The following is a 72,089-nucleotide window of genomic DNA, read 5'->3' as shown; positions in this document are numbered from 1 at the left end:
TCACTTTATAATGTTGTGTCAAATTCTAGTGTACAGCACAAATTTTCAGTTGTGCATGAACATATATATATTAATTGTCACATTTTTTTCTCTGTGAGCGAACATGAGATCCTCTATATATTTCCCTGTGTATGGAGTACAATCTTGTTTATCTATTCTACAATTTTGAAATCCCAGTCTATCCCTTCCCACCCCCTGCTCCCTTGGGAACCACAAGTTTGTATTCTATGTCTATGAGTCTATTTCTGTTTTGTATGTATGCTTTGTTATTTTTTTTTTCAGATTCCACACATGAGCGATCTCATATGGTATTTTCTTTCTCTTTCTGGCTTACTTCACTTAGAATGACATTCTCCAGGAACATCCATGTTGCTGCAAATGGCATTATGTTGGTTTTTATGGTTGAGTAGTATTCCATTGTATAAATATACCATTTCTTCTTTATCCAGTCATCTGTTGATGGACATTTAGGCTGTTTGCATGTCTTGGGTATTGTAAATAGTGCAGCTATGAGCATTGGGGTGCATGTGTCATCCTGAAGTAGGGTTCCTTCTGGATATATGCACAGGAGTGGGATTCCTGGGCCATAAGTTAAGTCTATTCCTAGTATTTTGAGGAATCTCCAGACTGTTTTCCACAGTGGCTGCAACAAACTGCATTACCACCAGCAGTGTAGGAGGGTTCCCCTTACTCCACACCCTCTCCAGCATTTGTCATTTGTGGATTTTTAAATGATGGCCATTCTGACTGGTGTGAGGTGATATCTCATTGGAGTTTTGAATTGCCTTTCTCTGATAATTAGTGATATTGAACATTTTTTCAAATGCCTATTGGTCATTTGTATGTCTTCCTTGGAGAATTGCTTGAAAGCTCTTCTGCCAATTTTTGGATTGGGTTTGCTTTTTTCTTATTAAGTCATATGAGCTGCTTATATTTTCTGGAGATCAAGCCTTTGTTGGTTTCATGTGCAAAAATGTTCTCTCATTCCATAGGTTGTCTTTTTGTTTTACTTATGGTTTCCTCTGCTGTGCAGAAGCTTGTAAGTTTCATTAGGGCCCATTTGTTTATTCTTGCTTTTATTTTTATTGCTTGAGTAAACTATTCTAGGAAAACATTCTTGAGGTGTATGTCAGAAAATATTTTGCCTATATTTTCTTCCAGGAGGTTTATTGTATCTTGTCTTATGTTTACGTCTTTGATCCATTTTCAGTTTATTTTTTTGTATGGTGTAAGGGAGTGTTCTAGCTTCATTGCTTAACATTTTCTGTCCAGTTTCCACCATACCATTTGCTGAAGAGACTATCTTTATTCCATTGTATATTCTTGCAACATTTGTCGAAGTTTAGTTGATCAAAAGTTTGTGGGTTCACTCATACCAGTCTTTCTCAAGTTCTCCCAGAAGATTGAAAAGGAGGGAATACTCCCAAACTCATTCTATGAATCCACCATCATCCTGATACCAAAACCAGGCAAAGACACTACCAAAAAAGAGTATTATAGAGAGAGACAGAGAAGATGGCGGAGTAGAAAGACACTCGCAGGTCACCCTCTCCCACAAATACACCAAGACCCACATCTACAGACCCACTCAGCAAACCAGAGAACCTGTGGAACTCCAACAGAACATCGCACTCTTCAAAAGATAAAGACGCCGAAAATCTGGTAGGACAAAAGAAAAAAAAGAAAGAACAAAAGGCAAAGCAGCGCGGGACGGGTCCCGCGGGGAGGGAGCAGCAAAGGAGGACAGGCTCTCGCTCCCTGGGTCTCCTCTCTCCAACTGAGAGGCCAGCGGGACGGAGGGGGGGGCCCTGAGGCTCGGATCTGTACAGAGCAGCCTAGAATGACAGAAGTAAGTTAAACGGGCACAGAGCGTCCCCCCGAAACCCAGCCTGAGACGTGGGCCGGCAGCAGCGGGCAGGGCCAGGCTGCACAAGCCAGGCGGAGGACGGTGGCGGGTGCACGGAGGCAGCCCCGGGGGAACAAAAGGGGCTGCGAGCCGTGGCTGTGGGTGCACAGGGCAGAACAACCTGGGCCCTCCATAAAACAGCAATTTTGATGTGTTCTCGGGGGAAGGGTGCACACCCCCATCTCTGAAAACCACGGAAAGTTTTTGGGGGAAGAGAGGCGGGGCTCAGGCACTGCCGCCATATCCTCCGGCACTTAGCACCCAGGTGGGGGTGGGGGCGAAACCTGCATCCACACCGAAGGGCCCAGCAGCCTCAAAGGCCAGACTGAGACTGGCCTGCAGCCCGGGGCAGAAAGGATCTTTCCATCCTGGTCCCTCAGAAAACTTGCTCCACAAAGACAAACAAGGAGCTGGGTTTTGGCTCGGAGCAGGGACAAGGCTGTCCCTCGGTCTTCTCCGAGACCACCTGCGGAACGCCGACCAGGGTGGAGTGCCGACCAGGGGTGGAGCGCCCAGCCGCACAGAGCAGCGGAGCTACTGGCAGCGCAGGTAGAGTGACAGCGGCCCCCCGCCTTTCAGGCAGGAACACAGCCCCTGACTGAGGAGCTGGGAGGGGGCATGACCCGACCTCCTACCCGGCCGGTCGGCAACATCTGACTGCGGCATCCAGAGGGGCAGTGACCCACCCGCCCACAGCAGAGGAGAGCTGCACCTGACCCCGTGTTAGGAGGAGGCACGATCTGCATGCCGACAGGTGCTGGGAGCAGCACAGAAGAGGGCGCCAACGGAGGGCCTCTGAAAACAGCAAGCTGAGCTTCCAAAACAGGATGAAGACAGAAAGATTTCACATTAAAAGCACACAGACTCCAGGAGAACACCGACAAACCCCACCCATTTTTTTTTTTAAACCTGTTTTTACTTGTTCTATTTCCTATTACTTTCTTAATCTTTACTTCTTAATTCATTTCTATTTCTCTTGGGTTTTGATGTCCTGCTATTGATTAGACACAGGTTTCAAATACATCTATTCATCTCCCACCCCCTTTTTTTGTAAAGGTTTCAAAAGGACGTCTCAACCCAATTAATACGCTGCTTCAACTCACTCTTCTATTATTCATTATACACTGTTTTCAAACCCTCTTTCTCTCTCCTATTAAAATTCTTTCTCTCTGTCTCTTATTTTTTTTTCCTAAGTTCTATTCCTAAATAGGAATTAGATAGATAAAAGCCTTAAGGACCAAAATAAACAACTGATACTCCATAAATCACAGTGCCAGAGAGGTATTAGCAAGATGAAGAAGCAGAAAAACCTTTCCCAATTAAAAGAACAATAGAAATCCCTTGGAAGGAAGATCAACAAAATAGACATCGATAGCCTACTAGATCAAGATTTCAAAAAAGGAGTGATCGAATAGCTGAAGGAATTAAAAGAGATAGTGTTTAGAGATATAAAATATGTCAAAAATGAAATTGAAGCTATAAAGAAGAGCCAAGTACAATGGGTAAACACATTGACAGAGATGAGGAATGATCTAATAGCTGTGCAAAGCCGACTAAATAATGCAGAGGAACGAATTAGTGATCTAGAAGACAGGGTAATAGAAAGCACCCATTCAGAAGAACTAGAAGATAAGCAAATAAAAAATAATGAAAATAGCATAAGGGACTTATGGGATAATATAAAGCGTCCAAATCTTCGCATAATAGGGGTCCCAGAAGGAGAAGAAAGATCAAAAGCGATTGAAAAGGTTTTTGAAGAGATCATGACTGAAAACTTCCCAAACTTAAAGAAGGAATCAGATATCCAAGTACAGGAAGCTCAGAGGGTCCAAAACAGGAAGAACCCAAATAGACCCACATCAAGATATATCACAATAAAGATGGCCAGGGTGAAGGATAAAGAAATGATTCTAAAGGCAGCAAGAGAAAAGCAAAGAGTAAGTTACAAGGGAACCCCATAAGGCTTTCAGCTCATTTCTCTACACAAACACTACAGGCCAGAAGGGAGTGGCAAGATATATTCAAAGCCCTGAATGAAAAAAAGATGCAGCCTAGGATCCTTTATCCAGGAAGGCTATCCTTGAAGATAGAAGGAGAAATAAAGAGTTTCACAGACAAAAATAAAGCTGCAGGAGTTTAGCAACACTAAACCCATGCTAAAAGAAATATTGAAAGGGCTATTCTAAATAGAAAAGCAGCAGTATGCTACAGAAATGAGAAACACACAACTGGAAAGTTGATAAGTCATGAATTACAAATAAAGTAAACAAGAAATTATAAAAGAAGACATACAAATCACTGAGAGTGGGAGAGGGAGGCTGGGAAATATAGAATATTTTCTTCTTTCTTTTTTAAAGTTTTTTAACAGTAGGATGGGTTTGAGATCATGTTACTATCAGTTTAATAAAAACAGTTATAGTAATGGGTTGATAGATTTACAAAAAAGGGGAACCACAAGCCAAAAATTTACAAAGGAGTCACAAAAATTAAATAAAATCCATGATAATACAAAGGAAAATTACCAAACCACAAAAGGAAAAAGAAAGGAACAAAGAGGATATACCAATTCAACTGCAAAGATAAGTTCAAAATGGCAATAAACACATATCTATCATTAATTACTATAAATGTTAATGGACTAAATGCTCCAGTCAAAAGACACAGAGTGGCCAACTGGATAATAAAGAAAGAACCTTCAATATGCTGCATACAAGAGACCCACTTTAGGTAGAAGGAAACATAGAGATTGAGAGTGAAAGGATGGAAAAAGATATTACATGAAAATGGAAAAGCCAAAAAAGCAGGTTTTGCTGTACTGATTTCAGACAAAATAGACTTTAAAACAAAGGCCATAAAGAAAGATAAAGAAGGACATTTTATAATGATTAAAGGAGTGATACAAGTTTAGGATATTACACTCATTAATATATATGCGCCCAATATAGGAGCATATAAATACATACAAGTATTATTAACAGAGATAAAGGGGGATGTTGATGGATATACAAACATAGTTGGAGATTTTAACACTGCATTAACATCACAAGAAAGATCTTCCAGACAGAAAATAAACAAGGCAACAGAGAAATTAAATACTACAATAGAAAAACAAGATTTGGTGGATATTTTCAGAGCATTACACTCCCAAAAATAGGATATATATTCTTTACAAGTGCACATGGAACATTTTCCAGGATCGGACATGTGCTTGGGCACAAAAGAACCCTCAACAATTTTAAGAAGATAGAAATTATCTCAAGCATCTTTACTGACCACAATACCATGAAACTGGAAATTAACAACAGGGAAACAAAGAGAAAAAAAGGAAAGCATGGAGATTAAACAATATGTTATTGAAAAAGCAATGGATCAATGAGGAAATCAAAGCTGAAATTAAAAAATACCTTGAGACAAATGATAATGAAAGCACAATCACTCAAAACCTATGGGACACAGCACAGGCAGTGCTAAGAGGGAAGTTTATAGCGATACAGGCCTTCCTCAAAAAGAAGAACAATCTCAAATAAACAATTAAACCCACCACCTGAATGAATTAGAAAAAGAAGAACAAAAAGCCCCAAAAAGCAGCAGAAGGAAGGAAATAATAAAGATCAGAGAGGAATTAAATACAATAGAAATTAACAAGACCATAGAAAAAAATCAACCAAACCAAAAGCTGGTTTTTTGAAATAGTACATAAAATCGACAAACATCTGGCCAAACTCACAAAGAAGAAAAAAGAGAGAGCACAAATTAACAAAATAAGAAAGGAAAATGGAGAAACTACAACAAACAAAATAGAAATACAGAATATCATATGAGAATATTATGAAAAATTATATGGAACCAAACTGGATAACCTAGAGGAGATGGACAAGTTTCTGGAAACATACTGTCCACCAAAACTGTTTCAAGAAGAATCAGAACACTTGAACAATCCGATCACTAGAAAGGAAATAGAAATAGCAATTAAAAACCTCCCTACAAATAAAAGTCCAGGACCTGACGGATTCACAGGGGAATTCTACCTAACATACAAAGAAGAAATCATACCAGTGCCTCTCAAACTCTTCCAGACAATTGAAAAAGAGGGAATACTCCTAAACTCATTCTATGAAACCACCATCACCCTGATACCAAAACCAGGCAAAGACACTACAAAAAAAGAGAATTATAGGCCAACAGCACTGATGAACATAGACGCCAAAATCCTCACCAAAAATTTTAGCAAATAGAAACCAACAATATATATAAAAGATTATACATCATGACCAAGTGGGGTTCATCCCAGGGACACAAGGCTGGTTCAACATACGCAAATCAATCAGTGTAATACATCACATCAATAAGAGTAAGGATAAAAACCACATGATAATCTCAATCGATGCAGAAAAAGCATTTGATAAAATTCAACACCCATTTACGATAAAAAACCTCACCAAAGTGGGTATAGAGGGAACATATCTCAACATAATAAAAGCTATATATGACAAACCTACGGACAGCGTAGTACTCATTGGTGAAAAACTCAAAGCTTCCCACTAAAATCTGGGACAAGACAAGGATGCCCACTATCACCACTCCTATTCAACATAGTCCTGGAAGTCCTAGCCACAGCAGTCAGGCAAGAGAAAAAATAAAATGGATCCAAATTGGAAAAGAAGAGGTAAAAGTGTCATTATATGCTGATGTCATGTTACTATATATAGAAAACCCTAAAAGGTCCACACAAAAGCTACTAGACCTGATTGAAGAATTCAGCAAGGGAGCAGGTTACAAAAATAACGTTCAAAAATCAGTTGCATTTCTTTACACTAACGATAAATCAACAGAAGAAGAAAGTAAAGAAACAATCCCCTTTAAAATAGCACCCAACGTAATAAAATATCTGGGAATAAATCTAACCAAGTAGGTGAAAGAATTATACACAGAAAAGTATACACCATTGATGAAGGAAATTAAAGAAGACTTTAAAAAATGGAAAGATATTCCATGCTCTTGGATTAATGAATCAATATGGTTAAAATGTTCACACTGCCCAATGCAATCTACAGGTTTAATGCAATCCCTATCCAATTACCCAGGACATATTTCACAGAACTAGAAAAAATCATAATAAAATTCATATGGAACCATCAAAGACCTAGAATTGCAAAGCATTACTTAAGAGAAAGAAAGAGGCTGGAAGAATAACTCTCCCAGACTTCAGACAACACTATAGAGCTACAGTCAACAAGACAGCATGGTATTGGTACCAGAACAGAAATATAGACCAATGGAACAGAATAGAGAGCCCAGAAATGAACCGACAAACTTTTGGTCAACTAATCTTTGACAAAGGAGGCAAGATTATACAATGGAATAAAGACAGTCTCTTCAGCAAATGGTGTTGGGTAAACTGGACAGCAGCATGTAAAGCAATGAAGCTAGAACACTCCCTTAAACCACATACAAAAATCAACTCAAAATGGATTAAAGACTTAAACATAAGACAAGATACAATAAACCTCCTAGAGGAAAACATAGGCAAAACATTATCTGACATACATCTCAAAAATTTTCTCCTAGAAGAAATAAAAGCAAGAATAAACAAATGGGACCTAATGAAACTTACAAGCTTCTGCACAGCAAAGGAAACCAGAAGTAAAACAAGAAGATAACCGACGGAATGGGAGAAAAATTTTGCAAGTGAAACCGACAAAGGCTTGATCTCCAGAATATATAAGCAGCTCATATGACTCAATAAAAAAAAATAAACAACCGAATCCAAAAATTGGCAGAAGACCTAAACAAGCAATTCTCCAAGGAAGACATACAAATGATCAAAAAGCACATGAAAAAATGCTCAATATCACTAATTATCAGAGAAATGCAAATCAAAACTACAATGAGGTATCACCTCACACCAGTCATAATGGCCGTCATTCTAAAATCCACAAATGACAAATGCTGGAGAGGCTGTGGATAAAGGGGAATTCTCCTACACTGCTGGTGGGAATGCAGTTTGGTGCAGCCACTATGGAAAACCGTCTGGAGATTCCTCAAAAGACTAGGAATTTACTTACCATATGACCCAGGAATCCCACTCCTGGGCTTGTATCCAGAAGGAAATCTACTTCAGGATGACACCTGCACCCCAATGTTCATAGCAGCACTATTTACAATAGCCAAAACATGGAAACAGCCTAAATGTCCATGAACAGGTGACTGGATAAAGAAGAGGTGGTATATTTATACAATGGAATACTACTCAGCCATAAAAACCGACAACAGAATGCCATTTGCAGCAACATGGATGCTCCTGGAGAATGTCATTCTAAGTGAAGTAAGCCAGAAAGAGAAAGAAAAATACCATATGAGATCGCTCATATGTGGAATGTAAAAAACAAAAACAAAAACAAACAACAAACAAAAACAAAGCATAAATACAGGACAGAAATAGACTCACAGACAGAGAATACAGACTTGTGTTTGCCAGGGGGGTGGAGGGTGGGAAGGGATAGACTGGAATTTCAAAATTGTAGAATAGACTACACTGTATAGCACAGGGAAATATACACAAAATATTATGATAACTCACAGAGAAATGTATGTGACAATGAGTGTGTATATGTCCATGAATGCCTAAAAATTGTGCTGAACACTGGAATTTGACATTTTAAATTGAGTATAAATCAATAAATAATGTTAAAAATAGATTATTATAGGCCAGTATCACTGATGAACATAGATGCCCAAATCCTCTCCAAAATATTAGCAAATAGATTCCAACAACTCATAAAAAAGATTATACATCATGACCAAGTGGCGTTCAACCCAAGGACACAAGGGTGGTGCAGCATACACAAATCAATCAATGTAACACACCACATCACCTAGAGAAAGGATAAAAACCACATGATCATCTCAATAGATGCAGAAAAAGCATTTGATAAAATTCAACACCCATTTATTATAAAAATTCTCACCATAGTAGGTATAGATGGAACATATCTCAACATAATAAAAGCTATATATGACAAACCTACAGCCAGCATAGTACTCAACAGTGAAAAACTCAGAAGCTTCCCACTAAAATGTGGGACAAGGCAAGGATTCCCACTATCACCACTCCTATTCAACATCGTCTTGAAAGTCCTAGGCACAGCAATCAGATAAGAGAGAGAAAAGGGTTCCAAATTGGAAGAGAAGAGGTAAAAATGTCAATATATGCTGATGACATGTTACTATATATATAAGACCCTAAAAGGTCTATACAAATCTACTAGATCTGTTTGAAGAATTCAGCAAGGTAGCAGGTGACAAGATTAATGTTCAATAATCAGTTGCATTTTTTACACTAATGATGAATAAACAGAAATAGAAGGTAAAGAAACAATCCCCTTTAAAATAGTACCCAAAATAATAAAATACTTACGAATATATCTAACCAAGGAGGTGAAATAATTATACAGAAAACTATAAACCATTGATGAAGGAAATTAAAGAATACTTTAAGAAATGGAAAGATATCCCATGCTCTTGGACTGGAAGAGTCAATATTGTTAAAATGGTCACAGTACCCAAGGCAGTCTACAGATTTAATGCAATCCCTATCCAATTACCCAGGACATATTTCACAGAACTAGAAAAAATCATAATAAAATTTATATGGAACCATCAAAGACCTAGAATTGCCAAAGCATTACTTAAGAGAAAGAAAGAGGCTGGAGGAATAATTCTCCCAGACTTCAGACAATACTACAGAGCTACAGTCATCAAGACAGCGTTTTATTGGTACAGAAACAGACATATGGACCAATGGAACAGAATAGCGAGCCCAGAAATGAGAGAATATCTCAGCATAAGTCTCATAGGCTAGAAAGGATTAGAATGATATACTCAAAATACTGATAGAAGAGAAATTGTAAAATAAGAGTTCTATATCCCACAAAATTGGTCTTCAAAAGTGAAGGAGAGAGAAAGACATTTTCAGACAAACAAAAGCTGAAAGAGTTCATCATCACCAAGAAATATTAAAGGGAGTTATTCAAGTTCAAAAGAAAAGACACTAAACAGCAACAGGAAAGTATACCAAAGTATAATACTCACTGATAAATATAAATATATAAACAAATATGGTATATTGTACACTGTGATAGTGGTGTGTAAATCACAGCTTATTTTGGTATAAGAGTTAAAAGAGAAAAGTCTTAAAAATAAACATAACTATAAAAAGTTATTAATGGATGCACAATATAAAAATATATAAAGTGTGACAACAAATATAAAGTTGGAGGATGAAATAAAAGAGTAGAATTTGTATATGTGATTGAAGTGAAGTTATTGTCAGCTTAAAAAGAGGCATAACTCTTAAGATCTTTTATGCAAGCCTCATGGTAACCTCATGACATGAAAATACCAACAGAGAAGACAAAAGAAAAAGAGAAAGCAATTAAAGAGTAACAAAAATCAACAAAACATAAAGGAAGACAGCAAGAAAGGAAAAGATGAACAAATAACTATAAACCAGACAAAGCTGTCAACAGTTAATGTGCAGCAACAAATCAGTAGATTAAGAAAATGTGGTCTAATCATACAATGGAATATTACTCGTCTTTAAAAAGGTAAGGAATTCCCGCCATTTAACACAACATGAATGAAACTGGAAGATGTTACATAAGCGAATTAAGTTGGTCACAGAGGACAAATACTGCATGATTCTACTTACATGAGGTGCCTAAAAATTGTCAAAGTCATAGATGTAGTGAATAAATTGCTGGTTGCCAGGAGCTATGAAGAGGATGGAAGGAGATTGGTTGTTCAATAGGATGTCAGTTGCACAAGATGTGTTTATTCTAGAGAGCTGCAGTATGGTATTGTGCCTACAGTTAACAATACTGCACTACACACTTAAAAACTTGTTAAGTTATATAAAATATATAAACAAGTTTATACTGTATAACACAGGAAACTATATTCAGTATCTTGTAACATAAAGAAAAAGATATGGAAATGAATATATTTATGTATATGTATGACTGAAACATTATTCTGTGTATCAGAAATGGATGCAACATTGTAAACTGACTAAACTTTAATAAAAATTAAATTAAATTTAATTTAAGTGTGTGTGTATGTGCATATATATTATATATATTATTACATACTATATATATATATAATATATAACAGTTTGGCACACTAAAATGTTTTTGAAGCAACAACACTGCAGAAATAATGAACAAATGCAATACCCAGATTTTTGTTTTCAAATTTTTGTCCACTTAAAAAAATGTAGCAAACAATGTTCCTTGGAGAAATCACAGATTGATTGCAGGTGTAGGGGAAAAACACAACATGTGGCTATGATATAATTTGGTGCCAGAAACCAAATGTACACTCAAAGATTAATGAGGTCATATCAAATATGCCAAATGGACATCTCATGGGCAAGTTTGGGGTAATTTTAATATCAAAAAGACTCATGAGTATAAGTGATTATAATCACTTAACCTAAGCAAGTATCCAGATATAACTTCAGCAATAGGAAATATAGGGAAAGAAAAACAAGATAAAAGACAACTTGAGAAAATAAACAGGTGGGATATTCTATAAGAAAACTAGTATCTTTAAAAATTCAATGCTGTTTTTTAAAATTAATAACACATTAAAAACACAAAATGATACTTCTAGGTTTATATAAAAAGATATAACAAATAAACATAGGGCATGATACTTGGTTTGACCCTGATTCAAAGATATAAATAAATGATACAGCTATAAAAGTATGTTAGATGCAATTGGGGAAATTCATATATTGGCTATCAGGTTATATTAGAGAATTATTAATTACCATTCTTTCCCAGGTAAACTAATAACACATGTTTATTTAGGAAAAGATACTTATTCTTGGGAGATGCATGCTGAAATACTTAGAGGTATTGTGAAGTGTCATAAAACAAGTTTTAAATGTTCATCAAAAATGTATGTAGAGAGAGAAAGTAAACGTGGCAAAATATTAACAAATTTTAAATCTTAATGGAAGGTATATGGGTGCTCATTGCACTATCCTTTCCACTTTTCTGTATGTTTAAAATGTCTCAATTTAATGTTTAGAGAGAGAAAATAACTGTCCTAGTGTACAAAGGCATTCTTGCAGTGCAGTTAAAAATATTATAACTCAGGGTACAACCTAAATGCACTGCAAAAATAAATCACTTAAACACATTTAGTACTGTTGGTCCCACCACAGAATGAATTCAGCCAATCAGCGAACAGTTATCACCCAAGCAAATTCTTGGCATCAATATTACCCTAAACCCTGAGGACAGGGTGATAAAGAAAATAGAGGAGGCCTCGGCTCTCAGGGGAGAGCCAAAAACAAGCCAACAAATAAATGAACAAATTCATTACCAGTAGGACTGATGCATGGCATGAAGGAAATAACAAATAACAGAGGAGTTTCCCTAGATTGAGGGAGAGGGAAGGTGACATTGGGGTGGCAGTATTTGAGATGAGACTTGAGTGACAACAAGGGGCTGCCATGGGGGACACCTCTTAAATCTTCCCATCCTCACAATGGATAGCAGAGAGCAAAGGAACTGATGTGAGCATGAGGACGGCTACACAGGTGAAAAAGATGAGCACGGCTGAGGAACATGTTTGCAGTTATGGTGCTGTGTGAGAAGAGGGGTCTAGAACATATTCTCTAATAGGATACAACTCTTCAAAGATACATATACACACAGGATGATGCAATGCAAACCACCAACAGCTTGTCACTCTGTTGACATCACAGGTGACCTTTCTCTTTCTCTCACTATCTGTTTTTCCCAGTGTACAAATGAACATATGACTTTTACATATATATTTATTTTAAAGGCTTATGCCCCCTCCTGGAGGAAAAAAAAAAAAACAGCAGAAACAGCTCAGTAACTCACTGGCACCCAGAATGAAGGTCAGTCTGCACACCTGAGAAGGGCCATTCTGATCCCGCCTAGTCACAATCCAGGAGCTGCACATTGCCTGTCCAAATGTGTCCACTCTTCACAGGGAACAGCTTCATATATTTATGAAATGCTTTGCTTTCTTCCTTGACTCTAAACCTTGGGGCTAGGACAGAAAATAGGGGAAACTTCTCATAAGCTACCAGCAACAGAAGACTAGCTGACCCTAAACAAACAAACAAACAAATCAATTAATTAATTATTTTGAAGTGTGGCTATGTCTGATTCAGCATCCTGGTTACTGCCACAGAGGAAAGCAATCTACCAGTTGCTAGTTAGTGGGAGCCTGATGATCGGCTGCTCAGCCACAGATATCCACAAGAGGGTAGCAGAGGAGTTTGCTTGCTCAAACACAATCCCTTATGCCCTATCCTCCAGGGCCTCCATTCTTCCCTCTTCACTCTCTCTTTTACTTCCCCTCTCAAAATGCTCTCCTGCTTTTCAGTTTACTGTGGAGAATAAATCTATTGGATCTCCACCTTCTGTAGACAATGCTCAAATCACTCCTGTCACCTACTCCCAACCATAAACAAACTGAGTAGGTAGCATTTAAACCTCTGTCTTCAATTAACTTGCATGGCTAATTATTTCCCCAAAAGTCCCAAAAGGAAAGAGGGAAATTACACAAAAATTCAAGAAGCCTTGGATGCTTATTCTCTGAGATTCCCCCAACTTATATCAACTTATCCACTTATTTTTGGAGATGTTTTTCTTTGGTTTCAGAAAGCTAAAGGGACCAGTATCTTGGAAGAACTTAAGGGTTCTCAAACTGCTGCTCAGTTCAGTCAGAAAGTGAAAGCGTTAGAGGAAAAGGGTTAGAAGCCATTCTAATTTTTATCTTGTTAAAATTGTTTGGTCATGTGTTCAGAATTGTAAACAACTGAAGGATGAAATGTGGTAAATAAACACCAGCAATTAGAAACTATTTGGAAAGATAAGCAAGACTTGAACTTAATTACTAAAGTAGCCTTTGCTCTAGCCACAGCTTTCTGAATGGTATAAGACTTGAGCTTCATGACAGGAAAAAAAGTCTAGTGTTAGAATGCTGAGATGTCTAATCTTCAGACATTAGCTCAGCACTGTGAGGATAACGTTTCTAAAAAATAGAAAACTCACTATCGAATCACATGGCTTTACAATTAAAACAATTACAAAAACCTGAACAAAGTCAGGACCCCAAAATATGGGCTCCTGTTGAACAAGATACTTGCTGGCATTACAAAGAAAAAGTCCATTGGATTTTGGACTGTCTAGACTCCAAATAGAAAGAAAAGCCCCCAAAACTCTCTACACAGGAGGAATACTAACTTAGCTCTGAGGAAGCAAGCATTCTTTGACCACAATTCCCACTAAATTCACAGGGTGAGGTTAACCTTTTGAGTTGAAGGGCACCCTACCACATTTCTCTTTGATATTGGAGTGGCATATTTCACTTTTAACACTGCTTCCTTTTCTGGCACCTTCTTCAAAGTCACCAAAATGCCAGTGGTGGGTTTTGATAATTTGCCTCAGTTTGCCTCCCAGTCCTTCAGTATATTTATAAGATCCCTTATGTCTCAACACAATTTTCCTCTTAGATAAACTACCACAATAGCTTCATGGATTGGGGTATTATACTTCATTGTGATACTGCAGGACTTCTTTCACAGGTCTCCTATTCATTTCTTTCACTTTTGTTTCCTCTAATGGCTTTACCTGACTTCCTTAAGCTTCTCTGTCCTCTTCAACCTAGTACCAATCTTACTGTGGACTTAAGCCAATTAGTGGACAGGACTTCTCTTCTTTTTAGACAAGGAATTTAACTGAAATTGATCATGTATGGGGTGGAGAACCCCATAATACAATGCTATGGTAAGTGGAAGTATTTCTGTCCATGCCCCTCCCTAAGATCCCCCAATATAGCATAACACAAGGGAAACTTGATGGATGCTGTCCAATAGTTCAAGAATTATTAGATAAGGTACTCATGGTTCTTACTTCTATCCCATGCAACAATTACATTCTGGCTTCTTAAAAGCCAAATGGAAAGGATACTGGCTATTCCAAGACAGGAGATGCTAATATGTTCCCCTTCAAATCTAATAGATCTCTATCCTGAGATCTATTAATATGTTCCCCTAGCTACATACTTCAACTCTTAATCCACCCTTATCAGACTTTCCCCTTCCCACTCTAGCCCTTAAACTCTCTATAATCACTCAGCTTTAGGCTTCTTTTCCCCTTCTGGGGGTCTTGAGAAATGTAGGGACCCTAAAAGCAACTACCATAGGTGGAAAAGACTAATTGGAAACAGAGCGGATATTTTATCTACTCAGATGAATTAAAAAAATACCCACATAGCTGCTTGATGTCTTCCTATTCCTCATTCCAAAATTGAGTTTATGGTCACCTTGACATGTACCCAGATGTCAGGATTCTTCGCTCACTCACAGAGGCTTGCAGACCTGGGCAGATGTCACACACCAAACCAGGCTCTACCTCACTGCCACTGACTGTATTCCATCACTTTTTGTTTCTCTTTGGTCAATCTAGGAGCTACTGGAAGTGCTATGATGTTGGGAGTGAGACAGTTACTGGCATAGATGTGTGGATTCATGGCTTGGAGATCAGGCAGGAACTCATGTGGATGATGCGTAGACACATGGACAGTACACACATTCCTTTTCTGTATCTCTGCTCCAAGACAATGAGGATATTTAGATGCTGTTTAACCCAAATGGCACTAGAAGCAGACACTCAGCCTGAGATTCTGTACTTGGACCATTTTACTCGGCTTGTAAGACAATGATACATTCATGAGCTGATGACAACCACTGGCATATCGTAGCATCACATTTACCTAAACCAGGATGGCTTCCCATTGTCCACTTTTGTAAACAAAGTCTTACTGGAATATAGCTATGCCCATTTGTTTACCTATTGTATGAATGCTTTCACTGAATAGTTGCGACAGTGACCCTATGTCTCAAAAAGTCTAAAATATTTACTATCTGGCCTTTTATGAAGATGTTCCCATAGGCACGGAGAGTGGTGAGGAAGGTAGAGAAAAGGAGAGAGGAGGAGGACTCCCTGTACCCTCACAGCCTGGCGTCCTTGGCCATATCAGTGCTGCACCTCTCATCTTTCTCTGATACACTGCTCCATTTTCTTTCTCACAAACACATGTGTGCACCCAGTCACTTTTTTTATCTGACCAAATGCATCCCTTTGGAACTGGTCCAATTGGCTAAATTCCTGTGTAAAGAGGATATCTATGTTAGGAGAGGATCCATATGTTAGGGAAGTACAGGCATGCTGAGCAAAATGCCAATAGTGAGCATCTCCAGATAATACAATAGGTTGTTCATTTTCATCTTTAATCTTTATTTTCTATTTATGATAAAATATATTCATTTAAACGTATATACTAAGGAACAGATTTAAAATCTTAAAAGACCTTCACTAACAAAAATACCCAGGGATCCTCGCCAAGAGGAAAATGCTTGAAATATACTTGTTGTATACAGCCTTGCTTACATTTGTGCCATGCATTTTCTATTTTTCTTGTTTGCCAAGGAAAGTTAAGTCACATTTGGCAACCTTATATGGGGGAGAGATGTATCAAGAAGTGGGGCTATGAAGGCCTTCCAGTTCAGGGCGGCCCACAGAAAGTGGTGGCATGTGTTAAGATGTGACTATTAAATAACTTTTTCTAATCTCCTCTCACCACGAACCACACACCCATATTCATGCTGTAATCAGTAGATCTAGCATGACTCTGCTAACTGAAAAACAGCCTGAATTACTTTTGCTTTCAGCTTCAGTTTTATTACTATCATACTAGATGGACCAAGAAGAGATGAACCACCTTACTCTTTTTTAGCTTTGATGAAGAAGAGACAGACAGGTGGGAGGAGCTAGTGAGCAAAGTGTAAGAAGCCACTGAGAACATTTCTTGTACCCCCAGTGTGCGGAGCAGGTATGTCCTTGTCTTTTACGTGCAGCACAAAATTGATTTCTTTTTTTTTTATTGAAATATAGTTGATTTACAATGCTGTGTTAGTTTCTGGTGTACAGCACAGTGATTCATATATATTCTTTTTCTTTATAAGTTATTACAAGATGCTGAATATAGTTCGGTAGGACTTTGTTGCTTATCTCTTCTGTATGTAGTAATTTGCAAGATTGATTTCAGATTCAAAGTGACACCTGAAGAAGGGCAAGTGGCCTGCTGTCTGGCATGCAGGGGTCTGTGGCTGGCTTTAGTTCGAGAGAAGTTCAGCTTCTCTGTATGGACCAGTGGCAGCTGCAAGGTGACAGCCAGGCACACTGTGTACCCCTGGATGTGCTGCTCCTTAAAAGAGTCCTCCTGGGAGCCTGCCTGTCTTTCTCTGTCAAGTTCTGTGGGTTGGCATTAGAATTCAGAGAATAAGAGAGTCCCTGGCAAGGAGGTTATAGGGAACTGTCATCTATAGAGATAGTTTCTTTTTAATATTTCTATTAGTCAATTTAAGAAAGCTTACAGTGAGAGCTCTGTAAATCTCTGTGTAGAGATAAATTTAGTCCCCTCACCCCTGATCTTTATTAGTTAAACATTATGATCACGTCAAAACTCTCTTTCTCTTTCTGTCTCTCTGGCTCACTCTTCCTCCCTCTTATTCTCTCTCTTCCCCTCTTCCTCAACCCCCGCCCTCGCATTTGTGGGTTTGTTTTTCATAATAACATTGGAATCATTTGTAGCATGTTTTATATATACACAACCTAGGTTTAACAATCCCTTCGGGTGATTTTTTTTCCTGTAGATCCCATTTTGAAAACCAACCTGGAACAGGATTGAAGAGCTGTAGTTTGTAAATTTGATGTTAAAAATTATGTGGCTAATTCACAGCTAAGAAATCATAGGCCTTTTTTTTTTAAACATTTTTATTGAGTTATAGTCATTTTACAATGTTGTGTCAAATGCCAGTGTAGAGCAGAATTTTTCAATTTTACATGAACATACATATATTCATTGTCACATTTTTTCACTATGAGCTACCAAAAGATCTTGTATATATTTCCTCGTGTTATACAGTATAATCCTGTTTATCTATTCTGCATATGCCTGTCAGTATCTACAAATTTTGAACTCCTATTCTGTCCCTTCCCCCGACCCGCCCCCTAGGCAACCACAAGTTTGTATTCTATGTCTATGAGTCTGTCTCTATTTTGTACTTATTTTCTTTTAAAAATTTTTTTAGATTCCACATATGAGAGATCTCATATGGTATTTTTCTTTCTCTTTCTGTCTTACTTCACTTAGAATGACATTCTCCAGGAACATCCATGTTGCTGCAAATGGCATTATGTTTTTGTTTTTATGGCTGAATAGTATTCCATTGTATAAATATACCACTACTTCTTTATCCAGTCATCTGTTAATGGACATTTAAGCTGTTTCCATGTCTTGGCTATTGTAAATAGTGCTGCTATGAATATTGGGGTGCAGGTGTCATCCTGAAGTAGGGTTCCTTCTAGATATATGCCCAGGAGTGGGATCACTGTGTCATATATTAAGTCTATTCCTAGTCTTTTGAGGAATCTACATACTGTTTTCCACAGTGGCTGCACCAAACTGCATTCACATCAGCATTGTAGAAGGTTTCCCTTTTCTCCACAGCCTCTCCAGTATTTGTCATTTGTGGACTTCTGAATGATGGCCATTCTGGCTGCTGTGAGATGATACCTCATCATAGTTTTGATTTGAATTTCTCTGATAATTAGTGATATTGAGCATTTTTTCTTGTGCCTATTGGTCATTTGTATGTCTTCCTTAGAGAATTCTTGTTTAGCTCTTCTGCCCATTTTTCGATTGGGTTGTTTGTTTGTTTCTTATTATGTTGTAGGAGCTGCTTATATATTCTGGAGATCGAGCTTTTGTTGGTTTCATATTTGCAAAAATGTTCTCCCATTCCTTTGGTTGTCTTTTTGTTTTACTTATGGTTTCCTTTGCTGTGCAGATGCTTGTAAGTTTCATTAGGTCCCATTTGTTTATTCTTGCTTTTATTTCTATTGCTTGAGTAGACTGTTCTAGGAGAATATTTTTCAGATGTATGTCAGGTAACATTTTGTCTGTGTTTTCTTCTAAGATGTTTATTGTATCTTGTCTTATGTTTAAATCTTTGATCCATTTTGAGTTTATTTTTGTGTATCATGTAAGGGAGTGTTCTAGCTTCATTGATTTACATGCTGCTGTCCAGTTTTCCCAACATCATTTGCTGAAGAGACTGTCTTTATTCCATTGTATATTCTTGCCTCCTTTGTCTAAGATTAGTTGACCAAATCTTTGTGGGTTCATTTCTGTGTTCTTTATTCTATTCCACAGACCTGGTTTTTATAAAGTTGTTTCTCTCACATTTTTCTGTATCTTCCTTTAGTTTTCCCTTTAAAGAGGGAACTGGAAAATTCTAGTCATTATAATGTAGCTGTTAGAGGATCCTGTTTTACCTTTGTATTCTTTGCTCCCACAATGAAGAATCAGACAAAAGGAGATGGTGCTGGAGCAGTGTTTGAATTTCCTTGCTGCTTTGCTCTGATAAAAAAAAATATATATATAGACTTTGTTTTTAGTAACCTAAAGTTTGCAGATTGTGTTCAAATGTGTAACCCAATTTGTTTAGTGCAATTATTTTGGATAAATCACCATCTAATTCAGTAAACATGCACTGAAATCCCATTTTGTGCCACATGCTATGCTCATATATAAGCTTATAGTTATCTAATTTTATTATCAAAACATCCTCCAGACTGGACTTACCATTTTTTTCATATTACCCCTATAATTAATCTTAAAAACTCAGGTTTAGTTAGATGAAGCTTTTTGTTTAAGGCCACATTAGTAACTGATAAAGCTGGTATTTTTAAAAAGTATTTTTTGATAGTATTTGAGGCATCTTGAATACTTGACCTATAAATATGGAAATGAATAGTTGAGACATTTGAGTATAATATCATGTTTATTTAACCTGATTATGAAATATGCGTAGATATTATAGGGAACTTTTAATATAATGCCAATCAAAAATATGCCAGAAAAACCACGGCATAATTGTGCTTTTAATACTTAATATTTAAAGTCAAATTTTGCCTTGGAAAACAATTACAAGGAAATCTCATATTCTTTTCACCTAGATTTACTCACTGGTGGCATTTTGCTACATTTGCTTTTCTCTCTAAGTATATGTATATTTCTCTCAATATAATATAAAACAATATTTACATTTTCAGTCTTATTTTCACTTACGGGATTAAGTTGCAAAATCCTGACCCTTCTCAGCTAACCATTTTGACCTAAATCTCTCAAGATTCAGGACATCCTGAAACAAAAGAAGAGTGGCAAGTGGAAGAAGGGGCAAATGTGTGGGAACATTGACCTAAAGTGTGCAGCCTCCTTCTGAAAAAGGGGAGGCAGGACGGTGGGAAAAGGCTTCAATATTTTACCTATGAGGATGATGTTAGCTGTGTGTTTTCCACATATAGCCTTCCTTATGTTGAGGTAATTTATTTTTACTCCTAATTTTGTTTTGTTTAGTTTTCACATAATTGTAAATTTTGCAGTTTTACTCCATCTATTAATTTCCAGTTTCATTTCATTGGGCTCAGAAAAGATACTTTGTATGATTTTAACCTTTTTAAATTTGTTAAGACTTGTTTTGTGGCCTAAAATATGGTCTATCCTTGGAAATATTCCATGCCCATCTGGGAAAACATGTGTTCTCTTGTTGTTGAATGGGAATGTTCTATATAAGTCTATTAGGTTCAATTAATCAATAGTGTTGTTCAAGTCCTCTATTTTGTTCTTGACCTTCTGTCTGTTTTTTCTACCTATTATTACAAGTAGGGTATTAAACTGTCCTATTATTGTTGAGTGATCTGTTGCTCAATTCTGTCAATGTTTATTTCATATATTTTGGAACTCTGATGTTCAGGTATACATATTTAGAATCGTTTTATCTTCTAGATAAACTTGACTCTTTTAACATAATGTCCTTCTTTGTCTCTTTTAACAGTGCTTGAAATACATTCTCTTTTATCTCTTATAGATATAACCACAAAAGTACACTTTTTGTTGTTATTTGCATAGAATATATTCCTGGAGAGTATAATAAGGTGTTAGTTGCTAGAGCAGACCTGTCTCCAATCTGTCTGGTGGCAAACCAGCACCCATTCACTCTTTCTAGTCTAGGCTTCTCCAGCCTTTCTGTTTCAGTCTTTCTCCAAGTAGCCAAGGGGACTTGTCTCCTCCGTGTAGGACCCCAGGACTGGGATGCCCAGTCTGTGGCTTGACTCACTCACTCCTCAGGGTTAGGTACTGTTTGCACAGTCTTCCTTTTCCTGTTAGTGTTTCCCCAGGTGCACAGGTCCCAACCTGAAGTATTTACTCCTGCCCTACCTAATTATGTGGAAATATCTCTCAAAATCTTGTTTGTATAGAAGTTCTTCAGCCAGTTTTCAGTCACTTTTCTGTGAGAAATTATTATCCCTCATCTTGACCCGTCTTCTCTGGAAACAGTATTCTTGATTGGCAGGTCCCCCACCCCACCACTTCACTTTCAGTTTTTAGCAATTTAAATATATTATTCCACTGTCTTCTGGCCTCCAAGTATTTTGTTGAGAAATTGACTGGCAATCTTATTGGATGTGATGAGTTACAGCTTGTTGCTTTCAAGATTCTCTCTTTGTCTTTTGACAATTTTGTTATAATATGCCTCAGCATTGGTCTCTGATGATTTATCCTACTGGAGTCTGTTGAATATCTTGCATTTGTAGATTCATGTATTTCATTACATTGGGAAATTTTTAGCCATTATTTCCTCAAATAGTCTCTCTGCCCTGCTTCTCCCTTCTGCTTTAAGGACTTTCATAATGCATATATCTGTCTACTTGACAGTATCTCATAATTCTCTTAGGCTATATTCACTTTTAAAAAGTTATTTCTTCCTTCTGCTCCTGAGACTTGATAACTTCAATTGTCCTGTCTTCAAGTTTCTGAGTCTTTTTGCTTGTGCAAGTCTAATCCCCTTTATGTGCACTCAAATGTTCTTCCCCTGAGCTATACTCCCTAGTCTAATCCTCTAGAAAATTTGTAAATTTATTTATTATATTTTCCAGCTTCAGAATTTCAGTTTCATTCCTTTTTTATTATTATTTTTATCTCATTGTTGATTTTCTAATTTTGTTCACATATTATTTTCCTGATTTTCTTTAGTTATTTTTCTGAGTTTTCCTTTAGCTTTTTAATCATGTTTTTAAAAAGTTGTTCGAAAGTCTTTGACTAAAACATTTAATGTATATGTTTCTTCAGGGTTGTTTTTTGTTTTTTGCCACTTTATTTTCTTCCTTCGGAAGGGACATATTTTCATTTATTTTGTATGCCTTGTGACTTTTGTTGTTGTTGTTGAAAAATTGAATATTTAATTATCTGTTTATTTATTTTAAATGGAGGTACTGGATATTGAACTGAGGATCTTGGACATGTTAAGCACATGCTCTACTACTGAGTTATTGCCCTCCAACCCCCTGAAAATTGAGCATTTATGAAAGCAGTCACCTTTCCCATTCTTTGCATACTGGCTTTGTGACAAGGAAGTCTTTCCCTAAGCTGGCCCTTGATTTTGAGGCTTGAGATGAAGCTTAGGAGAAGCTGTAGTATTTTTAGGCTTTTTTGAGCATGCATCTTCCTTCGGCCTGTGTGTTACTTTTTCAGTTTTCCCATATATGTGCCCCTTTAAGTATATTAATTTCCCAAAGTGTGTCTCCTTGGAACTTTTGATTGTCTATTGTGTGTCTCCACACTGAAAAGAAAAAGAAAAATTCAATTTCTCCTCTCAACTCTCTATTCTCTATACTTACTTCTGGTCACCACATATGTGAACATTTTTTTCACAATAAGCAATTCTGACACTAATTGACAAGAGTTAGCTCATTCCCTACTGGTTAAAGGCTTAGTCCCACAAGACTTCCCCTCAGTTCAGATGCCAATTACAAATCCCAGTTGTCACCTGTACTCCTGACTTACTGGCTATACACTGGAGTTTCCCACCATCTCTTCCTCAGGTTCAATAATTTGCTAGGATGGTTTAAGAACTCAGGAAAGATAGTTTGCTTACTAGATTAATGGTTTATATTAAAAAAGGATACAACCTATAAACAGCAAAATAGAATAGATGCATAGGGAAAGATATCAAGAAAATGGTGTGGAGCTTCCATGACCCCTTTGGATGTGCCACCTTCTAACCACCTCCACATGTTCATCAAGCCAGAAGCTCTCTGAACCCCTTCAGTTAGTTTTTTTTTTCATGGAGAATTTCTTAGATATGGTTGAGTAAACTATTGGTCATTGGTGATTAACTCAACTTTCAGCTCTTCTCTGCTCCCCAGTGGTTGAAGTATCAGGCTAAATATTCCAGCTTTCTAATAACATTGATTCCTCTAGCAACCAACTCCATTCTGTAGTGATCTAGGGGCTTTACAAAATCACCTCATTAACATAAACTCAGATGTGGTTGAAAGACACTTGTTATGAATAACAAAAGACTCTCCTTTCATCTTTATCAGTCTGGAGATATTTTAGGAATTGAGGACAAAAGACCAAAAATTATAAGAAAAGATAATTTAATCTCTCTCATCACATAGGGTTTTAAGAGCTATATACCAGGAATAAGGACAACAATCACATATGTATTTCTTATTATAAATCTCAATATCACATACCCATAATGTCTTGTCATTGGTGTCTGCAGGCCATTCTCCCTGCTGCTTTCCCAAGCAATGCCCACTGCTTCTCCCTGCCTAAGATCCAATTAGGGGAAAAGATAACAGTCTTTCAGGCAGCCCATGAGATGTCAGATCAATGTAAATGCAGTCTTCTCTGCTCTGTTTAGTTTGAAGAAAGGAATTGGAAACTCGATTGATGCCTTATATAGTCTATTTTATATATTCACTGGTAACCTCTTGCTCTAGGCATCTGTGGAGCTGTCTCTCCACATTATTCTTGAGAAATGCCTGCTGCTTCTTTCCACCTGATATCCAAGTTATACCACCACCTACCCCTCTGCCACCCTTCCTTGAGATTCATTTGATGTGAAACAGAGACCTGAAGAGGCAGCCCTGACAGGTTAGAACATTATAAAATTCCCTCTCTCTGAATCAGGGGAGAGAATTGGAAAATGAGTTGCCAGTTTCTCAAAGACTTTATCACAATGGGGACCAAGGGCAACAAAAACACCACAGAATTTCCTACCATTTTCAATGAGGCTCTTCTTGATTTGGTATTTGGTTAGTTGCTTTGGACCTTTGACTGTTTTATGGAACTACTGTAAGTTTATTCTAGCCAGTATTTTGGTTGTTTTTGATGTCTCCTTGGGGAAACAAGAGCTTAGAGCTCGCTAGTCTGTCATTTTGCTCAAGTATGTAGATTTTTAATCCTTGCTCAATGACATTCACTCAGCCTTTGTGAGAACCATTTACCTCATTTCCAAAGTAGTTATATTATTTTGTAACTTTCAGCCTCTTGTGAATATCAGTTTAGCTGGATATGAAAGTTATTATCAAAAGGCTTTGTATATTGTAGGACTTCAGTGCATCATAACAATAACTTTAATTATATTACTATTTTGAAGTAACACTTCGGAGAGTGATAATATATTATTTCACTACCAACATCATGAGAGACTTGAGGGAATGATGGGGGAAAACCTCTGCGGTATGCTAATTCTAGGTTACATTTTGTCTCATGGAAAACACAGAAGTCTTACTTACCCTATTCTAAATTGATGGATGCTTTGTATAAGTCTGAGTTAGAGAATTACTTTATAATCTGATTTCCACTAGGAAGCTCTTCTAGGTTTTTAGGTTGCCATGGCATCCGGACCCAAATTGATGGACCCCGTTTGTCTGCTGGAAAGTGTCAATGAAGTGCTGTCAGTGAACCAAAAAGCTCTACAGATTCTTGGTGAGATTTCTCAGCCAGTGGTCGTGGTGGCCATTGTAGGACCATATCATACGGGAAAATCCTACTTGATGAACCGTCTTGCAGGTCAGAATCATGGTGAGTATTGTACCTGGTCAAGGGCCAGTTGCTTGATTCTAGCTAATACCTCAGCTTCTTCATTTTTGTTCCTGATCATGTGTAGGGAGAACCAAACTTCTCTTAACAAATCAACTTTCCACTCCTATTTCTCACTGCTAAATCACTATCTTACTCTAATTTGTTACCATATTCTGTTTTATTCCTGTAAAGCAAAATTTCTCCTAACAAGTCACACAATCCTACCTTATTTTACATGCTTAATCACTTGACTCTTGCAATGGTGTCTACTCTCTCTTGAAACAATTTTTGCTTTTTTATGGAATACTCTCATCAACATATAAAGATGTTCAAATTTCTATAATCTTAAAAATATTTCCTGTATGTCATATCCTACTGTGGCTAACACCTCTCCTCACTTATGAAAAATAATTTTGTCCGACAAAAAATATAATCTTGATTTATTTTTTCCACTTTTTTCTCTTCCCATGTCTGTCTTCAGTCCATTTCTCTCTGGCTTTGAATCTCACCATTCTTTCAAGATACACTTGTTATGATTATCAGTGACCTCCATTTTGTCTGATTCATGGATTCCCCTTTGCCTCCATGTTGAGCCCTTGTGTGGTATCCTTATCACAATTAATATTCCTTCCTCCTTGAAACAGATGACACACAAAGTAGGATATTCTTGAGGAAATGGAGAAAGCACCATCTCATATGCTGGGGTACTGACATTCCAAAGAACTGAGTCTGTAGCCCCCTGGTTGCTTAGACTGTCTGCTCTCACTGAATGCTGCTTTCTTCCCTCTCCTCACAGGCTTTCCTCTAGGGTCTACAGTGCAGTCTGAAACTAAGGGCATCTGGAAGTGGTGTGTACCTCATCCACACAAGCCAAATCATACGCTGATTCTTTTGGACACTGAGGGCCTCGGGGATGTGGGAACGGTAAGGCAGAAATTCACAGTTAAATCCTTTTTATTCTGAATTTTCTCCTTATCTCTCCATGATCATAGAAATTTTACTACTTTAATCTGTAAAATCTAGAAATCAATGATAGTAAATGAGGCAAACTATGGTTTGTTTGAATGTCAATTCTAGGTAAGATATCATGGTGTATTAGATAAAATCTTTTATTCTTGGCACTGTGTGGATGACTTGATTACATTTAGTAAATCATTATTGAACAGCTGAGTTCCAGGCCTTTGGGCTTAGCACTGTAGATATCAGTGACCAAAGTAAAGGTCCTGCCCTAAAAGAGTCTCTAGTTCAATTGACAAGAACACATTATCTGCCGTCAGATTTAATACCATGTATTTGGGAGAGAAGCAGGCTGGAGAGAGGAAGAAATTACATTGCAATCCCTAGTTACTGGGAATTCCATGGGAGTTCTGTGGCTGGAATGGCTTTATTGAGTTATCCAGAGTTTGGACAGGGGCGCTGATACATTTTTGAAGGGAAAGGCTGCTCCAGAAGCCTTTCTAATTAAGAGTGCTGACACCTGAAGACTGTTTTCCACCAGCACTCCCAACAGCTGGAGAATAAGTCCTTCAGTCTTGAAAGATCATCCAGGTAGCACCTGATTCGTTTTGAGAACTTACAGTTAAGCATAAGTAAGAAAGAGGAGAAACATCAATTTGTGAGTGAGGAAAGATTTCTGATTCACTTCCTTAGCTACCAGGTGAAGAGTGTATTTAAGGGTTGGATTTAAGAGATGGGTTTACATTTTCTATGATGAAGTTCATCAACTACTCACAGAGTGTTCTGGAAATCTGTGAGGCACCTCTGAATGTGCAAGTTCTATAAAAGTAAGTTTTTGTCCTAAAAGAAACATTTTAAGATGGATTTTTGGTGTTTTAAGGTTATACTAATGGATGAAAATAATTATCCCTCCTTTTCCCCCTTTGAGACTTATTTGGAAATAGTACCTACATTTATATAGCTCTCTCTTTTTTCTCAACGGAAATTAGAAAGTCTGTGTTTATTTTTTAACATTTTTTATCGAGTAATACTCATTTAACAATGTTGTGTCAAATTCTAGTGTAGAGCACAATTTTACAATTATTTATGAACATATATATATTCATTGTCACAATTTTTTCGCTATGAGTTACCACAAGATCTTGTTTATATTTCCCTGTGCTATACAGTATAATCATGTTTATGTATTCTGCATTTTAAAATCCCATTCTGTCTCTTCCTAATCCCTGCCCCCTTGGCAACCACAAGTTTGTATTCTATGTCTGTGAGTCTATTTCTGTTTTGTATCTATGTTTTGTTTTGTTTTTAGATTCCTCATATGAGTGATCTCATATGGTATTTTTCTTCCTTTTTCTGGCTTACTTCACTTAGAATGACATTCTCCAGGAACATCCATGTTGCTGCAAATGGTGTTATGTTGTCCGTTTTTATGCTGAATAGTAATCCATCATATAAATATACCACGACTTCTTTACTCAGTCAATTGTTGATGGACATTTAAGCTGTTCCCATGTCTTGGCTATTGTAAATAGTGCTGCTATGAGCATTGGTGTGCAGTTGTCATTTTGAAGTAGAGTTCCTTCTGGATTTATGCCCAGGAGAGGGATTCCTGGGTCATATATTAGGTCTATTCCTAGTCTTTTGAGGAATCTCCATACTGTTTTCAACAATGGCTTTCCAAGCTTCCCTCTCCCACTCTTAATGATTTATATGTCTTCTTTTACAATTTTGTGTTTATTCTTTTTGTAATTCATGGAAGTTATCTCCTTTCCAGTTATGAGTTTCTCATTTTTGTAGCATCCTGCTTCTTTTTTATTTAGAGTAGACCTTTCAATATTTCTTTAAGCATGGGTATACAGTTGCTAAACTCTTTTAGTTTCTGCTTGTCTGTGAAATTATTTATGTCTCCTTCTATCCTAAATGAGAGCCTTGCTGGATAAAGTATCCTAGGCTGCATCTATTTTTTCATTCAGGACTTTGAATATATCTTGACACTCCCTTCTGGCCTGTAGTGTTTGTGTACAGAAATCAGCTTAGAGCCTTATGAGGTGTTTCCTTGTAACTCACTCTTTGTTTTACTCTTGCTGCCTTTAGGATCACTTCTTTATCCTTGACTCTGGCCATCATGATTAGGATATGTCTTGGTGTGGGTCTGTTTGGATTCTTCCTGTTTGGGACCCTCTGAGCCACCTGTACTTGGATATCTGATTCCTTTAGGCTTGTGAAGTTTTCAGTTGATTTCTTCAAATACCTTTTCAATCCCTTTTGTTCTTTCTTCCCCTTCTAGAACCCCTATTATGCATAGATTGGCACACTTTGTATTATCCCTTAGGTCCCTTATATTGTTTTCATTGTTTTTTATTTGTTTTTCTCTCAGCTGTTCTGATTGGGTGCTTTGTGTTGTCCTGTCTTCTAGGTCAATTATTCATTCCTCTGCATTATCTAGCCTGCTTTGTACAGCCTTTAGGTTAGCTCTCATCTCAGCAAATGAGTTTACTAATTCTACTTGGTTCTTCTTTATAGCTTCTATTTCATTTTTGACATATTTTATATCTCTAAACACTATTTCTTTTAGTTCGCTCAGTACCTTGATCACTCATTTTTTGAAATCTTGATCTAGTAGGCCATCAATGTCTACTTCCTTGATCATGCTTTCAGGGGATTTCTCTTGTTCTTTTAATTGGGAGTGGTTCCTCTCCTTCTTCATATTGTTCATATCTCTCTGGCACTGTGGCTTAAGGAGTATCAGTTATCTAGTTCTCATGGAGATGCTGTGTTCTTAGTGATTTTATTGAGAGGTCTTTACATGTTTGTCCTATTTCATGAAGTCAGCTTGCTGTTTCCAGAGGCCCTCTGTTGGCACCCTCTTCTGTGCTGCTCCCAGTGGCTGTTGGCTAGCAGATTGCACCCCCTCCCAACACTGGGTCATGTGCTGAGCTCTTATCCAGTGGGTAAGCAGGGTCACTCCCCCTCCTGATGCTGCAGTCAGATGCTGCACTCAGAGGAGGCAGGTGGGTGGATAGCGCCTTCTCCCAGCACCGTGGCCAGGTGCTGCATTTCTGCCAGGAAAGTGGGTTGCCACCCACTCTTTCCCGGCAACAGTCGCTCTGCTGCTGTGCAGCTGCCCACTTCGCCTCGGGTTGGTGTTCCGAAGGTGGGCTCGGGGAAGGTCACGGAACTGCCCCACCTCTGCTCCATGCCAAATCTCACCTCCTTGTTTGCCTTGGTGGCTTGAGTTCTCTGACGGAACAGGGCAGAAAGATCCTATCTGCCTCCAGCTGTAAACAAGTCTCAGTCCTGCCTAGGAGGTTGCAGATCCCCCAGGTGCAGATTCAGGGCTCGGCCACACCCTGGCCCAGGCACTGTGACCAGGAGAATATGGAAACTTGGCTGTGCCCCGCCTCTCTTCTCATGACAAGTGCCAGTAATGGCAGCACAGGTCTGAGGAGACAACGGCTATAGCACCCCTCCCCCCAGGGCACACCAGACTTGTTGCTTTGATTTTTCCACAATTTATGGGGGACTGAGGTTGTTTTGCTCCGTATCCCTCCCAGCCATGGTACACAGAACCCTGCAGTCCCCTGGTAAGCCTCAGTGCAGCCACCCCAGTCCTCCGCCCAGTTCAGGCCACCTGCTCTGTCCCCAGCTGCCAACTCACATCTCGGGCTGGGTGTCGTGGGGAACCTTTGTGCCCATTTAACTCATTTCTGTTGATCAAGGGGTGCTCAGGGCAGATCTGAGCCTTCAAGGTTCCCCCTCCATCCCACTGGCCCCTCCTTTGAAGAGGTGAGACCCAGCAAACAAGTGCCAGTCCTCCTTTGCTGCTCCCTCCCAGCGGGATCAATCCCACACAGTTTTGCTTTTTCTTCTTGCTTTTTCTCCTTTTTTCCTACCAGATTTTTGGTGTCTCTATCTTTCAAAGAGGACAATGTTCTGTCGGAGTTCGGCAGGTGATCTGGTTGGCTGAGTGGGTCTGTAGATGTGAGTTTTGGTGTATTTGTGGGAGAGGGTGAGCTGCAAGCATCCTTCTACTCCACCATCTTGCTTCTCCTGTGCTTATTTTTAAAGCCATATATCAAACAATAATATAATCTTGTGTTGAAATAATTGTTTGCCATAAGTGCTACTTCTTCTTACCCTAATTATTTTTAAAAATTGGATTTTGGGGAAATAAAGTAATGAATAGACTATTATCCCCCCAAACTCCCATTTAGAAACTTCTCAGCATAAATCAGTTTTTGCATTTGCACTGGGAGCAACTTTACATGCCATTTATAATAAAAACAATTTCTGGTTTATGCCATTATTTAGACAATGCTATTATTTATACAAATTAGCCTGGGCTTTAAGGCCCTTGATTAGGCTGCATGAAAGCTCCCCTTAACTTCTCCAATTGCCATCAGCTCCAGTCAACTCAAATGACTCTATTTTAACTACAAGACCCCTGTATTCTCCCATCTCTAATTTTGTTTCTCTGGGTGTTTCTGTCTATGGGATCTCCTTCCTTTCTTCAGTTCCACATTTACCAGTTCTTTAATATTCAGATCAAGACTTTGAGGAAGGTTTCAGACCATATATTTTTTCTCCAACTTTCATAGCTCTGTTCTTCCTTGATAGACTTCTAAATTTTAGTTTAGTGTTAAAGCTATAGGTTCTATTGCTTATATACATTACTGAGAGTAAGCCTTTTACAGATACTGCTATCTTTGTTGCACTTACTGTTATGGATGTTTGCCCACTGTTTTGAAATAGTCATATTGAAAGGAATAAGTTTCATTTTTAGCACTGCTTTTTTGAAATCTAAGAACAGTGGGGGATATTTAGTAGCTTCCTGCAATTATTTATTGATTGGATACAATTTAAATGCCCAGTTATACCAACTATGGTATATTTTATATGGACTCTGATTAATAAATATATGTAGAATGAATAAGTGCCCGCACTCATCACTGCATACTTAATTGCACAACAGGTATTGTATTAGTTTTTCTGTATAAGTTATTTTACTTTATCAAATCGAGGAAAAAGAAAGCACTGTGAACATTAGAATCCTTTTATATATGAAAAATTTGCAAACACAAGAAATGTCTCTGTAATTATCAAAGTTGATATCCTCATTTACATCTGTCTTCAAGCAATTTCTTTGCATGGTGAGTATGTTAGCTGAAATAATAAATGAAACCATGATTGAATAAGTGTATGGAAGAATTTCTAATTTATGGGTATACTTATAATTCTCTTGTTCTAATGTGCTTTCTAGGATGAGTCTAAGAAGGATTCGTGGATCTTTGCTCTGGCTGTGCTTCTGTGCAGTAGCTTTGTCTACAACAGCATGAGCACCATCAACCACCAGGCCCTGGAGCAGCTGCAGTATCCTTCCAGGTCTTGAACCACTGTTTCACTGAATTCATGGGAATGGAGATAGAATCAGTCTCTCCTTCCCTGTCATTTAATTTCCTTGGGTGGAGCAGAGGGGACCCATGGCAAAATAGAGTGTTTATAATGCTTTTATATTCGAGAAATTTGGGAATTGTTGGTAGTGTGTTTCTTTTCCTTAACCAAGTCCTAGTTATGTGACAGAGCTTGCAAAACTCATCAGGGCAAAGTCCTCTCAAACACCTGATAGAGTAGAAGATTCCACAGAATTTGTGAGTTTCTTTCCAGACTTTATCTGGACTGTACGGGATTTCACCCTAGAGCTGAAGTTACATGGTCAGCCTATCACAGAAGATAAGTACTTGGAGAATGCCCTGAAGCTGATTCCAGGTATCAGAGCATGGCCTGGGCAGTGTATGGTCCAATAGAGGGTGGGATCTACTAAACACTGTCCCTTATCTCTGTGATTGCATTTGTATTTGAGACTAAATCAATGTCTGTGGAAATGGTGGCTGAAAAGTGGGTTGCAAAGATCTAGGGGCTACAGTTGAAGTTTACTTAAGAAAAGTAAAGTGTAAAGTGAAATTACTCAAAGCAAATTTGTTTTTTACACATCTTTAAATTTAGCATTCAGATTTAAATGGGTGCTGAAACTTTCTGAAGACTAGACACTGTGTATCCTATTTTGGCTTCTGCTTGTTTCTGTTGAAGAAAACAACTAATCAGCTAGTTGTTAGACATGAAACTGCAGTGAAAAGCATATCTAATGAACAAAATATATATTTCACATACTATTCTTATCAAAGAGGGATATATAATTTTCTAATCCTGTATAATTATATCATCTACAAAATGATTGTATGCTGTAAATAAACCTGAAGAAGTGACTGTCTTTACAATCTATGCCTTTTCAATAATACTATTTATAAGAACATTCATTTTACCTTCCACATCATAGCTTTCTCTTAATTACCACATGTTTACCCATGATTTAATTACAAGGTAATAAATTATTTTCGTTGGTTACATCTACAAGGATGTGTGTCTATTGAAACCTTGAGAAAAATATCAATTCCAATTTATTCATTCTTAATTTCATGCTTCTATTTATGCTTTCTCAAAACACCTATTGAGAAACTGGCTGGCAGGAGAGGAACAGATATAATCCTTTACCTCAAAGAGTTTATAGATTAGTGATGATACCTTAAAATTACATTTCAGGTGCATTTACCCTTCAGAGGCTTTTGCTAAAAAAAAAAAATAGATAACACTGCATCAATTATTTTCAGCATCAAAACAGTTTTCCTTAAATAATGAGGGTGTCATTCCTAATATTCCAATTTTTGCCCATGATCCCTTGTTTTTAGCTCTTCTTTTTGGTTCCACTGCTCAATTCCTACATGAGGTCGAGTTGAGTAGAAAGTTTCATTTGACCATTCATCCTTTTAGCTGCTAGTTCAGTAGACACCTAATAGACAACCACTCTACTCTGTGCAGGTCTGGAGAGACCAGCCATAGGTTTCCTTTACTGTATCAGATTTCTCCCTAAATTTCTCAACAGTTATATCATTGGTGTAAGTCTGATGTGCAAAGAATTATTGACTATTTATGCTAAAGGAGTTCTATGTGTAGAAGATGGCAAAGACACACAAATCCCTGCTGGAAGCACCTGTAGCCCCCTTGCCTCAAGACTCTCCACACTTTAATTCCTGTTTTTCTGTCCTCAGGGAAGAATCCTAAAGCCCAAACATCCAATCTACCCAGAGAGTGTATCAGGCAATTCTTTCCAAGACGGAAGTGTTTTGTCTTTGACCGGCCAACAAATGACAAAGAAATTCTAGCCAATATTGGGATGGTATCTGAAGACCAACTAGATCCTAAATTCCAGGAGCAAACAAAAAATTTCTGTTCTTACATCTTCGCTGATGCAAGGACCAAGACCCTCACAGAAGGAATCATGGTCACTGGGAAAAGTGAGTCTCTTTTTCCCATTTCCGTGGGGACTGATACATGCTGAATACTTTATATAATGAGTTTTCTAGTATTTTTGTTTGATTCTACAAAGAATTCTGATTTTACAGATATTTATACTCCATGAAGAAATCTGTATACTTTATAATTATCTCACTTTGGGGGCTTAACAAATCCCTCCCCCAAATTGCAATTTTTGTCACTGATATCTGTGGCTTCCACTTATCTGAAAACATCCTTCACTTAGAATGAAATCACTCTCTTGGTATAAAAACAGAATACTCCATGTTTTCAAAGGAAGTCCTATACAGTAAGTGTTCTTCACAAGGAGAATTCAAAATATATTTTGAGAATTTAGAGTGGTCCAAAAATAAATATTAGCCCATAAATCACTGAAAATCCATTCAAAGCCTCAGAATTAGGAATAAATTAAGCATGGTACACCTTCCCTCATATGTCTACCTATGAAATCTATATTGTTTTCAATTTTTAAAGTGAGAAACCATATTTTCCAGGTAGTCCCTAGTATGTTAGATAGAAATAGATATTAAGATTTTTAGTTCTGTGGCCTGGAAAACCATAAAAATGAAGAGTCGGTAGGAAAATGAAGGCAATAATAGTAGAAGAATGTAGCGGTGCATGTGTGTGTTTGTGTGTGTGCATGTGTATATGACCCTAGAAGTGTAGTCTCAGAATCCTGGAGCCATTGACTGATAACTTGATATTTAGCCCCTAAATTTCCTTGCTTCTTCAGGCCTGAGGACTCTTGTTGTGACCTATGTGGACACTATCAATAGCGGAGCAGTACCTTGCTTGGAGAACGCAGTGACAACTCTGGCCCAGCTGGAGAACTCAGCTGCCATTCAGAAGGCAGCCAACCACTACAGCAAGCAGATGGCCCAGAGAGTGAGCTTTCCCACAGACACACTGCAGGAGCTGCTGGAGGTGCATGTTGCCTGTGAGAGGGAAGCCACTGCAATCTTCATGGAGCACTCCTTCAAGGATGACAAGCAGGAGTTCCAGAAGAATCTTGTGGTAATCTGTCTTAGTATTTACCATATGTCCCCTCCCCTTGAAGAATGAAGCCTAGAAGTGCTGTTACTGGTCCTATGGCTCATCTCTTACTCAGGGATAAAGTAGTCCATGTCCTTATGAGGGACAGAGTTTCAAAGGACTACATTTCCTTCTTTTTTTACTGCCAGACCTTAGGCAGTTTATCTGGAACTCTCTTTGACCTTCAATGCAAAATCAGTATAGAGATCCTCTTGAAATAAATACTTCTGTGGATTCCAAGCCTGTCCAGAACACCCAAAAGACATTCTTTACCTTGTTTCTTTTTCTGTGAACACACTCCTATGCTTGGGAGCCAAAATTTCTCTTTTCAGATCCACATCTCAGGCCACTTTCAGCTTCGGTTGCTCCTTTTTGTATGTATCATTGAAGACAGATAGAATCACTGAATGTGGCAGCTTCAAGGAACCACAGAGATTAGGTAATGCAACTCCAACAGCTCAGATGAAATACCCAAAAGGAGGTTAGGGAACTTTCCCATGGTCTTCCAGAGTTTTCAGAGCTGTGAGTAAATCAAATATTATGACTGTGTTTTATTACATGTCCTCCAACACCCCATGTTGGAGGTCTCATGAGGACCACAGTTAGACCAATCCTTCTACCAGATACTTTGGAAATTTACCTCCTCTGTGCCTTGCTTCTGGTGACATCCATCTATCTTTTTACCCTTCAGGAAATCATAAAGAATAAGAAAGAGGATTTCTTGATGCAGAATGAAGAGATATCAATCAAATACTGCCAGAATAAACTTGATCAGATTTCAAAGACACTAATGGAAAGTATCTCAGCAGGAACTTTCTCTGTTCCTGGAGGTCATGAACTCTACAGGAAAGCAAAGGAAATTATTGAAAGGGAGTATCATCAAGTGCCCAGGAAAGGAGTGAAGGTGAGGAATGAGGGAAACATGGGGAACCTACAGAATAGAGTCAAAGGGGTCTCCTGAAAATCTGAGAGCACAGCTCCATGCATGCATAAAGAGAGAGCAGGGGCTATTTGAATAGCTTTGGCTCTTAAGGTCCACTGCATGTTATTTATTCCTGAAGAGAGTAGAAATGTCAACTCCCAACCATGAGTACAGATTTCTTAAAATCCACAAGAGACAGAACAGAAATTATTCATTTTTTTTTTTACTCAACAACATGATATTTAATGTGTTGAGCACTGACAATTTACAAGTCAGTCTTTGTATCCAAGGATGACTACAAGTGAGGCAGGAAGTCAACTACATAGACAATTACATACAAAGTTATAACACTCAGGAAAGAGCTACTTAGGTAGTAGAAACAATCATAATAATAAAAAACAACAACAATAATAATGCAACAAACATATATTGAACTGTTGTTTCCTATAGCCAAAATGTTAAGCTCTTTCCCTAGACTCTTTAATTTAATCTTTCAAATAGCATTAAGAAGCATCTACTCTCATTATCAACATTTTAAAAATCTGAACTGAGAAGCATAGGTAGGTTAAAATAAGTTGTCTAAACTTATAATCAGCTAGTGGCAGAAGAGAACAGCAGCAGAACTTGAGGCAATATTTCACATTGGGAAGGCAGGTATGTAAAAGCACCAGAGATTTTGGGTTTTCAGAACTGAACATTGTTCTGACTAGCTGGAATCTAGAGTGTGGAGGAAGAAGTAGCACTGGGCAAGAGACTGGAGGGAGATAGGTCACTCTAAGGAGCTTGGACTTGTAAGGAACCATTATGGAATATTAAACATGAAGTAAAAGTTACATGGACATACTTGTCTTGGCAGTACTTATCTTCTTTTGGAAATCTAAGTTCTGTGCTCCTTCTTGGTTCCTCAGGCAAATGAGGTCCTCCAGAGCTTTCTGCAGTCACAGGTGGCAATAGAGAAATCCATCCTGCAGGCAGATAAAGCCCTCACTGATGGGGAGAAGGCCATAGCAGGTACGGGGTAGGGCTAGGCTCACAGTGAGATGGGTAGATTCTTGCAGTGCCCTCTGACAGGTGTGAAAGCAAGACTTTCCCAATACAAGGAGCTTCCTTCCTTTCTGTGGAACAACCCTGCTGCATCTGGAAACAGCAAAGGGAACTGTGGTTGGATGCCAGACAGACAGAGCCTTTCCCCTCACATTCTGAAGTGTGCTGTTGATGGTGTGGACATGGGGTGTGGGTGGACTTCAGAGATTTCCTACCTCTCTCTTCAATTTGGTTTTGTCTCTGAGCTCAGGAGGGTGGAGGTCATTCCTTACCTTATTTTCTTTCCTCTCTAAAACCTCCCTGGGGCAGAGGAGCGGGCCAGGAAGGAGACAGCTGAGAAGGAACAGGAGCTGCTGAAACAGAAACTGCAGGAGCAGCAGCAGCAGGTGGAGGCTCAGAATAGGAGTCTCCAGGAACACATAGTCCAGCTGATGGAGAAGCTGGTGAGGGAAAGAGAAAACCTGCTGAGAGAGCAGAACAAGATGTTGGAGCATCAGCTGAAGGTGAATCAGGCTGTGGTAGTAGTAGAGCTTGATAGCCTGCCCTGGTTCCTCAGGAAGGGATGGGTGAGGGTTACAGCAAGATCATGCAGGGATCACCAGTGCATTTACTGCTTATGATTTATTAAAACACTGAAGATTTTGAATCCTTCCAAAACCTTTGAGTTCTGCTCTGTAAGTAGACTTTGGAGAGTTCAGGATGAGTATGGCCCCCACTCCAAGCCCTCAGATAATATAAATAGGGTTTAATAGCCATTTTAGGAATTTTAAAATTACCTCACAGGGCTTGATTGAACAGATATTCCAACTACTGTTTAGTATGAGCAACAACTAGTATGCTCTACCAAGATCACTACCTTTTACCAGGAGCCCTGCTCAGCCCAAGGCCCTGAGGTAGATCTGTACTGACATAAAACTACTAGAAATATCCAGGCTTAAAAACACAGGGAAATGATAGATTTTACACTTGCTGCATTGCCTCCAGTTGTGGACAGATCCCCAAGCTATCATGTGGCTTGGAGGGATTTCTCTCATTGTCCATCTGAACATGATTTATAAGAGATTCCTATAATTTTGTGACCATGTGTTTATAACAGATTTCTATAATATGGGTGACAGTACCATCCTGAGAGGGACTGAGAATTAGTGCAGTCAGACCAAGGCTAACTCTCACTTGCATTTTTTGACTGGAAAATATTACATTTGTCCTCATGTCAGGCTTAGCCTCCTGACCAAACCTTATGGTATATGAATATTATTAAGGCTGTAAACTACACTGTCTCTTAATATTTAGGTCCAAACCAGGAAATATTCCTTGTTACAAGAGTCTTCTTTCATGATTAAGAGAGAACAATTTTAGGAATTAATACAAAGATAGCCTGACAAAGTTTTAAAGTTTGACAAAATGAAATCCTTAAATAAATGGGGGATTTAAAAAGTTTTACTTCCTTCCTCACTTTTTTTTTAAGGTCCAAGAAGATCTGCGTACTGAAGGATTTAGAAAGAAATGTGAGGAGATGAATGCAGAGATAAATCGTTTGAGAAAGAGGATTGTTGATACTAAAAATGATGATAGTACCTTGCTTGCACAAGCCTTGGACAACCTTGGCAAAAGAATCACTTCATTATTGCCTGCCCCAGCTAACATTCTTGGTAATGTTGTGAAAGGAGTGGGCTCACTATTTAAAAAGAAGTAGCTCTCCTTGTAAAGGAATCAGATATATAATATATTATACATGTATATTCTCTGGCCTATTTCTGATGTCCATGCTTTTCACATTCATTCAGCAATGCTTTAAATATAAAAAGTGGCTTCTAGAGAATATTGATGTCTGGCCCACATTAGATAGAATAAATGAATGGACACTTTGATATAGCATATTTACTTTTAGGAAATATATATATGTGTGCAAAATCATATATATGTATATGTACATACATACAAGAGGTTCACTGAGGCTTCGCTTCTAATGGCAAAAGATTGGAAACCACTTAATGCTCATCTATGTAATTTGGTAATATATATTTTGCATGCACATAGACTAGAATACTAGATTGCTAGTAAATAGATAGTGGAGCTCTATTTGTGTAAGTATAGAACAATCTGGAAGATATGTTGTAGAGTGAAAAAATGAGGCACAAAACAGTTAGTATAAAGTGTTCACCATAAAAAAAGGCAATTATTATGGGCACTCATACATATGTATATATAGAACATTTCTGGAAGATTCATTAGAAATTGGTATCATTGGTTCTTCCTGGAGAGAACAGCTTGACATCAGGGATGGAAAGGACACATGATTTTCATTATATACCCTATCTCTTCAATTTTGCAAAGATAGCTTGTGTTATCATTTCTCAAATAACAAAGAAATCAAAGTATAATAGTAATATTTAAAATAGTAAATTGAATGTGAATAAATGGAATTGCTCATTGCTTCTAGAAATCACATAATCTGCTCAATAAGGGGTCTAAGACTAAGATCAAAATACTAGAAAATAAAATTTGCATCCTAATCTTGTTTTCACTTTGGCCTTGGTTTTTAATCCCTTATATTTGCCTCAAAAATAAGGTATGAACTTTCCTGTTACCCCTTGAAATCTCAGCAAGAGTAACCTTTACTTCATAGGTTTGAATTACACTTTTAAGGTGTTTAGAAACAAATTGCTAAACATTAAGAATATTCACTGCTGAGAGGAATTATCATCCTTAATTTCAGTGGTGGCATCTCTGCTGCAGGCAAGTACAGAAGGGGTTATTCACCACTGCAGAAATGGATGCCTTGACAGTACTGGGGAATGATAAACCCAGACACACAGAGGCCAGGTGTTGGCATTTAAACATCAGAATCCAAGTACATATAATGAGAGTAATGAGCATTGTGGTTTGTCTTAGCTCAGGCTGCTATAGCAAATTACCATAGACTGTGTGGCTTACAAAACAAACATTTATTTCTCCCACTTATGGAGACTGTAAGTCAAAATCAGTGTGCCAGCATTGTTATTTTCTTGGTAAGGGTCCTCTTCCAGCTTTACAGATGACAAGGTTCTTACTGTGTCCTCACATGGCGAAGAGAGAGAGAGAGAATGAATCTTATGATTCTGTGTTATATGGGCACTAATTAGATTCATGAAGGCCCCACACTCATTATCTAATCCCACCAATCCCCACTTCCAAGCACATTGGGACATTGGGAGTTGGGGTTTCCTCAAATGGACTTTGGAGAACACATTCAAACATTCAGTCTATAATACGGTTGGAGTGACAGCCAGCAGAACTGACCAGAGAAAAGTCTGAAGATGGCAAATAAAACAAGGTGTCTGTAGAGAAAAAAGGAATGGGGAGGAAACAATTAAACGGAATCAAGGATATTTATAGGAGGCTGAGAGGTAGCATAGATAAAAGGTTATAATCACTAGCCTTGATCTGAACCAATTTCAGATGATGGAACTGTCACCTGGAGGGGAGGGCAGGATCCTAAGAGAAAGGACCTTTAAACTCTGGGATGAGGATAAATGATAATGATTTTCACAGTCCCTCTCCTAAGGGAGTTCTGGAAATGTACTTGGATATGTGTGCTGGGAAATGAGAATGCCCAAACATTTCAAGGACTCTCAGAATCAGAATCCAAGCTAACAGTGGTGTTCAGATCCTGAAAAGACATCACAGTTTCCCTGTTAGAGATGCACATGGCATCATGGTAATAAATGCTGTCTTGGCCCAGGTGCAACTAACTTGGTCTAGTATTTGTTTTCAAATAAAAGTAAAGTTCATCTGAAGACAGACACCATTATATGTATTTTTTTTCTGTATATCTTCATAGTGTATGTTTTGGCACAGATGGTACTTAGTAGAAACTTCTGGAAAAAACAAAAAGCTGACACATGTGTGATTGTTTTCAATTGCCAGAATTCCATGAACACTCCAAAGTTCTGAGGTAATAGATTGTTTGGATTTTAAATATTAGATTAAAGTCTCTAAGTTAACTTAAGGGCCAGAGGAGCAGAAGAAAATCTTTCATTACAGTCTCCCCCTCTGTGACCTTATGCACACAGTCTCTGTATCTCTGTGAGGATGTTAACTCATCTCCACTGGAGACTTTAAATGATTCCATCTAGCCATGGCTTCAGGTGTTCCGAGGGAGGAATGAATGGCTTTGCCTTTTAAAGAAGAAACCATATAGTAATGAATATGTGACCAATATATTGTGGGGTTTAGTGGAAAAGCAAACTATTCTACAGAAGTATCTGTATATTTGTCCCCACTGAGAGCTTGACTTAAGCAGATGTTCAAATCCCCTGGACTAGACACACCCTGAATTGAAGAGCAAAGAGAAGTCTTGCCTTTTTTAGACTCGACATGTAAGTGATATCACACTGTACTTGTCTTTCTCTGACCTATCTCACAGCATAATGTGCTCAAGGCCCGTTGATGTTGCAAATGGCAGGATATCCTCCTTCCTTGTGACTGAATAATATTCCCTTGTGTATATGTATATGTATATGTATATGTGTCACATCTTTTGTATCCATTCTGGTGTTGATGGACATTTAGGCTGTTTTCATTTCTTGGCTATTGTGGCTAATGCTGCAATAAACATCAGTGCAGATGTTTCTTTGAAATACTGTTTCTATTTCCTTTCAATAAAAAATAATAAAACTGACTTATAATAATCACTTAGAAAAATAAAAAGGCTTTAAAAAGTAGTTAACAGTTTATTCACATATCTATTCTAATCCTCATTAAGGAATGCTTAGTTCTAATTATTTACACTATTTGCTAAATTCTTATGTCCTCCCTGCCATTCTTCTGGATTATGTAAAGAGAGAAAAATAAAGATCTTATCCTCATGCAGCTTACACCATGTATGGACCTTACATAATGTTATTTAGGCAGAAATAAATATTGTAATTATATATATGCATATACGTGTGTGTGTGTATGTATGTATGTGTGTGTGTGTGTGTGTGTGTGTGTGTGTGTGTGTGTGTGTGTATCTTATGTGTAGTGACCAAGAATCTAAGTAGCAACCAAATAATCATTTTTTTAAGTTTGCTTTCAAACTAGTGCATCTTGCCTGGGGATATAGTTTTGTATTATAGAGCCCTAAGGACCAAATATGATAACATTAAAGTAAGGTAAAACCCAGCATGCATGGTGATTGAAACAATGAATAAATAGATTAATGGTTGGATGAATGAATAAGTGTGGCATTTGTTTATCTTTTCAAAGGGTAATAAATATCCCTCCTATTACCAATAGGCAAAAATCTAAAGGCTTTGATGAAGAATTTTGTGTTCTTTGATCTCTATTCCTCTATCACCTGTATAAATTTATTATATTTAAACAAACTAAAGTGGATTCTGTTTCTATGACTCTACTAGGACTGATATGTCAACTCTGGAATGTTCTTCCTTGTCTCCCTTTTTCCATGGAAGTGTGGTTGTGCTACTCAACCGTGTTATTTGGATGGAATCTCTTTTACTTCAGATAATGTGATCTTTTTCTCTGACCACTGTTTTTGTGGACAAGTGGCCCACTGTTTTGTGGACATTGGTCCCAGGCTGCATTGAATATGGTGCCCACTCTTGGCCCAGGAAACAGTCCCTGATCAAACATGAGTAATGAATTCCTCCCCTGATATATTTGGTCTAAGGCCCCAATCTCTCTCTGTCCCTGCTGACTGTCCATTAATATAGATAATGCAGTCAATCAAGTTGTATTTCCCTTCCACTTAAAGTACCTAATTATTTTATTTTGATGAAACATGCACAAGTATTTACTATTTTATCTATTTAAAGTGTACAATATAATGGAATTAAGTAAATTCACATAGATGTTACAATCATCATCACTATCTACCTCCAACCCTTTTCATCATGCTCAACTGAATCTCTGTATCCAATGAAAAAGTCCCCATTTCCCTCTTCCCATGCTCCTGGTAATCTTGAGTAAACTTTCTGTTTCTATGAATTTAACTACCCTGGATACGTCATAAAAATGACATCATATAGTATTTTCCTTTTTGTGACTGGCTTATTTCAGTTAGCATAATGTCCTCAGGTTTATTTAGGCTGTAACATGTGTTAGAATATCCTTCTTTTTAAGGCTGAATAATATTCCATGGTAAGAAGGTACTACATTCTATTTTATTTTTTTAATTTTTAATTTTCATAGAACTTTACATTTCCACTTAATTTGCAATTATTACATAATACTGACTATGTTCCCTGTGTTGTGCAATACATCTTTGTAGCCCGTCTTATACTCAATATAGTGTTACTCCCACTCCTCCACACCTATATTGCTCACCCCACTTCCGACTGGTAACCACTGGTTTGTTCTCTATATCTGTGAGTCTGCTTCTTTTTTGTTGTTGTTTTGTTATATTCAATAATTTGTTGTATTTTATACATTCTACATATAAGTGATATCATATAGTATTTGTCTTTCTCTGTCTGACTTATTTCACTTAGATAATGCCATCCAAGTTCATCCATGTTGCTGTTAATGGCAAAATTTCATTTTTTATGGCTGAGTAGTATTCCATTGTGTGTGTGAGTGTATAGTATACAGTAAATATCTATAAATATTATATCTATCTATATGTATGTGCATGTTTGTGTGTATCATATCTTCTTTACACATTCATCTGTTCATGGACACTTAGGTTGCTTCCATACCTTGGCATTTGTAGATAATGATACTATGAACATTGACATGCATGTATCTTTTCAAATTAGTGGTTTTGTTTTTGTTTTTGGTTTTGGTTTTATATACCCAGGAGTGGAATTGCTGGGTCATATGGTAATTCTGTTTTGAGATTTTTGGAGAAACCTTCTACAGTGGCTGCATGAATTTACTTTCCCACCAAGAGGCTACCAAGGGTTTCTTTTCTCCACATCATTGCCAATATTTGTTATTTGTGATCTTTTGATGACAGCCATTCTGACCAGCTAATACACTAAAATTTATTTACCCATTCATATGTTGGTGGATAACTAGATTGTTTCCATTTTTTTTTATTGTTTTGAATAATGCTATTATAAACATTGATGTACAACTATATATTTGAGTTCTTACTTTCAGTTTTTTGAGATATATAACTAGAAGTTGAATTGTTGAATCAAATGGTAATTTTATGTTTAATTTTCTAAGGAATTGTTATACTGTTTTTTACAGCAGCTGTTCAATTTTGCATTCCTACCAATGATATACAAGATTATCAATTTCTCTACATCCTCACCAAAATTTGTATTCTGTTTCTAAAGAAAAGGCAACCATATTAATGTGTGTGAAGTATATCTCATTTCCTTAATGAATAATGGTGATGAGCACCTTTTCAGGTACTTATTGACCATTTATCTCTGTTATTTGGAGAAGGTCTCTTCAAGTCCTTGACTATTTTTGAATTGAGCTCTTTGTTTTTGATTTCATTGTTGCTGAGTTAAATGATTCTTTATATATTCTGAATATTAATTTCTTATCAAATATACGATTTGTAAACATTTTCTCCTATCCTGTGAGTTGCCCTTTATATTTTGATATTGTCCTTTGATATGCATAAAAGTTTTAAGTTTTTGTAAAAACCAATTTATCTATTTTTTCATTTGTTGTCTGCACACACCTTTGGTGTATATCCAAGAAATCATTGCCAAATGCAATAGAATGAAGAGTTTCCCTACGTTTTCTTCTAAGAGATTTTGTTCAGCTTTTACATTTAGATCTTTGTTCTACTTTGAGTAAATGTTTGAATATGGAAGAAGGTAGGGTATAACTTCATTCTTTTGCATGTGAATATCAAAATTCCCCAGTATCACTTGTTGAAAATATTGTGCTTTCCCCACTGAATGGTCTTGACACTGTTACCAAATCATTTGACCGCATATGAGAATATGTATTTACTCTATTGGTCTATATGTATATTTGGATTACAATAGTTTGTAGTCAGTTTTGAAATCAGGAAGTATGATATCTCCCACTTTGTTCTTCTCTTTCAAGATTTTTTCTTTGCTTATTGGGGATCTCTTGAAATTCCCTATGAATTTTACAATGACTTTTTCTTTTCTGGAAAAATATTCAAAATTTAATAAGAATTACATCAGATCTGTAGATTGTGTTGGGTAGTACTGACATCTTAGTGACATTAAAACTTCCAACCTATGAACATGGATGTATTTCTATTTCTTTATGTCTTATTTAATGTCTTTTGGCAACGTTTATAGTTTTCAGTATACAAGACTTCTTCTAGGCTAAATTTACTTTTAATTATCTTAATCTCTTTGATCCTATTTAAATAGGATTGCTTTCTTAATTTTTTAATTGTCATGTTAGTGTATAGAAATGCAACTGATTTTTAATTGTTGATTTTGTATCCTCCAAATTTGCTGAAATTGTTTATTTTTCTATTATTTTTTGGTGAAAACTTTGATATTTCTATATTTAATACCATGTCGTGTATTAAGAGAGAATTCATTATGTCATTTCCAAATTTAAATCTCTTTCTTTCCCTTGTTTTATTACACTGGCTAGTACTTCTAATAGTATGTTAAATAGAGGAGGTAAAAATGGGCATTACTGTCTTTTTCTTTACCTTAGGGGAGAAGATTTCAGTCTTTCATCATTGAATATGATGTAGCTGTGGATTTTTCATGCATGGTTTTTATCATGTTGAGGAAGTTTTCTTCTATTCCTAATTTTTGAGTTTTTTTTTTTTTTGTAAAAGAAAGATTATTAAATTTGTTCAAAGGATTTTTGTGAATCAATTGGATGACCAATTTTTTTTCTTTGCTCCCTTAATGTGGTATATTATATTGATTGATTTTTCTATTTGGAATCTACAGGATATAATCAACATTTATAGAATACCAAAGACATCAGAATACACATTCTTCTCAAGCTAACATGAAACATTCACCAAGATAAACCTCATTATGGATCATTAAACACGCCTTAAGAATTGAAAGGAACAGAAATGTTACAATGTATGTCTCAGACTACAGTGAAATTAAACTAGAAATCAACAATGGAAAGATAGCTGGAAAGTCCTAAAATACCTGGATAGTAAACAACAAACTTCTACATTATACATAGGTCAAGTAAGTCTCAAGAGGGATTTTAAAATGTATTCAATGAAATGAAAATAAAAATACAACTCATCAAAATTTGTGAAATGCAGTGAAAGTTGAAGGAGACTTGTACGACACTTTTGTCATGGTATATAATCTTATGGAGACCATAAACTCAATTTTGTGAAGAGGCAAAGAAGACACAAAGCAGCAGTTCCCAGGAATGGAAATGATCCTAAAATTAAATTAAGAAATGATTTCAAAGCAAAGAACAAATCCAGGGTGTTGCCAGATAAGAGAAAAAAAAAAAAAGATGGAGGGCTCAAATATGAAATGAAGAATGTGACTGAAGAGTCTTTTGTTTAAACCTCAGAATCTTTAAGGTTGGATCCTTGGAGTATGACATAGTAAGAAAAAGACTCTCTGAGGAGATACAGTGTGTGTCATAGATGCTGTCAAACAATTGGTTTTCTAGAAAGTTTAAGGGAGTTTTCCTCAGCCTTCTCAGCAAAAACCCAAGGTAGGGATAGGGCTACATTGAAAGTATTTGTGGGTTCAGCATTGTTGAGCCTTGATGAAGCTCACCTCAGAAGGCTTAGACCAAATCAGAGGGTATTTGTGCTAATGAAGAGCTACAGGGGCACCTGTTGATCCAGCCCTGGCATTCCCATGCATGACTATACTTTTATACATTTTTCCTTACCATTTTATTCTCTTCTCTGTTTTTACCCTTTGTTTTTCTTTTTTCTTTCTCATTTCTTTACCTCTTTTTGGACAGTTTTAAGTAAGTAATGTACAGAGGACAGGCCTTGGAGTCAGAGAACTTGCATCTGAGACTAAGCTCTAGAACCAAGCTAAGTGACATAGAAGAGATTAGACCTAATCTCTTCACCTGAATAAATGTAAGGATAATATCTAATTTACTGTGTGATCATGAGAATTAGAGATAGTAAGTGTATTCCTTAAAAGGTAGAAAGTGTCCAATAAGAGTGGCTGTTATATTATTTTTATTACTGTTACTACAATTATGTTTATGTGGTTGATTTGAGTTCCTGGAGCAGCTGTTAGTAAACTCTACACTGAGTCTTTTTACTCTTTACATATTCTTTACTATGATTATTTTTATGAGGATGATTTAGATTTTGATAGCTGCTATTGAGCTCTCTTAGTCTCTTTACAGCAGAGTATCCATCCCAAGATGTTATGAGTGCTGGCTGCTGGAAATGCTCACATGATCTCCCTTGAGAAATGCCTGGCAACCTCCTGTGTCTCCACTTCTCTAAAGATTTATTCTTAGAGGATTCAAGCAACAAATCATCTACAGGAATTGCCATCTTATGCTTTGCTTTTAAGATACTAACATTAGAAAATTATTTTTTTAATTTTTATTTTTAATACTACAAATATATCTTAGGCCTTCCACTAGCAACCAAAGATACATCAAGCCCTCAGCTAAAGAGAATGCTAATCTATACTGGATCAGTTTCCCCTTCTTGGCTCCACTTCTGGCACTATGGTGTGCAAGTCAGAATCACTCCTCAGCAAAACTGATGAAATTTTTTAAAAACCCATTTAAAAATAGTTGGCCTTATAAGCATAAAAAATGGAAGTGTTGCTACAGATATACAGCAAATAAGGACATATTTACTCAAGAATATTTACTAAAACTCCATAAAATGATGAGTCTTTAGTATTTGAAGATCTGTACTGTTACCTCCTCCACTCATTGAGCTGGGAACTCCACCCAGACTTGTACAACCAAGAACACAAATTTCTGACTCCCCCCAGGTCCTGGTTGCAGGGATGTCTTCCTGGGAAGGACAGGATATTAGCATTTCTCATACTGTCCCATGATGCTTGTTGCTGAGGCAAAGTTCTGGACAAGTGCAGCCAACAGGTGGGGACTCCATCCTTACACCAAGTTTCCTCTCATGAGACAAAGGTTGTACCTTGGGCATGGTAGGACACTGAGGTCCCAATTGCTCTTGACTCAGCTCATAGGACAGGGGATTGTGCCAAGGGAGACAAGCCAAAGACACCTCGGGCTCTTGCTCATATATCCACTGAGCACTTAGTTCTTCAAACTGGACTGTCTCTTAGAATTGACCTATTGGTCCTTACTCCAGCACCAGAGTTGTGGCTTAGACATTTTTCCTGGGAGGAAAGGTAGTCCATAGAACAGAGAGCTCAAATTATCTCCCCAAAGGAGCCAACTTTATTTCCAACAGCATATGAAGTTCAAATCTAAGGGTGCTTTCAAAAACAGTAGAAGTGTTGGTGAGAGGCAATGGAGAGGAGACTGATAAATTCATTGAAGATGCAGGCTAAATGATAAGCCAATTAGTTGCTGGAGAAAAATGAGAAAACAACTGCAAGAATTAGAGTCTGAATAAATTTCAAACATTGGCCATCAGGAACTGTCCCTTCATACCAGCCTGAATATGATTGGATTAGGGTGTAAATAATTTATTCTCCAGGGCATTGTTACAAACAATAGAGCTTTTAACCAGCAGTTAGTGGAGTTTCATAGGTTAGTGTGGTCAGGTAACTAGACAAACACTGCCAAAGTCCTGCTAAAACCCTGTTATCCCAGAGTGGCTGGGCATATCCAAGGACAAATCTCTGAGGAAAAACATTAGAGGCTTTATTCTGTGTCTGTTTAGGGGATAGAGGGGGAGGAGCAGGGAACAGACATCACTAAAATAATCCAGTTAGTCCTTAAACAAGTAAACAAGCTAACAACAATGACAAGCACTGAAAGAGGGGAGAGATGAAGTCAGTACCCAAAGTTTCTGCAATATCTAAAATGTTCATTTTCCAAAAAATATTTTGAGACATGCAAAATAAGCAGGAAATTATGGCCTAGATACCAGAAGAAAAGCAGGCAATAAAGCCACCTGCAGGAGTGACCAGATGTGAGAAAACAAGCCATTATAAATATGTTCAAAGAAACAAAGGAAACCATGATTTTAGAAGTAAAACATGATGAGAGTGTCACATCACATAGAGAACATTAATAAAGAGACAGGAATTATTAAAAAATAACCAAATGGAAATTTGGGGGCTGAAAAGAGCAAAAACTGAAATTTAAAACTTTGCTAGATGGGATCAGTAATACATTTAAACTGGCAGAAAGTAAAAGTACTTAAGAATAGATCAATAGATATTATGCAATCCAAAGAACAGAGTGAAAAAAGAATGAACAAAAAATGAGCAAAGCCTCAGAGAAATGTGAGACACTAATGTATACCAACAGACAAGTAAAGGCAGTACCAGAATAACAGAGAGAGAAAGGAGCAGAAAAATATTTGAAAAATTAGTGGCTAAAAATTTCCCAAATTTACTAAAAAAATTTAAATCTATATATCCAGGAAGTTCAACAAACTGCAAGTAGGATAAACTTAAAAAGACCCATGAATAGACACATAGTAAAAATGCCAAAGAAAATTTTTAAGGCAGCAAGAGAAAAATAACTATGTGTATCATCAGAATAATAGAGGGCTGAAGGCAATAGGATAATGTATTTTCAGCCCTCAAATTTTAAAAAACTCTTAATCAAGAATCCTATATCCAGCAAAATTATCATTTAAAAATGAAGATGAAATAAAAAGATGTTCGGATAACAAAATCTGAAAGAATCTGTTGCCAGTAGACCTACCTTACAAGATATACTAAAGTTAGTTCTTCAGGCTGAAAGCAAGTGACCCAAGACAGTAATTTGAATACACACACAAAAAAAACAAAGATCACTGATAAAGGTAATTATGCAATTATAAAGGAGTATAAATGCCTATTTCTTATCCTTTCTTCTCTTATCTTATTTAAAAAGCATAAAGCAATATATATTTAATTGTATTTGTGGGCATATAACATACAGAAATGTAATATATTTACCAATAGCAGGGCAAGGAGGTTGGTGAGAACAAACCAACATTGGGTTAAGAATTGACCCCAGATGTTTCACTTGAATCCAAAGGAAAAAATGTATAGAACCTGAAATGGAAAGAAGGCTAATATGAGAATAATTATACATATAACTTAAAAACTGTGTTCTACACTGGAAACTGACAAAACATTTTAAACTGACTATAACTCAATTAAAAAAATTATACATATAAACTTGCTCTCGTTTCTCCTCTCAGTTTCTTTAAAAGGCACAAAATTACATAAAGGTATAATAATTATACTGATGTATTGTTGGGCTTATAACATGCATAGAGATAATACCTATGACAAGAATACCACAGTAAGAAAGAAAAGAGAATATGGGAATGCTGTTTCTACATTCTCTGAAGTTGCTGGTGTAATTCTGAAACTGTTTTTGATAAGACATATATGGTAAGGCCTAAAGCAATCACTAAGTAAATAATTAAAAATATATAGCAAGAAAATCACTAAAGAAATTAAAAAGTAATTTTAGAAAATATTCCATTAATGAAAAAGAAAGCAATAATGCAAAAAAAAAAAAAAAAGACTTGAGGTATAGAGAAAATAATAAATGGGAAGTGTAAATCCCATTGTTTTGCTTAGTTTTGTTTTTATGAATTCTGGATGCAAGTCCCTTGTCAGATATATTATTTGTGAATATTCTCTACCATAGTGTGAGTTGTCTTTTCATTTTCTTAACATTAAGTTTTTTAATTAATGCTATTTCTCTTTTTTTTTTTCACTTAAAATGAATGAGAGCAAACAGAACATGTGAACAAATGTATAGATACAGGTGCTCTGGAAGAAAGGCATTAATACATGGCAAAGAAATGAGACTTGGCATTTTAACGCTGATCATGCCATCCTCAATGCCATAACACCAAATCTGTGCTTGCAACACAGTAAACTATGTGTATCTGCTATCCCCTACTTCTCAAATCCAGGACTTATGAACTCAAATAAGAATTTGCCATCAAAACTCAAACTTGAATTCTTGTTCTAGGAATGTCTCCAGAAAAGAGCACTAATGTTTTTTGAATATTCGGTGTAAGTAGCTTTAATTGAAATAAGTCTTAGGAAGGAGTTACAACCCTTTCCCATTCCCACATACCTGGGTACACAAGACACAGTCATTTATTCCATATCCATTAACAGTTTACAGAGCACCCACTGTCCCCAGGCACCACATTAGGCCTTGGGATCCTGAGGAGGAAAAGATGCACTCTTACCCTCAAGGAATTTAGCCTAGTGAAGAAGACTGCCTGAATCCCCTAATAACCTCTCCTTCCATCAATCAAGGAAAGCATTTACTAACTAATCATACACTTTCCTATCACAAACTACATACATATATGTAGAAAAGCACATGGACTCTAAGCATTTGAAAACAATCAGTTCAGGAGGGCCTTAGAGAAAATCTAGTCAAAATCTCTCATTTTATACCTGGAAACTTTAAACCCAGAGTGGATAAGTGATTTAACCAGGATCACGACAAGAGCTAAGATTAATACGGCACTTCCTATATGCCTAGAACTGCTTTAAGAGTATTGTTTATTTAATCCTCACCACAAGTCATCTTTCAAATAGAAAATTAAGGCACAGAGAAATTAATTAACAACAAAAATCAAATAGCTCACAAGAGCAAAGTCAGGATTTGAATCTAAGTAGTCTTGCTCTAGAATCCATACTAAAAGTCACCATGCTATATTTAAGTAGCTATGTCTAAAGGCAGTCATGATTTTCTGACTCATGTTTTTACACTGTCTTGTTATTTTATACTTTCAAGGTTTCCAGCATCTCTAGAACCCATTGGTCAAAACTTGTCATAGAAATCTCAAGATATTATGGTACTTTAAAGTCACAAGATCCTCGATTTGGGAAAAATGGCTCAATTCAACTTGGATGTATATGTTACCAGAAGGTGAAGATGAAGACATGCACAGCCATGAGAAATATAATAAGTAATCTTGTAATAAGTATTTTTTTAGCTTACTTTGACAAATTTTGCCACTTGTATCTCATTTCCTTGTTTTCCTGAATCACTCCCATGTACTCCTTCTCACTTCCAAATCCCAGTCTTTAAGTGTGTTAATTCCTCAATCAAGTAAGAACATGTTAATGTAGACAGAGCTAGGGATTAAATCTTGAGAAGACACTGCACTATACAAGATAAAGAAGATGTGCATTTCAGAAGTCTCAGACTTTATTTCACTCATTCATTCATTATCTAACAAATATTTATTTGGTGCCTTCCCTATGCACAACAATGCAGTGGATTCTGGGGATGTGCTAGTCTATGTGATGGATGTGACCTTTGCCCTCCTGTGGTCCACATTCTTGCAGCATTCCTGCAGAAGAAGTTAGGGAACCATAGTTAAGCACTTGTAAACTCTCAACCTGCTAGGCCTCTGAATGACGGCTGAGCTACAGGAGGATGAACAGAATGACTCAGCAAGACTGGGGACTGCTAATAGATGCTGTCACTCTCAGATGTACAGACTACAGAGGAGAGAGCATATTATTTTGAAATGACAGTAATACACTGAGTGATATGCATGAACTATAAAATAGTTTATAAATAGAAATTATTTGCATTATGATTGTGTTTTGTCAGAATGCACACATTTTATTTTTGTCCTTGAGGACCCTGAAGAGCAAAATATTATACCTGATTATTGAATTGGTTAAGTAAATTAAGCAAATCCAGGGATTTTATTTGATAATCAAGTTCACTCAAAGACGAAGGTAAAATTGTAAAATTTATACCCACTTATATATTTGTTTTCATCCTTCAGTATGCTTCCCCTCTCACTTTTACTTGTAATTAATCTGTCTTTAACTGCCCCAGTTACACAGAGGCCTTTACCAGACACCAAAAGTTATTCTGCTCACAAAAACAACAGGCTTCCTTAAGCCTTAAGTTCTTTAATTTGCCCTTTAGGTCTCAATTTCTCTGAGAAATCTGGGAAGTCCTCTGCACTTTAAACCACTCTTTCATCTACCAATGTAAGACTCAACTAATTTTGCCCTTCAATTTTGTAATGAGATAAAGGACACCTGATTTCTTATCATACTGCTCTTTTTCATAAGGTGACCTGGTTACATTCAGCTATTATAAAGCGTATTTGAGTCATAGGCTCTGAACCATGTCAATATCCTGTATTAGAAGAGTCTACTCAGCCCTATATTTGCTCATATATCCAGCTACATATTTGCCTCTTTTTTTTTAACTTTAAGCTTCTTGAGGGCACATGTCTTTTTGCTTATTTCTTACAGAGATCCCTCCAAAAACAATTTGGTAGAGAGAGTGAGTTGGATACAAAGAAGGTGGCAGAGATAAGTTAGTAGAAGAATAACTGGATAATTGGAAGATGTGTTTGCATTTGGATACGTAGGATTCAGGAGACAAAGCCAAAGAGAATGGTGGTGTGGGGACACACTGGGGTTTAGTTAGCTAGTCCTCACTGATTTATCATGCCCAGCTTAATGGTCCCAGGAGGAATGCTTGGAGACTTGTGGACCCCAGAAGGGCAAAGGCCACATCCATCAAATGGACCAGTGTATCCTCAGAAACCAGTCCAGTGTTTTGTGCACAGTAGGCATAGAATAAATATTTGTTGGATGATAAATGAATGAGTAAAGTGAAACGAAGTCTGAGATATCTGGAACATGAAATAGTCCTATCTTCTCTTCTGATATAGTCCAGGATAGATACATTAAACACATAGAAAACAGAAACTCCTGTCTAGACTGTTAGTTGCTTGCCCCAGATATCACGGCCAGAAGAGCCACAAGCAGGACCCAAGATACCAATTCTCATACACTTTCTGGCACATATCTCTTTTTCTCTATCTCTAAAATGTTCTGAATCTTGTTCTTTTACAATTTATTTTGATTCTTAAAAATTCTTAACAAACTATATATACACAAACATACACAGACACATGCATACATATTATGTCCTAGTCTTAGAGAATCAGTTAAGGTTAGAATTGAAGTTCAGTATTAAATGTGTATTACAATTAACAGATAGCCTAATATTAGGCCAAGAAACACATGTGCACAAATACATACACACACAGTCATTGAGGAAAAAATGATGGGGGGGGCATGGAATCAAGGTCTAGCTGGGACTCGACCTGGGTTACTTCTAATCAAAGAAATGAAAGAGTTGACTATGAGGAACCTCAGAAACCAGCTGCTTTCACAGTATCAGGAAAACTTTTGCCCAGATTTCAACATGGTCCAGGGAACACAGGTTGAATCCTTACAGGGATCCCAGCAAGCACTGTCTCAGTCACTAGCAGAACCCATCAGGGCTTTTTTTGATCACTTCACAGGAGCTAAGGAGCACCAATTCTGCTTTAATTCTAAGCTTTCAGCCTGGCTTCACTTGCAAATATTTTCTTAGAAGTCTTCATTTTATGGATGGGAAAGAGACAATAGTCAATAAATGGCTGGCTCCTGTGTGGCAGATTTCAATATGGGACCCAGATGACAGTACATATTCTTTAAATGGGATGCATAGGGAACTTTCAAAGAAATATTTGGACATCTTCCCAGAAGACAGATTAGCTGGAGATGGCGGGCATCCTGCTGCAGGAAATTGTGTTTTTCCTTTGAAGAAGAGCCTGGAAGGTCACCTTCCTAACACTTGTCATAAAAGGAAGGGATGTCATATAGTTAAGGCAGAGGGTCAATCAGCACAGTGGGTACTGAGAACACGGAGTAATTGGTCATGAATATTTAAGACTGGGACCATGATAAGGGATCAGCTCACACAGAAGTGCATAGCTGGCCTTGCACAATTACAGTTTCTAGTCAAGCTACCTTATTCCAAAAACACGTTCAAAGTCCACCTCATTCTGTCCTTGGAATTCTCACCACTGAGCTCATTCTCAGGAGTCATTCTCAGAGTTTCTCCCAGGCCTGAGCAAAGCTCACCTTAAACTTCTGCAATCAGGAGATTGAAAAGGTCAGGAAAACATGGTGAAGTCTTTGATCAAAAATAAATAAAAATTCTTTATCAATGACAATATGCTCAATTATACACAGTTGAACCAGCAGGATGACTTTCTGAGAATGCAAAGCCATGAATGCCTTCTCACTTTTGTTATTTTCTTTTGAACTGCTGTCTCAGTAGAACTAACAAACTTGAACCTTGATGTTGAGAAAATATTCCAAAGTAGTATTTCAATTAAGCACTGTAAAGCTAGCCAAACTTTCCCAGATCCATGTTCCTATGCTCCTCCTTCAAACCTGCATGGCCCACCAACCTCTCCTCCACTTTCAGGTGCTGCATGCTTCCCCTGTAGAGTACATACCTCTGAGAAAAGGAATAATAATTCCTGTTTACCTTCGTATTCTGCCTCACCTCTCCAGAACTCCAGTGCTTTCTTTTATACACTGTAGACTTTCAATGTTTTAATTAATTTAAAGAAATAGAGAATTTTCCATTATCAGAAATAATTTTAGAATACAGAATTGGAAAAGAACTATTAATACTGGATAATATTCTCTCTTCCATTAATCATAAAAATTTTCTCATGACAGAGAAAACTGAACTCTTATCAAGGCAGCCACATGGAGCAAAGCTGATGACACTCAGAGTCTCTCTTTTTTATATGTAATTTTTATTTTTTGGTTGGTTTGGCTTTTATTGTTTTGTTTTGTTTTTCAGGGAATCAACTCAGAAGGGCCCTGCCAAACCTAGGAGTGAGTTGATTGTTCCATGTGGGTCATGCAGTTCAATAACACAATTTATAGTGATACTTTCATTTCTGTTATTTGTGACTGCTTGTGCCATTGGGCAGAGGAACTGACCACATTGCTGCTCACAGTCATCCCCTTTATCATATGAATGTGAGGAGCCTACCCCTAGATATTTCCCCAAACCAATGAGATGCTGTAGAAAACAGAGTATTTCTATGTCTGTTTCTTCTGGATATTCTCAGCTTACCAGAAAGAGATTGACTGAGCCCTGAGGGTGGATTGGTCATTTTAAGACAATATTTGGGGCAGATAAGGCAAAGGTATAGAATTTAGGTCTTTCTAAATTTTGCTTCTCTTTCATGAGACTCTTTCTGATTATTATCATCTGCACTGATCCATCTGTTCATATAAGTAGTACCTGGTTGTTTTCTATGTGTTCATCTAAGTTCTGAGCTGCTTGAGGTCAGAAACCAAGACTGATGCTTTTTTGATATCGTGCTTGATATCTAGCATACTGATGGGCACAAAATGAGTGCTTAATATTTATGATGAGACTTCTAAACACAATTTTACACTTTGACAAATTTGGCTCTGGAAATAGTGACTGAGTCTTTCAGAATTTTCTATGAACAGAATAATTGACTTTCTTTGATCAAAATAAATTGATCGAGGGTCCCTTAGAGAATATCAGATATTCCTCTAAGGACTTGAGCATATTTCAAGACTCTACCTGTCATGTTTAAAAGAGATTGCAATGTAGTCAAAAAACTGTGAACAGGCATAAAACACCAAGTGGTTTTGTATTTCTCATTATAAGGCCTACCCTGGGATGCCAGTAATTTCTGGTTCCTAAATATTCTCTTTTCTTTTGGGGCCCGAATCATGTGAGTAATATTAAAGTTCTTCAAGAAGAGCGTTTGAGGTTATTCAGTTTTCTCCCCACTGTAATGCAGGCAGCAGTTTATGTGAAGTGAAACAGGAGGAAGAAGAAACAAAGAAACATCTATTTGATGCTACAGTTTCAGAGGAGGATTCCCAGGAGCAATATCCCAAGTTCAGAAGCCCACTTTTTCCAGTGTTAGTAATATGTGTTGTTACCATGGAGGGTGATTTTATTAATGAGAAATGGAATAAAATAAACACATTTATAAGCTACATATTTGAGATGAAACCAGAGTTGATATGGTTTTAATAAACTTGAGCATTTTATCTTCCTGCTAATGGTGACTTTGGTTACCAAGGATGGGAGTCACTTTTGTACTCATATCCTCATTGGAATTGAAATCTTAACAGATCACCTAGTTTATAATCTCTTATTTTATAGATAAAGAGATTGACTCCCAAGGACGTTAAGTGACTCCCCCAAATCACATAGGTATTTGTGACAGAAGAATGCATTCTCTGTTCATAGATTTGGAAGGGGAGAGAATATTCCTTTCTAAATATTCAAAGACACATATGGGAAATTAGACATTTTCAATTTTTAATGTAATGACTTCACAATGAGTATTTCTCATAACACTCACTTCTTCCCCTGTTTTATGTTTAATTCTGTAGCTTTTATTGTCCCCTCCAGATTGTAGTCAGTTTGAGGACAAAACCCAAATCTAAGTTACCTTAAGAAATCTGTCCATAAACTCATACTCTCATCTGTCTCACAATCATAAGCTCAATAAAAATTCTATCGATGACCAAAGGAAGGGATGCTCTTTCAGCCTTTCCTCCAAGACTCAGGAAGAACAGGTGCCAGCTCAGAATGGAGTGGACAAAGATAGAATAGAGCAGTGTCACTCCTTTTTAGGGTAATTCAATCCATAGTCCTAATCAGTCTCTGTCAGACAAATCTCTGTCTCATATAATGCAGTTGTGCTGTTTATTTTCATTTATACAAACTGATCAGATATGCTTCAAATGCTGAGTTTTTTTATAGTTTTTATTTTATTCCTTTGGGAGGTTCCTGTAAAAACTTTTTTTTTTTTTAATGGGAGTGTGATCCCTGTAGCAATCTGGAGATAGAGATGTTGCCTAATTGAATCAGAGTGTTGAGGATGAGAGTCTGTGCAAAAAGAATCAGTTAAATCTGGGGTGGGGATGAGAGTAGGGGTTGAATGAGGAAAACAGAAATTTTAAATCCCCCAAATTCCTGAATTTGGATTAATTTTCTGTTTGTTCGGCAAGGCTCTTTGTTACTTTTCAAAGGAAGGCCACTCAACTGTAGAAGGAAATGAGCAGGGCAGTAGATGGGTGTACTGGCAGTTTATTAGCCATAAAACCCTCTTTAAGAGTAAAGCAAGACCCCTCTGCCACGGTATTCCCTCCCTATGTTGAGGGTAAGGATTTATGAGAAGCAGATGCTCCTGGAGGCCCAGAATCCTTAATTAAACATCTTAGTTTAATACAAGTGTAAACTGTCACATGGCCCTGCAGCCTTTCTAGGTATGAAGGGGCAAAGCCCACAAAGGAGCCAACACGACCTCCCATGCAGGGTCATTGCCTTCCTACTTTTGTGCTTCTGTAAAACTGCTTGGCTCTAGGAAAACAAAACTTACCCCTAAAATTCCATTGGTTCCCAAAAGCTCACTCCTAAATGGTTCCTTTCTAACACCTCATTTGCATATGGTGCAAACTTAATTGAAACCTAAAACCCTATAAAAGACTCTGTAAACCTAAAGACAGGGCCCAGAGCTTGGAGTGTTAACTCCTCTGGGCCCATTGGCATAATAAACCTGAGTTCTCCAACCCTCTGAGCATTGTTTGGTCTCTCAATAGGATTCAGGTTTCTGTAACAAGCACACAGTGTAAGAAAAGATAAAGAGATTTCTGTGTATGAGTTAAGTTCTTTGATTCTCCTCCGAGTCTTCCCTTAGGATCCAAAGCACATCTGTAAATAACAATTTACTCAGGATGTACCTGTGAGAAGGTGGTGGCCCGACACAAATACTGTACTTCCAAAGTCCCTTGCATGTGGACCTGGACAGTCCTAAGCATCTTTCCCAACTCTTGAAAACAGACCCCCACTTTTCTAGCCCATGAGAGGGGTGCAGCAGTGCCCTGCTGCCCACTCTCAGCAACCCTCTTCCCTCCTCCCAAGAGAAGGGCAGGTAAGTTTTAAAACAAAAACCTATCTGTTAATTTTCTTGAATAAATTTGCCTTACCAAAAACTTCTAAAAGTCCTTGAAAAGATATCAGTATGAAAATTTTAAATTGCAAATACGTGATCAAATTAAAATAGGCTGTGTTCACTGCTTTCCAATAGAAAATGAAATGGCATGTATTTTTATCAGACTGTTAGGTCTGCTAAACCTAAATGTTAGTTTGAAGACACAGAAGCAACCAAACTGCAGTATAATTAGTTAACAATTCCAGTACCCTCCATGTGTTCAGATTCCACATCCTGAGACCCCAAAATGCTCTTTGGTTTGTGAGTGCCAAGATAACTTTCTTTTGCCCCGGCTTTCTTAGTCAATAGCTTCACCCTTGAAGGAATACAAAATGGCAGACAACCGCACAAGTAACTGGGTCTGTGTGATTTAAGAATATAAGCCATGACATATCTGATGTTACTCTTAGTTCAAGTAGTGAAGGGGACACAGTTGTCACTGAGTGTACACTTGAGTTATGGCACTTACACTTACTTACCCCTCTACTATATGTTAGAATTAAATTTACAATTCTTTGAAACTTGTTCTGTTTTTATTCATTTGGAAAGGTGTTCCAACATGTCCAGCCTAACATGAACATTCTTACTTTGAGAGTGATTTCATTTTCAATGATTTAGATTTGCTGTTAAGATTTGTTTTTTAAGACCATTCCTCTCCCCATTGCTGTTTCAGTCTTCTGAATCCTTAGAAGGAAGCACTAATATCAGTTAAAATGAAAAGTGCCCTAGTCAATATAACTGGAAAAAGATATCATGTCTTCCAAGGTTTTATTTTGTTTTTTAAAATTTATTTTTAGAGCAGTATTAGGCTCACAGCAAAATTGAGAGTAAGTGCCCAGTCTCCATATACCCCGTGCTCAACTCATGTACACTCTTCCCCATTATCAGCATCCCCCACCAGAGTAGTACATTTGATACAATCGATGAACATACATTGATGCATCATTCTCACCCACAGACCATAAGTAGCTTACATTAGGGTTCATTTGGTGTTTTTTACATTCTATGATACATCCACCATTATAGTATCATCAGAGTGTGATAATATATCATATTATCACTGACCTAAAAATCCTGTACTCCACCAAAATCCACTGTGCTCCACCTATTCATACCTCCTTCCCACCTTACCCTTGGCAACCACTCATATGTTTACAGTCTTCATAGTTTTGCCTTTTCCAAAATGTCATATCATTGGAATCAGTCTACAGCCTTTTTGTATTGGCTTCTTGCACTTAATATTATGCATTTAAATTTCCCTCATGAATTTTTATGGCTTGACAGCTTATTTCTTTTCAGTGTTGAATAATATTCCATTATCCTTCCAAATTTTTTTAGACTGTGTGGGCATTTTCCTGCAGTGGCTTGAAATTAGTGATTTTTTTTGTTTTGTTTTCTGGGGTCGAAAGGTGGAAATATTTTAATATGTAGAAGATTCTTGCTTAAGACAGTTTTTCAAATTTATAAACAAGGGTTTTTTTAATTTAAAAATTCTCTTGATGGTACTTGAGTATTTTTATATTCCTTTTTGATTTTTTACTGCTCATTCAAAAATAGCCTGTTTTGTCTAATCTCTGAAATTTATTTAGTGTCTCTCACATTGAAGTTCCAACTTTTTTTTGTTTGTTTTTTCTCATTTCCAGCATCCATCTAGCATACACTGATAACATCAGGGAAAATATACACTTAAGATTGAACCCAAGACCTCATGCAAGCTAAGCACTCACTCTGCCACTGAGCTACCCTCTCCCCCAGCAGCATGATTTTCATTGTCTTCTATACAGCATATTCTTCTCTGCTTTCCTGACTTGGGGAGTACAGGATGCTCTGCAAACAATTCTGATCTGTGACCACTCAAAAGAAATTTGGGTGGTCCAATTATAGCATAGAATTTATTTAACTAGTTGTAGAATGCATTGTCATTTCTGTCATGTCTGCTTTCACCTTACTGCCTTTCCTTTTTTTGCTATTACCCACTTGTATTTTATTTCCCATCTATATTTTATAAATTTCCTGTATACATTTATTATGATTTAGTTGTGTTTTTTCCCCTTCTGCTGTTTAAAGTAGTGTCTTTGGCAGACATAACAACTTATCTTTCCCTTTCTGGACTATTAAGATTGATCTCAAATAAAATTAGGCCTGACTCCAATCACTGGATCTCTGCTAAGTTCTTATCAGTGCTATTCATTTAGAAACTGAACAAAGGGTAATAATAAACTCCCTGTTCTATGACTTCCCCTCATTTAGGATTCCACTCAATTGCAACACAATTTATATTCACTTCTTCAATGCTGTTGTGAATCTGTGTAAAGGAAATGAATAAAAATGAGTTGTCAGGGCTTAAACTTTAACCTTTCTTTCTGCCTTTTTGGGCTTTATGCTGTCTTTGATATGGGTCATGTGACGTGGCTTGTCTCTTTCCAGACTGTGCATCTTATCTCCTGCTTCTCTGATTTCAGGGTTCCTTGTAATTCTTCCTTATCTATTTCACCCTGTGGCCATTTCTAGGGCTCTGTTCCACACTGCCCCCTCCTCAGTCAGCAGTATCTTTCAGAGACATAGCTTCTGTTTCCTTTCTCTTTCCAGATCCATGCAGGTGAAAGATCTTTCTCTGTCCATCTCTGATGGAGACTACATTCTTTACTGCCCAGTAGCATATTCCCTTTGATTGTCTCTTAGGTATGCAGAATTGTGAGCATATTCGAACATTCCTTCTTTTCTTCTGTCAAATTCTTGTCAGCAGTTTTACACACACACACCAATTTCTTGTCCCACCACAAATTTTTTGCAGATTATAAACAAGAGTTCTTCAGGCTTCTGCCTAAGAGTGTGGACTTTGCAGACTGCGGGCCTGGGTTTGAACCTTACATGATCACTTTGGATAAGTTTCTGGATTAGTTAAAATTAGTTGCCAGTTACAGAGACTGAAAAGAACTGTGTCATAAACAAAGTGATGTTTGTTTCTCTTTCACATTAAAAAAAAAAAAGTTCTATAGAGACAATCCAGAACTGGTATTATGATTTCACAAATCTCCTAAGACTTAGGCTGGTTCCACCTTTTAGGTTCAGTAAACATCAGATGAGGCCCTCAATCTCATGGTCCTAGATGGAGCTTTATCCATCACATGCAATGTAGAAAGGAGGAAGGAAGAAAGGGAAGGAGACAGAGGAAGGCAAGAATCTATGGTCTCTTAAGGAAATTTCCCAGAGGCTGTCATACACTTCCTGTCACATCTCATTGAACAGAATTTAGTATTGTGACCTCACCTAGCTGGAATAGAGACTGGTGAATACTGTCCTTATTCCAGATAACCTTACACTCAGCTGAAATGTGGGAGGTTCACAGCCTTAGAAAGAAAGGGGGAAAGGAACATTGGAGTAGCCAAATACCAGTTATTCTATATCTCTTTTTTCTTGACTGTTATTACCCATCTCACAGGAGTGTTAGGATTAAAAGAAATATTACTATGAAAGCATCTAATACAGTATCTAGCATAAAACAAGCTTTTGGTTAATGTTAGTTCATATCCCTCCTTATTCCTTTTTTGTGAATTTTCTCATTTCCCTGCTACCCCGTCATTGGCATCCAAACTCTATTTTAAATACTTGCCCCAGTTGATGGTACTAAGCTGTGGTCTTGTACCTTTTCATGAGCGGGAGCAACAAACACATTATTATTCAATGTCAGCATTTATTTTTAGCTTAAATTATGGCTTAGATTTAAGACATAGCTCTTGGAATCAAATAGACCTAGATGTGAATCCTGGCTCTGCCGCTTAGTCAGTTTCTAACCCCAGTTTGTTGCTCCCTCCATTTCCTCATCTGTGACCCAGGGGTAAGGTTCAGATATGAGGATTAAATGAAAATAATAGAGATAGAGTGCCTGACAAAGTAAGTGGTAGTTTTTTTCTTATCTTTTTAAATTTGGCCTAATCTGGCTGAACCTTTTTGAAAATGAACTCTCATTCCATTAAAAAAAAGTTTTAAAATTGGTCATCTCCATACATGTCCAAATGAGAGTTGTTAAATTGTTAGTCAAACCTTTTGATAATTGTCTCCAAAATCAGTTTAAACCCAAATAGCAGAAAAGTGTTTCTTGTATTTTTTTTAAGAAAAAAAAGCATAGCTGAGCCTTAACTTTATTTAGCCTTGATTTGAATGATTTTTGGTAGATCCACTCTTAGAAGCAGAATCATTTCCACTAATGAGTATATTTCATAGTATTTTTCCCCCAGTGGCTAGTTGTTAAGCACCTACTGTGTGCCAGAAGCTGTGCTAGTTTCTGGGGACATATTGGTAAGCAGAAATGCACATGGTCCCTGCTGTTGTGGAAGTTGCAGTTACTGAGGGAGACAGGTGAATCAATCACTGCAAATAAATGAAAAATTGCCATTATTAAAGTTGTTAGGAAGGAGATGTACAGGTGCTGTGAAAGTATGTGGAAACATCTTATGATCAAAAGTTGAATGGTGACTTTAGGAACAAAAAATTGGCCGGTGAGCTGAAGTAAAGAGATGTTATGGGCATATGGTTTGAAATGAGCTCAGACACAAGGTAAGGCTACACTCGGCATGGACCAGGACATGCCATAGTCTCCAGCACCACTCCAAAGAATGCATTTCATGGTTTGGGGCTGTCTTTAAAATAAATGCCTGTGATATATAAGTTCTCAATGTGATACTCTGAAAGGGGCTACATAATTTAGGAATAATTTAAATATTTCATAATTTATTCATGCTATATTGATAAATATTAAATTCACATATCTTTTTTTGTTTTTGATACACCAAGCAGAGGCATCTGAGAGAATTGGCTGTAAAGTAGGATTTTTTCAGAGAGGGTCAGAGGGTTGATCTGCATTACCCATAGTGAGAATTTGAATTTGAAGCCATTTGGCCGAATAGGGTGGCATAAGAAACACTGCTGGCAGAAGAATAGGTAGCCCACAAAGTAGCAGTGGAAGATGACCACAGGATGAGAGGTGTGAGCAGTGTGTTCCAGAGAGCAGGCAGGACTGTACTTGGGATGGCCCATCTCAGAGCCAGCAGGCAGCCTCAACGTCCCATCTCTCCAAGGAATTCCAGGTTCACATAGACAAGAGCCCAGCTTGGCACCTTGGCAGTGGGCACCATTTCTCCTTGTCCTGTCCAGCTGAGCTAATGGGGCATCTTTTGGGGGAAATGTTGCCTCTCTGGTCTTTTTTAGGGTTTTGGAAGTTGGCTGGGAGGCTCTGCTCCCATGTAACATGTTAGGGCATGACTGAGCCTCAGGGGCAGTACTGCCTGCCATTGGACTGTAGGTGGTTTCTTGTTCTGCGCTGATAAATTTAAGACGAATTCCATTCATCTAAATATTTTTAAGTTCATCTCTCTAGGCAAACCTAAATGAGTTTTAGTTAAATGAGTTATCAAAATAGACAACTGATCAAGGACTTGTCTTCCAAAAGCATTTGTGAGTCATGATACAGTTTCTAGAGACAGTGTTGTGCATGGTGGGTAGGTTCCCAGCCCTTCCCAAGAGTATTTATGCTATGTATTTACCCTAAGGGGTCACAAGCCTTTCACCTTCACCTTCCCAGGAATGCCATTGGAACTAGGAATTTCCCCAGCTCTTCACTTACTCTGTATTTGGAAGTCCTCCCTCAGGGTGCAGCAACCTTGTTTCAACCTCGGGGACTTCTCAATCGCTGTTCTCTGCCTGGAACATTCTTCCCTTAAGAATCTGAATGACTGCTTCCTTCTCAATGGAAGGTCAGCTCCAGTGTGACCTCAGGGATACTTTCCATAATATCTAGATAAATTACCATTGCCTGCCACCATCATAGTCCTTCAGGCCTAGGTTCATTGTTTGCTGACTTGTTCATCTTCTGTCCCCCACAACACAGACACCAGAATTTAAGTTCTGTGAAAGCACGGATATTTTCTCCCTTGTTTACCTGTTCTTAAGCCTGGTAGAGAGTAAACTTCCCAACCTGCTGCATGTGATAGTGGGCAAAAGATTTACCCCTTTGACATAAAATGGGGATAACATCACCTGTGATACCTGTCTCATAGGAAAAATGAGGACCTGGAGTTAGGGTGCTGAAAATACTTTTTCTCCCTGAAATGTGATTAATTTTTTGATTTTATATATATATATATATATATATACATATATATATATATTTGCAAATATCAATACCACTTACTCAATTACATAACCCAAAAAAACTTAGAACAAATTTTGTGCTTCTCTTTGCTTTGCTCCCCACTAAACTACTCCTTAAACAATACTAATCAGTTTGTCCAGAGGCCATATCCTTAAGGTCCCTCCCTTCAGCACCCTTCCTTTACAGCATCTTGATTGCCTTGAGTCTTTCCAGGACCACTGCTAATTGTCTTCCAACCAGTAGTCCAGTTTGTATTCTTTCCCCTCTTCCACCTCCCAAATTTGTCACCCACACTGCAGGAAAATAATTGTTGTGAAAGGCAAATTCCACTCCACTACTGCTTAGTTTAATAATCATGTAATGACTTGCTTTGTCACAGGATCATGTCCAAATGCCTTGGAGAGCCATGTGAGACAGTCTTCCTCTGTGTGCTTCTGCAATTCTCCAGCTTCACCTATTTCCCTTCTGTCATTTCTAAATCATCAGTGTACAAACCATGGACACAACGTGCACAGTCACATGCCATGCACCAGCCATCTCAAACTGTTTGCAATGCAGAGAGGAAGGTACTAGGTTGCCAGATGGCTTCACTCCCCTCTATTTGTGGTGTTCATCTTGCCTTGTCAAACACCTGCCCATCTTTCAAGAGTCAATTCAAGCATACCTATTCTGAAAGACCATTCCAAACTCTTGCCCTCTTCCCACCACTTCCAAGATCTCCTCATTTCTTTCTCTGCACTGCCTCTAAGCCTTGTACTACACCTATTATAATACCCATGCCAGAGATCATCTCTGCCTCCTCCTCAGTGTTACTTCATGATCAAGTAATTTTATTCATCTCCTGAGCTTCCTGGCCCAGGCATTATACTTGGCATGTAAATCAATATCTGGAAAAGAATGAAACAGTCAAATTCAGTGTACTTATTATCTAGTAGAGGGCTTCATTCAATAACATACTTTTGACTGATATTTGAAAAATTGAAAGATCTTCTTGAAGGCTAGAGGTAGGAAGGAGGGATATTGTATTTATGCTGTTAATAGATATCAGTTGAATGGCCAAAATATTTTGTCAATGACCTAGTGTTAACCTAACATTTACTGTGTTCAGAGTTCTGGATTTGGCCATTTGCAGGGGATGCTTGAAATAGCTTTTGGATATTTCTGAAATGACTCTGGCTTTATCATTTTATTGGGTCAAAATGTTAAATTGTCAGCACAGGTTCTTGGCTTCCAGGCACTTTAGAATAAAGTGCCTGAATGTTTTTTCATCCACTACCCTCTAAAAGGATTTTGAAACACTGTGTCCTTTCCTCATCCATTTAAAAAGATAATATGTAAAAATTTTAACTTGACTTTAAATCATTATAAAAGATGGTGCTTCTGACATTATAAATATTGATTTACAAAAACCACTCTTTTTAATGTACACAATGGAAGCTAAATTAAATACCAAAGTGATTTTGTATCTACCGTGTCATCCATATAAACAACCACATTATAAACAAACTCTTCTAGAAAATCCAGGAATTTTACATAGTTGTTTCTCTTGTGGAACTCATTTCATTCCTCTTCTCCTATAAAACTTAATCCCTATATAACAGTCTCATGTTTGATATCTTTCATTGATTACAAGTGCATTCTTACCTCACTCTCATCCATGTACACCCACCCCTTTTCTCAGGACACCTGCTGAACATTGGTTGAACATCTCTTACTTCAAGAGACAGAAAGGGTACTCACAAAATTGGGAAGGAGAAAAAAGAAAAGTAGAAAAGGAAATCAGTGCAGGACCTGACTTTTGGTGAAGGAGCCAAAAAGGGGAAAACACTCTTACCGGGACACACACAGAGAGGTCATTTGGGATTGAAGTGGTTCCAATGAGGGTGAGAGGAGGGCACAGCAGGTGCTTGGCTGACAGAACTTAAAGAAACCAGCACAAAATATTTCTGTAATCAATCCTCAGACCTTAAGCTGCTGATGCTGAGCTAGAAATGTCTGTTGAAGCTGAGGGAGAGGACTGAGGCTGATGGCACAGACTGTGTCTCATGGGGTTGGAGTGTGTTGTTTGCTGTGATTGGTAGTGTCTACAGAACAGAACTTCCTGGGACCTGAATTCAAAAAGCAACATTGCTGATGCACATGGTGTGGATTATCTAGGTATCCCATGGACATAGTCACTATATCTGCAGATCCAGGGCCCAATTTGGCATTTTCTCAATAGAGGAGAAGCAGGGCTCTATCAGAACCATCATAATTTTGGTTTGAGGGACCCAGGGGAAGTTGGGGTAGAAATCAGAATCCATGGCCAAAGGATCTGCACATTTTATAGGCCAAACTGTGATTTCTATCGGGTCCAAGGCAAAGGGTGTGGATATGCTCTGTGGTTGCCTTGGTGGTCCATGTCACAAGGAAGAGAGTGCCAAGAGCAGAGATCTGGGTGTACAGCTGGGGAAGTTGAAACCTTTCCATCAGCCTTGTCTACCACATGCAAATGTGACAATAGGGATGGCACTGACCTGGTACTGCACTGAGGACCCAGCTGGGAGACTGAAGGATCATTGCAGCAGGCCCTAATGCATGACTTGTTTAGATTTGTTTCCACTGGTGTTTCTGTGTAGAATTTGGACATTCCCATGGCAATAGAAAGGACAAGGGAACTGTCATGAGTGTGTATTGGAAACATTCCAAAACCACATACCACAACCTGCACCCCAGAAATGGTTTGGAAGCTTCAATTCCAATAAAAGGAGGAGCCCTAGCCACTCTCCAATCTGTGATAAACACCTAATCAAAATGAGGCTCTGCTAAACAATGAGTAGGTTGTGTTCTCCACAACAAAAACCACATAAGCAATCATAGAAATAACAGGCAATGCACACACAAAAATGACGTGGCTTCACACCATACCAAAAACAGATCTCACAGCAATATCATGGAAATGTGCACAGCCAATATAAGAAACCTTCCACTTAAAAAAGTCCTTCAAGTCTACAATAGATAACTGATAATCTTTAACCCATAAAGATAGAGAGATATAATAAAATGAAAAAGAAGAACCATTCCCAGACCCAACCTCCATCACACTTGGAAACTGAACAAAAAATAATTAAAAAAGGAAGCATGTGAAAACCCTTATCTACAGATCAGACTGAAATAAAAATTAGATTATGACTTCTGTAAAAAAAAATTGTTTTGCTTTTGTAAAAAGTCTGAATTTTCAAAGCCACATTTTATATTCTCCACCTTCTTTTTCTTGTTAGTGAGCCTGAAAAAGGTGTTTCCTCAATGACCAAGAAGATCTCAGGTGTTGTCAGCAGGACTTAAAGCAAGCCTCCTCTTACTTGCTTCACCAAAAGAATATCGACATACAGTTCCTGCCACTGAGCCTAGAAAGCAGGCAGTGAGACAACATTCAACATTGTTAATCATCAGAGAAATGCAAATTAAAACCACAGTGAGATATTTCCTCATACCTATCAGGATGGCTATCATCAAAAAGACCACAATAACACAAACATTTGGCAACAATGTGGAGAAAATGGAACCCATATATCCTGTTGATATACAGTTTATACAGAGACTAGTGTGTGAGAGCTGAGTCCTGGAGGCCTGTGACTTACCCAGGAGTTCAAGTCATTGCAGGCAGCAGGTGCTTCTTGAAATCAGTTTTCAGCCCTGGCTGTCCTTGGGCATCAGTCTCCCCAGGAGCTGAGTTCCCCAGCATCACACCCCCTCACCCAGAGATTCTGATACAATTGGCCCAGGCATCCAGATTTGAAAAGCTTCCCACTTAATTCAATGTGCAGTCACATTAAGAGACACTGTGAGCAACTAGTTCACGCTGTGTTTAGTCAGTATAGTTTATACACAAAAAGCAGGAACAGTAGGAACAATAGAAATGCAAACTATTACAACCACCATGGAAAACAGGATGGTGGCTTCTCAAAAAACTAAAAATAGAACTACTGTATGTTCTAGCAATTCCTCTTCTGGGTATTCATCCAAAGAAAATGAAAACATTAACCTAAAAAGATATATGCTCCCCAACGTTCATGGCAGCCTTATTTACAATTGCCAAGATATGGAAGCAAACTAAGGGTCCATCAACAAACGACTGGATAAAGAAGTTGTGATATATATACAATGGAATATTACTGAGCCATAGAAAAGAATGAAATGTTGCCATCTGCAATAATATGGATGGACTTGGAGAGTATTATGCTGAGTGAAATAAGTCAGACAGGAAAAACAAATACTGTATAATATCACTTATATATGAACTCTAAAAAAGAAAACTAGTGAACACAACAACAACAACAACAATAACAACAACAACAAACAGACTCACAGGTACAGAGAACAAGCTAATGGGTATCCATGGAGAGAGGGAAGAGGGGAGGGCAAGACTAGGGTAGGGGATTAAGACATACAAACTACTATGTATAAAATAAATAAGCTAAAAGATATATTGTACAGCACAGGGAATATAGTTGATATCTTATAATAACTATAAATGGAGTATAACCTTTAAAAACTGCAACCTGAAACATATAATATTGTACATCAACTCTACCTCAACTAGAAAAAAAGTCTAAGACCAGTTTGCCCCATGTGACCAAGGTCCCTCCAGTTTTGCCTTCTTTTCCTATCTGTAGGGCTCAGTGTCATCATCTGTTAAATAAGGTACTCAGGCTACAAGACCAGCCCGACTTCAAGAATCCCATAAATCTACTGAACGTGAACTAAATGATCAAATGAGAAAACTCAACCCCAGCATGAGCAATCCTTACTGCTGGCAGAATTTTAATCTCCACCATGATGAAATGAGGACTAAATAGTGCACATTTGTTCCTTGCTTTCATGGACAGGAAGACACAGCTAATGTTATGTGAGATTAAAAAAGTAGGCAGAGCAAGACACATACTGCACTAAACTTTAATACTCCCATCTTCCTTTGCTTTCCCTTCCTTGCACATTTACTGGAGGAGAGAGGTGTTTAATTAAGATTATATATCAATAAAAACCAAATTATAATTTGTTTTTACCCATCATAGTTGTCTATATAGGAAAATGTTTTACAATAATAAAAATAACATTTGTTAACTATAAAATTTCAATTAATTTTAAAACACAAAGTGTAGAAAATAAGAGTTATCCATCTCTCATGCCCAGAAATATTTTATTTCCTTTAAGGAGTTTAGCAAATATCATTCAAAACCTTTCCTTATATATATATGTATAAAGTATATTTTAACTAAAATGAAATAATACTATGTGTAAATTTTACAACTTGCTTTTCCATTTAACAATATATACTGTAGACGTCTTTTCATTTGAATTTACATTGATTTATCTCATTATTTTTAAAGACTGAATAGTATTCTACTGTCCAGATGAAATAAACTATATTAAGCCCTCCCTACTTAGCCTGGCCCTCTCCTTCCTAAGGTTCAGGTCCCTGCATCTGAGAAGGGAAGACGTGGTCTGGGGGGAAGAGCAGGACATGCAGGCAGAGGTGAGCAGCCAGGGAAGCAGGGCTGGCTGACCACCACTTTCTGACCCTTCCCTCTGGCTGTCAGCAAGTATCCCTTCATCTGACAGTTACATGAACTGCCTTTTTCTCCTTTCAAGTTTCAAAATTCCCTGCACTCAAAGAATTTTGGAGAAACATTACATGAGCATTTTCTGATTGTTAATTTCAGGTTCCTCCTTCTCTCTGACAACAACACATCTGGCACTAATCTAATACTCACGTAGCAAGACCAGCGAACTCACAGAAAGCATGAGGGGAAGGACCCCCTTGATCTTTCAGTCAACATGGAGGGTTAAAATTGTCCAGTTTAAAATACAGCTGGGCAGATAAGAATAAGAGATATTAGAATTTTTAAATCAAATACTTCTGGTTAACTGAGTCATATTTCCAAGTATTTAAGTCATCCAAACTCCAAGAAAAATATTTTACCAGGAATCTGGCCCTTAACAAATCCTATAAAACAGAAGTCAAATAGAACTGTCTGCAATCTGATGTTAAGAATCTATTTTTCTCAGAATGCTGGGCCTTTAATTCCAGAATGAAATCCAAGCACCTTACCCAAGCAGCTTACACCTTATACAGCAGATGGTGGACATCAATGGGACAGTTCTGTATTACTTTGTCAACAACATCTGAGATGGATTCCATAAAATCCGGGTTGGCAAACTGAATTTTATACAGATATAAAAGAAACATTACGCATTTCTCTCAACAACTTTTTTAAAAAGTAACTTTAACAAATACAGAATTCACTATGCCTTTAAAACCATCACATTGGAATGAATGTGTCAAATTAATCCAAGTGACTCTGTGCATGGAGTGATGATGACATGTCCCCTCAGGAGATGAAATGTGTGGCTTTAGTGAAGGAAAAACATCAAACAGTAACAAAGACAGACCAGCCCTGCGTTAGAATACACAGTGACTCACAATTTATGTGAGATTGTAAAAACAAGTGCACAGTATATGTGACGTGTAATGAAAAATATTGTGAGTAGATAATGAGCATATCATGTATAGACACTAATGTCATGAAAAAGTTAGCCAGGATATAAGAAAAAACCTAGTCAGTGACTCACACTGTAAATCTGAGCTAGAAGACTGGGAAGGGGGAATGGTGGTGGCTTCTAAGTGAAACAATCAATATGGTAACAATCATGTTATTGAGTAAAAAATCTTACATTCAATTCCATAAGTGAAATAAGCTAAAGTATAAGTAATTCAGCTACAAAATTCTGAAATATGCTTTAATAAATCATTGAAAGTGTTAATGTGCTCGAGGGAAGAAGGCACCATGTAGCTGTTCACTGGACGTTGTTGGTTTATGTGTATTTTAACTGAAGACTATCACAAACGATGAGTACCGTGATATTAGGTACAGTCAGACATACATTGTGTGCAATTTCCCTGAACAAATGATCATACACATCGAAGAACAGGCAGTGGTTTGTATTTACCTATTAAATGTAAACTGAATGAGGCAGAAAAATATACAAAATACAAATAAAGTCCATTTTACTTAAACCTTAAAATATTGCCTCTTAGTTACTGCTTTTGCAAAAGCAGTAATCATTCTTTGTGACTACTCATTAAACTGATAATATCTCTAATTCTTCTTTCCAAGGCTGTCCTCAGACAGAAGCTTTAACTTGCAGCAGGGAACACAGCAGGACCAGCTGTCCTGGGTTAAAAGTTGGAATGAGGACGGATCGTCATGAGTGATGGGAAGGTTATATGTACACTATCATACTCTTACACAAATTCCAATCAGTCCTTGAGATTAACTAGTTTTCATATTAGTATGAAATGAATTTCAAATCCATTATCTTCTATTGCTCTTAAAGCTTCTTCCTAACCACAGTTGGTTTAACCAACCATTAACTGTTTAACAGATAGCCAGACCCAAAAAGGAGCACGCTGAAACACCCAGTCAAGTGGGTGGACCATGCAGGAGCCAGAGCAGCCACTGAGGCTGCAGCCTACACTCCCAAGGTCCTCCCTGAAAGGTGGCCACCTCACTCAGGAGCCCCACGGAGAGCCACTCTTGCACAAACGAGGTGGCAGCATCGCTCCACACACATCATTCTCTGCACACTCAGAAAGCAAATGTCTTACCTCTGGATGAAAGAAAATTTCAGGGCCTGGGAACCTTTCGTAGCCAACATCCATAATGAACTTCTTCTGGCTGATGGTATTATTCCCTGTGTGCTGTTTGATCTACTTCCACGGATCCACGTCATACTTGGCAAACTC

General features: G+C 37.5%; 1 protein-coding gene across 5 annotated transcripts; it reads left to right on the top strand.

Annotated features, from left to right (window-relative positions):
- The first annotated feature begins 16,704 nt into the window (after positions 1–16,704).
- Positions 16,705–49,433, top strand: LOC141575624 (guanylate-binding protein 6-like). Of its 5 annotated transcripts, none has more exons than XM_074355270.1 (12): positions 16,705–16,852; positions 24,745–24,961; positions 25,758–25,885; positions 31,179–31,288; positions 31,488–31,684; positions 33,022–33,267; positions 34,020–34,300; positions 35,010–35,222; positions 36,149–36,251; positions 36,594–36,787; positions 37,753–37,936; positions 45,128–49,433. In XM_074355270.1, the coding sequence occupies exons 2-12, from the start codon at positions 24,772–24,774 to the stop codon at positions 45,145–45,147; spliced, it is 1,866 nt and encodes a 621-aa protein (XP_074211371.1). In that variant the 5' UTR covers positions 16,705–16,852; positions 24,745–24,771; the 3' UTR covers positions 45,148–49,433. The 5 variants fall into 5 exon arrangements, with proteins under 5 accessions (XP_074211371.1, XP_074211370.1, XP_074211369.1 ...); XM_074355269.1 differs by lacking the exon at positions 45,128–49,433 and adding an exon at positions 40,108–40,947 and having other exon boundaries at positions 24,758–24,961; XM_074355268.1 differs by lacking the exon at positions 45,128–49,433 and adding an exon at positions 40,108–40,947.
- Positions 49,434–72,089: the final 22,656 nt, after the last annotated feature.

Source organism: Camelus bactrianus, chromosome 30, assembly GCF_048773025.1.
Source record: "Camelus bactrianus isolate YW-2024 breed Bactrian camel chromosome 30, ASM4877302v1, whole genome shotgun sequence".
NCBI classification, from domain to species: Eukaryota; Metazoa; Chordata; class Mammalia; order Artiodactyla; family Camelidae; genus Camelus; species Camelus bactrianus.
The sequence above is the reverse complement of the archived record's forward strand: the minus strand, read 5'-3'. Positions and strand labels throughout refer to the sequence as shown.

What these genes read in the sequence shown, in the direction of transcription:
- LOC141575624 (XM_074355269.1), top strand. Translation starts at nt 24,772, where the DNA reads ATGGCATCCGGACCCAAATTGATGGACCCCGTTTGTCTGCTGGAAAGT. An exon ending in TCTTGCAGGTCAGAATCATG is followed by an intron (nt 24,962 to 25,757) that starts GTGAGTATTGTA and finishes CTCTCCTCACAG; the next exon opens with GCTTTCCTCTAGGGTCTACA. An exon ending in TGCCCAGGAAAGGAGTGAAG is followed by an intron (nt 35,223 to 36,148) that starts GTGAGGAATGAG and finishes TTGGTTCCTCAG; the next exon opens with GCAAATGAGGTCCTCCAGAG.